General features: G+C 41.7%; 3 protein-coding genes across 6 annotated transcripts in view; 1 reads left to right on the top strand and 2 right to left on the bottom strand.

Annotated features, from left to right (window-relative positions):
• alkal2 (ALK and LTK ligand 2) overlaps positions 1–2,007 on the bottom strand; it is a 7,298-nt gene extending 5,291 nt beyond the window's left edge. The window contains exons 1-2 of the mRNA XM_017486828.3: positions 1,370–2,007; positions 1–187 (exon numbers count right to left, since the gene is read on the bottom strand). The exon at positions 1–187 is cut by the window's left edge and continues 102 nt beyond it. Coding sequence (XP_017342317.1) covers positions 1–139 — 139 coding nt within the window. The 5' untranslated portion in view covers positions 140–187; positions 1,370–2,007. The remainder of the gene's footprint in view (positions 188–1,369) is intronic.
• Positions 2,008–40,875: 38,868 nt separating this feature from the next.
• tmem18 (transmembrane protein 18) lies at positions 40,876–43,641 on the bottom strand. The gene is made up of 5 exons (NM_001200708.1): positions 43,471–43,641; positions 43,168–43,285; positions 43,010–43,064; positions 42,831–42,924; positions 40,876–41,351 (listed from the first exon to the last, which is right to left on the bottom strand). Exons 1-5 carry the CDS (start codon positions 43,561–43,563, stop codon positions 41,253–41,255), a joined length of 459 nt encoding a protein of 152 aa, NP_001187637.1. The 5' UTR covers positions 43,564–43,641; the 3' UTR covers positions 40,876–41,252.
• Positions 43,642–45,048: 1,407 nt separating this feature from the next.
• Positions 45,049–70,683, top strand: ankrd52a (ankyrin repeat domain 52a). 4 transcript variants are annotated; one of them, XM_047160345.2, is made up of 29 exons: positions 45,049–45,211; positions 47,780–47,863; positions 48,653–48,731; positions 48,820–48,890; positions 49,013–49,213; positions 50,606–50,693; positions 50,889–51,031; positions 51,175–51,249; positions 52,420–52,632; positions 52,772–52,850; positions 53,102–53,216; positions 53,329–53,411; positions 54,313–54,430; positions 54,553–54,621; positions 54,718–54,858; positions 55,185–55,235; positions 55,911–56,022; positions 57,532–57,603; positions 57,772–57,973; positions 58,233–58,320; positions 59,079–59,196; positions 62,178–62,397; positions 62,512–62,599; positions 62,760–62,846; positions 63,118–63,263; positions 63,384–63,466; positions 63,546–63,628; positions 64,102–64,193; positions 64,483–70,683. In XM_047160345.2, exons 1-29 carry the CDS (start codon positions 45,185–45,187, stop codon positions 64,731–64,733), a joined length of 3,279 nt encoding a protein of 1,092 aa, XP_047016301.1. In that variant the 5' UTR covers positions 45,049–45,184; the 3' UTR covers positions 64,734–70,683. The 4 variants fall into 4 exon arrangements, with proteins under 4 accessions (XP_047016301.1, XP_047016300.1, XP_017343543.1 ...); XM_047160344.2 differs by having other exon boundaries at positions 57,751–57,973; XM_017488054.3 differs by lacking the exon at positions 51,175–51,249.
• Positions 70,684–71,735: the final 1,052 nt, after the last annotated feature.

Here is a 71,735-nt window from a genome sequence, read left to right as displayed (position 1 = left end):
CCATCTTCAAGATCTGGGTGAACAGGCTGTGGTAGCTCTGGGTGCTGTCCGTGTCCGCCCACACGCTCTCAGTACCACGCGTATCGCACATGCACAGAGCGAGCCCCATGACGACGAGCACAACTCGGAGCACACGCATTTTTAGAAGACACAAATCGGTGCACCGACGACCACACACAGTTCCGAGCTGGAACAGAGGACAAGCAGGTTTTAGTCTGTCGAAAACCCTTTCCACCAGTTACAAGAGAAAAACAGACGTGTTTCGCAGACTTTGTCTTTATTTTTTTGCCCTCTGCGGTATTTTCCAATGTGGACTTATCTCAACATTCTGACTTAAAATTCTGACTTATCTCAAAATTCTGACTTATCTCAAAATTCTGACTTATCTCAAAATTCCGACTTATCTCAAAATTCTGACTTATCTCAAAATTCCGACTTATCTCATTATTCCAGCTTATCTCAAAATTCTGACTTATCTCATTATTCCAGATTATCTCAAAATTCTAAGTTATCTCAAAATTGTGACTCATCTCATTATTCTGTCTCATCTCATTATTCCAGCTTATCTCAAAATTCTGACTTATCTCAAAATTCTAAGTTATCTCAAAATTCTGACTTATCTCAAAATTCTAAGTTATCTCAAAATTCTGACTTATCTCAAAATTCTGACTTATCTCAAAATTCTGTTATCTCAAAATTCTGACTTATCTCAAAATTCTGACTTATCTCAAAATTCTAAGTTATCTCAAAATTCTAACTGATCTCAACATTCAAGCTTATCTAAAAATTCAAAGTTATCTCAAATTCCCAGCTTATCTCAAAATTCTCTCTTATCCCAAACATTTGACTTATTACGTGAAATTCTGACCGGTCTCACATTTCCGACTTACTATCCCCAAATTCACACTTATCTCAACATTCTGACTTGTTATCTCAAAACTTTAACTTTATCGACTCAAAAATTCTGACTTCGCTCTCCAACACATTTGACTCACTATCTCAAAACTTCTGACATATACATTCTGGGCTTCCATGTTAGTCAGATATAAATATAGTGAACAAACAAACAATCATTTCTGCAGGTGATAAACATGCGAAACCTGACTGTTTAAAACAGCAAATTATTTTAGAATAGCAAATGATTTCAACCTGTTTATACAGTTTCTTCCCATAAAGAATGCAATTTTTTTTTCATGAACATGTAGGGGGGGGGGAAATAAAAATAAAACAATATAGTTATCCAGTCTGGTTTCTGTTCAGTTCTGCACCAGTCATGCACATCCTGCGTCTCAGAGGAACAAGAAGAAAAATATATGCAAAAAAAAAAATTTTTAAATTAAAATAAAAAATAAAAACATTTGCAACTTACCAGTGTTCTCCTGCGGGTTAATCTCAGAGTGCGAAAATAATAATAATAATAATAATAATAATCACTTTCTCCAGCTCGGTGTTTCAGTGTTAAAGTTGCTCAAGAGCGGTCCGCTTGTGTTTGTCGGTCAGCGCGCGCCGGTGGCCGAGTGTGCTGCGTCCATGCGCGGCGCGTTATTATAGGCGCGCGTGGGAATTGCGGGGTGGCCACTCTCCTCCGCACACACTCATTCGCGCGCACACGTGGGGAATTCATCAGAAATAAGTTGCACGCGTCGCATCGTTACATTCCCGTCCGTCGCCTGCCATGGAACGCTCTGCTTTCCCCAGTCGTTATATGAGAGCAGCGTTTACCGGGAACTGTTCCGTACCCAGAGTTCCTTCTGACTCAAAAGTCGGAATAGGCAGTTTTCCAACACTGTCATTAATCGGCTCTATGTCCACTCTGATGTCTCCGGTTACAGATCATCCATGCCTGGAAGTGATGTGACCCGCATTGCTGATGTAATTAATTAATGATGTAATTACTGGTCAGGACAGAGAAACTCTCCAAACCAAACAGCCGGACAGACAGACTGAGCACTGATCACATGAGAGTCCTGCTCTGTTTCTGTGTGCTTTCTTTATTCCCACCCTCAAATTAGAAGAACATGGAACTGTTAGTCCACGGGTGTGTCTGAAACCAAGAAAAAAAATGCTGCCTACTAAGGTGGAAAGCCGAGTAGATTATAGAGCCCTAATCTCCAGCTGTGAGCTGGACACATTTCTGGAAACAATTCCTAATAGTTCTGTTGCATTATCTACTACGTAATTTCCATCCATCCATCCATCCATCCATCCATCTTCTATATCGATTATCCTTCTACAGGGTCGGGGGAACCTGGAGCCTATCCCTGGGAGCATGGGGCGCAAGGCGGGGTACACCCTGGACAGGGTACTACGTAATTTGGTCCCACAAAATATAAACAAATGGGTCATTTAAACAATGTGAAATGTTTGTTTTGTTTTTTTTTTTAATAAAAAATATTTTATTTTCATCACCACGAGAAACATTTATTTAGCTACAGACTTAAGCGACAACTAAGCAATATCACGCGAGCGAGATTCGTCCAGGACAACCCCGTGTCTGCGAGCGTGATATTGCTTTTATACAACGGTTCTATGAACAATATCGGGTAACTGACGTTTCAGACACAATACGGGCAAATATTTCGCGGATGATATTTTGCTCGGTTAAAGAAAATAGTCCCTAGGAAAAGGAAAAAAAAAAAAAAAGCCACAGGTCGATAGAATGTTGTATGTTGCCATGCCAACGCACAAACCCGACTGACAGTTCGTAGTACGTGTAGTAACGGTTTCAGTGTAACCAACGATCGCTAGAATGAAATTTGATGTAGCGAACGCAGACAGGCGGAGTGATACAAACTGAAATGTACAAGTGCTGCTATTTTTTAAAAATCAGGACTCTTATTTTGGAATGCCGCTCGTGCAATAATATTAACTAACTGCTGTATAATAAGCCAGGAGAGGTCAGGCCAAACCTGAAAAAAAAATTTTTTTTTAAAGTCAGTATTAGTGTCATGTTCATTTAAGTGAACTTTAACCCAAGAAATGTACAAACAGTGGAAGTGTGAACCAATAGGAAACAAGATGGCATTATGTGGCGTCTTCCTTCTATCGAAAGTAAAATGGAGGAGTTTGGGACATTGTTGCAGTGAGTAGCGTTGCCATGTCACACCTCCAGGGTCCCTGGTTTGTTCTCCCTGTGTATCTTAGACGGGGGAAATGAATTTACCTCAAATGACCGCAACATGACAGTAATTGCTATCCGTGTTGTAGCTTTGTTGATATATAATCACACACTTGTCTCTCGTCCATAAACTGTGTCTTCTCAAACACGGACCTATTACACATCAGTGAAAGCCGGAGTCTGTTTTGAACAGCGGTGGCTCAGTGGTCAGAGGCGCTGGGTTACTGATCAGAAGGTCAGGAGTTCAGGCCCCGGTACTGTCAAGCAACCACCGTTGGGCCCTCGGGTAAGGCCCGTAACCCTCGACTGCTCAGTTGTATAAATGAGAGAAATGTAAGTCGCTCTGGATAAGAGCGTCTGTAATGAACACGCTCTATATTTACAATGCATGCAGTGCAAATAACTACACACGCACGCGCATCCCCCCACCCCGCCCACGCCTCACAAACTCCACAGGAATGTTTCATTAACCAGTCGCAGTTATTCATTCTAGCTGGATTTATGCTAGCGTGCGTTTCAGATGTTATTATTCTTTATGATGTCAGGAGTAATTTATGTCACATGTTAAAACGAGTAACTTTGTCTGATGGGCAATTGTTTTTAACCCTTAACTGGAGGGTAATTTTCTTTTTAGGCAATAATACAAAACTAATCTTTTCCTATGTTACTGGAGAAAAGGGTATTTTAGCCTGGACATTATAAAAAAAAAAAATAAAAATAAAAATGCCATGTCACATGACCAAGAAGTTTCGTTTACTCCTGGGAGGCCTCTCAAAATGCGATTCATTTTTCAATATGTAGGCAAAACTGCGTAGAGGAAAACGTTGAAACACTATCTGAAATAAGTTCACATTTATGTTTGGTCATTTAAACAAGTTTATATATTTTGAGTATTCTGTTAAATGGTCCGATGTAACCGTTGCCATATGGCAACAACATGCGTTAATGGAACTGTGAATGGTATGCGCGTTCATGAATGATTGAATTAAAAAGATACTTCATCTAAAACATCCATCTTCTACCGCTTCTCAGGGTCAAAGGGGAACCTGGAGCCTATCCCAGGGAGCATGGGGCACGAGGCAGGGTACACCCTGGACAGGGTGCCAATCCATCACAGGGCACAATCACGCCAATCAGCCTACCATACATGTCCTTGGACTGGGGGAGGAAACCAGAGTACCTGGAGGAAACGCCCACAGCACAGGGAGAACATGCAAACTCCGCACACACATGGCCCCAGCAGGACTCGAACCCCAGATCCTGGATGTGTGAGGCAAATGTGCTAACCACTAAGCCACATTTTCACAACTTGCCTACTAGGCGTCAAAAAAAAAAAAAAAACCCTCTGCAATTTATAGTCTATAAAATGCGGCGAATGGAATTGAAATCTCACACGTTTTATGTTATTTTTGACAATATTTTCCACTATTGCACATTGTTGCCATACGGCAACAGTTTACCAACTGCAACTAATTTACCGTGAATCAGAGCAAAATTCCAGAAATTGAATTTCAGAGTTTGTTGCTCTGCCTCTAAGCTACAGTGTCCTCCAGCCCTTTTACGGCATCATAACAGTTACATGTGGCAAGTAGTTGCTGAGGTTTGTGCTGCTATTTGGTTTTAGATGTCCAAAACGGAAGTTATGACAAAAAAGATCAGCTGTCTGAAATACAAGGACATACAAGTGTTCCTGATCCAAACCAGAGCTGCGAACAATATGAAAAGCATCAGCCTTTAGTCCAGACATGTTCACTGCCTGTGCCACCCTGATGTTGATTATTTCCCGATAACAGCATGTCCTGAAGTGTTTTATTCCTCTCATACCACAACAGTTAGACAATAGATTTAAAAAATTTTATACATTAAAGAACCATCATACTTTTTTTATCCATTTATAGTTACAATTAGTGTTGTGAAACATTCAGTATGCAGGGTTGATAGGACGGGACACAAGTGATTGAAATCAGCAAACATGGCAACCCAGAACATTAGGTATGGACTTAACAGCCATGGTACGATAAGATTTCATGCCGAGACTAGGACACACAAGGATATATTATATATATGAGGGGGCAGAGAGGATTGGGAACATAATCGAACGCACATGGTCAGTGATCAAAACGAAACGAATCATGGAAGCCTGGGTATTACATGGCAGAAACAAGTTAGTTCCTGTTATCACTTTTGTAACAGCAGCCATTCCCTCACCAGTTCACCTACTGGCATGTTTTTGGGAGGTGGAAGGAAACTGAAGAACCCAGAGGAAACCAACGCAGACACAGGGAGAAGTTAGACAGAAACGCCACACAGACACTAAGCTGAGCTCAGGATCGAGTTAAGATTGAGCAACGCTACCCTCTGAGCCAAAATAATTTCACAATCAAATATCAATAATATATTCTGACAGACTGTGGATCAAAATATTGAAAATGGTTCAAGATGAGCGAGGAACGAAATACTGAGAAAGAAAAAAAACTCAGCCAAGATCAAGTTGCACTTGTTATACTGTAAATGCCATTTCCTTGTGATTAAAAACAAATCAGATTTTTTATTTATTTATTTATTTGTTTATTTATTTAAAATCAGCATGTACATAACTGGGGCGCACGGTGGCTTAGTGATTATCACGTTCGCCTCACGCCTCCAGGGTCGGGGGTTCGATTCCCGCCGTGACCCTGTGTGTGTGGAGTTTGCATGTTCTCCCCGTGCTGCGGGGGTTTCCTCCGGGTACTCCGCTTTCCTCCCCCAGTCCAAACACATGCGTGGTAGGCTAATAGGCGTGTCCGTAGTGTGTGAATGTGTATGTGATTGTGCCCTGCGATGGATTGGCACCCTGTCCAGGGTGTACCCCGCCTTGTGCCCGATGCCTCCTGGGATAGACTCCGGCTTCTCCGTGACCCTGAAGAAGGATAAGCGGTATAGAAGATGGATGTACAAAACTGTCATCGTTTTTGTTTTGAAGGCCTCTGGTTGTTTTACATCAGCGTGCATTTAAGAGCCTCTCATGCTAATGGGTTTATATTAATTATTGTATTAAATCTTGCATTTCTTTCACTTCTGCTCATCTTTTTGGTTCATTTTTCTGTGGTAGTTGTGATGCATTTGATTACTGATGTAATCATTTTGTACAGTAACTGGCCACCATCAGCAGGTCCCGAGAAACCCGGGTAACTGGAGAACTTCACAGCAATTAGTGGTTTTAAAGGATCAGCAAGACGACTGGCCACACTTCAGTTTCAAATTACTTTGAAAAACGGTGATTTGAGAAACGTTTACCCAAGAGACGGCTCACGTCTCCAACATCTGCGATACAATGTAAATGTTTATTCCAAGTTTAATACTCACCTACAGCATTATCCTGCCAACACTTCTGTCCGAGATAACACGCAGGTTTATCCACCATAAGGTTTCAGTTTCGTGCTGTATGCGATAAATATTTATAAAAAAAGAAAATCTCAAGGTATCTCTATGCAAAACATACTGTCTGGAATGAACCGTAAAGCATAAAGAATGACACATTATAAAGTTGATCCATTTGTAGTTATTGTTAACGTTGTAGCGCGTCCACAAAACAAGTTCCTGTTATCACTATGATTTAGCGGTCTTAAACAATCGCTCCCTCAAGAGCTTTTCTTTTTTTCTCTCTCTTGAAGTAAAATAATAATAATAATAATAATAATAATAATAATAATAATAAAACACGCAGCTTTGTCATGTTACTGTAAGAACCACAAAACACAAAAAGTCTTGAGGATGTGGATGAAAGATATCTCTGTTACAAATCACTAACACTGGAGACTCCTTCCAAAAAATACTACATGATCAATACTTCATTGTTTTTGTTCGTTATTTATTGCACAACCCCAATTCCAAAAAAGTCGTGACGCCGTGTAAAACTGTAAATAAACGTCGGTAAAAACACGACGCAATGATTTGCAAATCTCATAAGCCCGTATGCTATTCACAATAGAACATAGAAGAAAAAAAAATTCAACGTTTAAACTGACGAAATGTACCATTTAAATAAAAAAAAATAGGGTAATTTTGAATTTCATGGCCACAGCACGTCTCAAAACAGTTGGGATGGGAGCAACAAAAGGCTGGAAAAGTAAGTGTTACTAAAACGAAACAGCTGGAGGAACATTTTGCAAGTAATTGAGAACAGGTCAGTAAGATGATTGGAGTAAGAGTATCCTAGAGATGTAGAGTCTCTCAGAAGTAAAGACGGGATGAAATCTGGATCGGAGCATTTGTCACTTTAAAACCTGTATATACCTTTAGCATCGATGGTGCCTTTCCAGATGTGCAAGCTGCCTGTTCTATAGGCATTAATGCACCTCAATACCATCAGAGATGCAGGGTTTTGAACCGAGTGCTGATAAGAAAGCCAGATGGTCCCTCTCCTCTTTAGTCCTCTTTAGTTTAGAGGACACGGCGTCTATGGTTTCCGAAAAGAATTTAAAATTTCGATTTGTCTGACCACAGAAAACACAAAAGGCTAAAAAAAAAAAAAAAAAAAAAAAGCTTGATAGCAAAGCATGAGATGGACTTGGTTTTTCCTTGGAGCAAACATGCAAATGTGCCTATTTGCCTTTGTCTCCTCGAATTGTATTTGTGTGCATTTATATACCTTCCCAAATAACATTTGCTCATATTCCTATGACTTCCTGAAAACCATATATGGAGATGTTCCTGTCTTACATTGGTATGCTTCCTGTTTTATGCAAATATGCCCTTTCGCCTAGCCAATCAATAGTTAACCCATCGTCTCTCTCTCTCTATATATATAGGCTGACATTACTTATGTTTAGTTTCTTTCACTTTGATAGCCAGTGTTCCTGTTTTAACTCTATTAATCTAAAACTTAGCAAAATGCCAGTGCGCTCAATCTCCATCACCGTGGCTACATCGTAGCTACATCCCCTACATCCAGCCACAAAGTGGCAACAAAGGATATGGCCATATTACAAGCTGTGTACAATTCCAGTTTTTTGCTCTGATCGGATCGGTCTATGCCGACGGTTTACCTTTGTAACCGCAAGTGACCTCTATGTGTCCTCTATGTGTCCTATATATACATACGGTTTACCTTTGTAACCGCAAGTGACCTCTATGTGTCCTCTATGTGTCCTATATATACATAGGATTATATGTATGTAGTGGCCTATATGTTTCCTTCATGTGAACAGACCTGTTCCCATGAAATACTGATATCTTGTGCAATTGTTTCGTACCCTATTCAGTTTCAGTAGCTTCCGCCCAGTTTTAATTGAACTGATTGAACTGATTCCACAGACATCAAGTGAATCACCAATTTCCCAGTTATCCGTCCACTGAGGTAGTTGCTGTTGTTGACACTGGTAAACACTGGATGATGAATTCTGATGACTGATCTCATTCATGTCATATTATCAGATATGTATCAAATCCATCCATCCCATCCAACCATTTTCCATACCGCTTATCCTACACAAGTTCGCAGGGGAGCCTGGAGCCTATCCTAGGGACACAAAGCGGGGGACACCCTGGACGGTGTGCCAACCCATCACACAGACGTTCACACAAGCTACGGACGATCCGGAAGTACCGATCAGCCTGCAACACACGTCTTTAGACTGGAGAGGAAATCAGAGAACCCAGAGGAAACCCCCGAAGCATGAGAAGAACATGCCCCATATGTATCAGATCTGATTTTACAAAAACAAACATACAAACCTAATTTTCGCGTAAACACAGTCCAGAAAAAATCCGATCTGTGTCACGTTCAGGCAGAAAATCAAATTTGTGTCACTTCAATTTGGTAATTTGAATGTAGCAAGACTCATCGTGTGAAGTCAGGAAACACAGAGGCCTAAGCCAAGCAGCAGGCGAACACAGCCGAGCCGTTACTCCATCTCCAAAGCAAACACGCACTGTGGAAAACACAAGCAAACGCAAACACGACGCCAAAACCAAACGAAGACGCGTTCGAGAAGAAATGCGAAATCGTTGTTTACAAACGGATTACTTTCATTCCTTGACTATGCTCCTTCAAACCTTGTGCAAAGAGTTTGCGGGAGTGGCTGCCCATGTGCTACAGAATATATGAAAAGGTAAGAGAGAGAAAAAGATTGGGCATGTCAAGGCATTTAAAAATGTTTACATTGCTGGAATAAATTGGCACAAATCCACAGATTTCTCCATATATGAGTTCAGATCCCAGCACTGCCAAGCTGCCACTGCTGGGTCCTTGAGCAAGGCCTTAAACCCTCAGCTGCTCATATGTCTAAATAAGATGACTGTAAGTTGCTCTGGACAAATACCATAAAAGTAAATGTCATATTTATATATATATATATATATATACACACGCACACACGCACACACACACATATATATATACATATATAAAATGAACATGTTTTGAACTTATTTCAACTATTAGAAATCAGGTGCCTTGTAAACACACAGAATGAATTCATTGTTGCACTGGAATTCATTGTGAAGCTTGCATGGATAATCCTGTGTAAACGTTTCAGCATGAGTGTTTGTTTAGCAGGAACTGGCTCCTTCAGGTCTGAAAAAGCTCCATCTATATTTCTAAACTGATAGCTGCTTTAAGATGACCAAATGGAAAGCGAGGACGGTTTTATTCTCCTGCCAAGTAAAAAAAAATGTGTGTGTGTGCGTGTGTGTGTGTGTGTGTGTGTGTTAAATATATATTTTCTTTCAACCTGAAGACGAAAGCTGTGTTTGAGCAGACATGTTGAAGAGATTGGACATTATACACACCTTTATTATTTATGAACTGTATACACAACCTGCAGGACCACTAGGTTCGGTGATTATTGTAACAAGACGTCAGTAAAGCATGCGTCTCGTTTCACTCAGCTTGTGTTCGCCTGCACTGCTACAAGTTTAACTGACTGCTAGCGTTACAAGCCACATGGGTGAGGTGGGTGATCTACAGCAGCACACAGAAAGGGAGAGGTTCATAAATTAGATCAGTTAAGGTGGAGCATTAAATCTGTCCAATAAAAGAACAGACCTAGATAGCGCTACAAAAGCCAGGGTTAGGGGTTCTTTCTTTTCTCAAGTTGTGCCTGTGTATTAGGGGTCTAAGTAAAATCTAATTCTGTATGTGTGTCTGTCGGTGTGTGTTTCTGTTTGTCTGTCTGTCTGTCTGTCTGTCTGTCTGTCTATCTCTGCGTGTCTGTTTGTCTGTCTGTCTGTTTGTCTGTCTGTGTGTCTGTCTGTCTGTCTATCTCTGTGTGTCTGTTTGTCTGTCTGTCGGTGTGTGTTTCTGTTTGTCTGTCTGTCTGTGTCTCTGTGTGTCTGTCTGTGTGTCTGTTTGTCTGTCTGTCTATCTCTGTGAGTCTGTTTGTCTGTCTGTCTGTTTGTCTGTCTGTGTGTCTGTCTGTCTGTCTATCTCTGTGTGTCTGTTTGTCTGTCTGTCGGTGTGTGTTTCTGTTTGTCTGTCTGTCTGTGTCTCTGTGTGTCTGTTTGTCTGTCTGTCTATCTCTGTGAGTCTGTTTGTCTGTCTGTCTGTTTGTCTGTCTGTGTGTCTGTCTGTCTGTCTATCTCTGTGTGTCTGTTTGTCTGTCTGTCTGTTTGTCTGTCTGTGTGTCTGTCTGTTTGTATGCCTGTGTGTCTGTCTGTCTGTCTGTTTGTCTGTCTGTCTGTCTCTCTGTCTATCTGTATGTGTGTCTGTTTGTCTGTCTGTCTGTGTGTCTGTTTGTCTGTCTGTCTGTGTCTGTTTGTCTGTCTGTCTGTATGTCTCTTTGTCTGTCTGTCTGTCTGTGTGTCTGTCTGTCTGTTTGTCTGTCTGTCTGTGTGTCTGTCTGTCTGTGTGTCTGTCCGTCTAGCTGTCTGTTTGTCCATTCATCCACAAGTTTTATTTTTCTACTTAAAATTAATGACTAGTTTTGAGCTTTCTCTCATCCATCTACACCAGCATACAGGATTTAATAACATGAAACTGAAGCATTTTCCCAGCACTTCCAGGTGATTAGTCAGACCGCTATAAATACGATGACTTTGAGGAAAAGCTTATAGGTAAATATCTAAATGGAAGAGGCTGAATAACGTGAGATTCTGATCATGTTTGCCATGAAACGATGCTAGCTAGGCAGCTAACACTTTATCTGACATTTGATTGAAATACTCAATATACTGAAATATTCAATATACTTTGAGAATACTTTGAATATATAATATATTGAGAATCTCGATCAATCTGATTGAAATACTCAATATACTCAAACTATTATATATATTTTATTATTATTATAATATCTTTCTTATTTATTTATTTATTTATTTATTTATTTATTTATTTATTTATTTGGGGGGGGGGGGGGGTAATTTTACCACCTCTGTTGTCACTAGCACCGATTTTGTGTTCTTTTAGCATAACCCCCCCCCCCCCCCCCCCCCTCCCCGCTGCCTTTAAAACAAACTTATTAAGTGCTCCATCAATGGCTCTGTATGGCGTTTGACACAAATCATAACTTCATATTATTATATGAAAACTGGGAACATCTTTTGCACTGCAGCCTCGGTAGGCTCTCAGTACGCTCAATGTTGTGCGCCCACCAAAAGAACTCTTTACTAGTTGCAAAATTGCATGACTGTGGAAATCTTTTTTTAATCCGCTTCCAATGGAAAATCCCGAGTCTCCAGTAAATAATCTCAAACGGAACACATTATAAACATCATTTGGAAAGCAAGCGTTTTCGACCTTTTCAAGCATCTGTACAAACCTTAAGGATACACACTACATCGTCGTGTTCACTCGTTACTGTCCAACTTTTCCTGACCCCTTTTTTTCAGTTTTGGAGCTTTTCGATTTGATTATTTTAGTCCCCGGTGTTCTGTACAAACACGCAGTCAATTACAAAGTGATAAGATCTTGAGTCAAGTGCCATTTCAGAAAGTGGTTGAATTTTTTCCTTTTTAGTTTGTATATAAGGTCGCATTTAGAATCTTCCAGCAAAAGTTCAATCAAAACCCGTCAGACAAATAAATATTAATAATAGCTGCCTGAACAGCAGATGTTACATAAGCAATCAATCTGGAATGAATTAATTTGTGTAAAAAGCATAGGACAATGATCCCATCAACCAAAACAAAGGCAAGATTGATTACAAGTGTGAAAACAAATGTCTGGAAACACATTTTTATTGGCCAAAATGCTGAAAGCGTAACCCGGATGAACATACCACCGTTCGCCACCAGACGTTTCTCTCTATTTTTCATCTCCGTTTCAGTCAATACTTCTGTTATATTGTGCCTGATGTCATTAATGGATGCTGCGTGACAGACATGTGTGAAGCTCCTTCACTCACTGACTCAGGGCTGATGCAAAACAAGAAGCATGATGTTTGTGGTCGGAGTTTAAAAGGAATGTGTGCGCGCATAAACAGAGATATAAACGAAAGATTATGAAATGCAGAGAGGAATGAAAACAACCCATTTATACAAACAAAATGAAAGAAGAATCTTTTATAAATCCTGCTGCTTTTATAAAGCTGTGTTGTTGTTTTTTTCCCTCATGGGGACCTGACAGAAAATGACAGAGTCTTTATTAATCACATATATATTATATTACAGCACTGTGAAATTCTTTTCTTCGTATATCCCAGCATGTCAGGGTCAGAGCACAGGGTTAGTCATGATACAGCACCCCCTGGAGGAGAGAGGGTTAAGGGCCTTGCTCAAGGGCCCACCAGTGGCAGCTTGGCAGTGCTGGAGCTTGAACCCCCGACCTTCTGATCAGTAACACACAACCTTAACCGTCAAGCCACCACTGACACGCACGGAAACTCACTGAACTCGTTACTGAAATATCAAAACATGCCCGCTCACACACACACACACACACACACACACTTTGTACTTGATTAGGCTGTGTTTTGCAAGAAGGCCCTGTGCATCGCTCACCACATGAACATAACTGACAATAAAACACGCCCTGTAAACACATCGCGGAATTCTATTCAGAAACACAAGCTCATATTTGTTACTGCACGTCCTCGTCGTTCGCTTTGATCTGTTTGTGCACTCATGTCATACGAATGCACAATAGAATCCAAGTCCTGACTAATCTCTTCAGGCACGCCACAGCAAAGGAATGACACTACAGTACTCCAGAACGGAGAAAATCAGGCGTCCAACTTCTTATCAGCCGACGGGAACCAAAATCGTTCGAAAAGTCCCTCTTCTGCTCAGGAAGCAATGGCAAATGAAAATCAATGTGCACTTCTTAATCGTTTGTTACTTTTGTTCCTGATCCAGCCGCTCATTGGTTCACATTAGATTCATTTCCTCTCCCAGGATCCTTTATCATAACCATCATAACACTGTGAAACCCAGCTGAGTTCGCTGGAACTGTTACGTCGCTTTGACTCGATTATTTTTCTCACAAACAGTCGGGATCTGATTACATATATATTCTTGCCAGTGCTGAAAAAAGTGCAACGCATGGCAGCCATTAGGAGCTTCAATCGGTTCCTGGTGGTTTTTGTAATGCTTAGCAAGGATATTGGGTTCTTTTCCATCAATCAATCCTTTTAACAGGTGACTGCTGATTGCAGACACATTTGATGGTTTTCTAAAGTGATTCAACAACATGTCCCACAGGAGGTCACATGATCTCCGATGTGGTGACCATGTGGTAACAGACTGTGGTGTAACTCTTTTTATTTTATTTATTTATTTATTTTTTAACCAGAGGACAAAAAATGGAAATGGAAAACACTCGGGGATTTCAGAATTTGCAGTTTGCTATCATATTTAAACGCTATCGTTGTATTGTGGCGGTTGTATATGGCGTTTTACTATCGAGAAAGCTTTAGATATGGTGCCCGTTTTATTTCTGTACCAGTGTTATTGTGCAGACCTGTGCATTATTTGTCCACTAGGGGGCTCACACCCCTCCCCTTTCCGTCTCCTTGTTCACCAGCTGCTAAACACAGTCATGATACTCTACATACAGAAGCCCAACAGTGTCCTGACTCATCTTATAACAGACTCGCGGTGATAAAATGATCAGCTTGTTTATACTGATCAGAAACGTCCGGTGAGACGATTTCCATCCCGCCAGCCAGTGTTAATGCTAATTCGAGTCAGCTGACCTAAAGAGTCATTATCATTATTACATTCCTACTTAGTTATACGCTCACGCCTTACTGGCCTCCAGCTCCTGTCTGTCACCTTGCAGTTGGACTTCTTTTAAGCCCGAAGTTGTGGTGTGATCACGTTTGATGCCGTATCTGAGGTCTAGTTTGTCATATGTGTATACATTTCCCACTCATTCACACCTGGAACCCCTTTGTGACTCAGGAATTTCTAAATATTTGTTAGAGTATTTGTTCTCACCTGACTCAAAATTCATTCATTCATCTTCTGGAATCACTTTATCCTAATCAGGCTCTTCATTTTCATCAAACAAACAAAATAATTCTACACACCGTAGCTTTAATGCTCTTCCATGCTTTGTACTGTCGATAGCTGGTGTGGTGAGATGTCGGCCTATATTTCTAGGTACCGTAATGGGGATTGGTTTTTGACCAGAGTACAGATAGTTCTGGAGTAAGTTTAATAACAGTGCTGTGCCGTGACGCCACTGGAGAAGGTTTTTACAGTTGTTTCGCATGAATTGTGTAATATTTTTATAACATTTTGAGGATGTGGACTGTTAAACCGCAAAAGCACTGTCACCAGCAGTGAGCGTGTGTGTGTGTGTGTGTGTGTGTGAGCAGTTTTTTATATTTTGATGAGGACCAAACACACAAGGACAGCAATATCCCTGCAGGGACAGGAATATCTAACCTTATGGGGATATATGTCTGGTTTGCTTTTTTACAAAAACTGCAGCTTTGTGTGTGTGTGTGTATGTGTGTATGTGTGTGTGTGTGTGTGTGTGTGTGTGTGTGTGTGTGTGTATGTGTGTATGTGTGTATATGTGTATGTGTGTGTGTGGGCGTATGTGTATGTGTGTGTGTATATATGTGTGTGCGTGTGTGTGTGTGTACATGTGTATGTGTGTGTGTATGTGTGCGTGTGTATGTGTATGTGTGTGTGTGTACATCTGTATGTGTGTGTGTATATATGTGTGTATGTGTGTGTGCGTATGTGAATGTGTGTGTATGTGTGTGTGTGTATATGTGTACGTGTGTGTATGTGTGCGTGTGTCTGTGTGTGTATATGTGTACGTGTGTGTATGTGTGTGTGTATATATATGTGTGTGTGTGTGTGTGTGTATGTGCATGTATGTGTGTGTGTGTGTATATGTGTGTGTGTGTGTGTGTGTGTGTGTGTCCACATCCATGAGCATGTCATCTCCTTTTCTGTGTCAGTATGCAGCGTGTAATGAGTGCGTTAAGCGTTTGATCTGATTTATTTGTGGTCCCTGCAGCCTGGTCCATTAATATCAATAGAGAGGAGATCATATGGCTCTGCCTTCACTGTGTCCCGGTCTAATTCTTCCACAGAATTCATCTTCCACACCCTACTTACAGTAAGCTATCTTTCACCCTGAAGAAGCGCTCTCTGATGGAGCTCACGATAACTCCTCTGTGCGCCCCTAAGACCGGACAGCAATTCGTGTGAGGGGACAGGACGGGTCGATGTTCAGGAGGAGTCATGTACTCTGTGTGAAGCTGCTTTTAAGTGTGTGTGAACTTTCATACGTTACATCTGTTATATGAACTGAAGTTGTCCTGCACTTCCTGATTGATTCCTGATAAAAACAACTGGAATTCCACTGGAATTCCTAATGTAATCACTAATATAATAGAATTTGTCCGAGAACAAAAGCAATTAGGATATAAATAACTCTGGGAAATCATTTCTGTCTGACTGCGGTTCTAGTGTAAAAGAGAATCCAATTACCATTTTATTCGCCATGTCATGATCTCAAAGCACTCTGAGATTACCATTGGTGGTTTTCCCCTGAGCTTGGTTTGAGAATAGGGCTGAACAATTATGAGTAAAATGATAATCAATATTATATCATTTTTACTACATTTTTATAATGTACACTATGTTTTTTTTTTATATATATAAATACCTTTTATTTGTCTTTTCACATTGTGTTTTTTGTACATTATGCCTTATAAAATCTTATAAAAATCTCTTATCAAATATAAAATGATAACTTGCATTATTATTATTATTATAATTACTATCATTATCATCGTTGTTGTTATTATTATTATTATTATTATTATCATCATCATCATTATTATTGTTATTATTGTTGTTATTATTAGTAGTATTATTAGTATTATTGGCATTATCATTATTATTATCATTTATTATTATTATTAGTAGTAGTAGTAGTAGTAGTAGTATTAGTATTATTGGCATTATCATTATTATTATTATTATTATTATTATTATTATTATCATCATCATTATTATTGTTATTATTGTTATTATTAGTAGTAGTATTATTAGTATTATTGGCATTATCATTATTATTATCATTTATTATTATTATTAGTAGTAGTAGTAGTAGTAGTATTAGTATTATTGGCATTATCATTATTATTATTATTATTATTATTATTATCATCATCATTATTATTGTTATTATTAGTAGTAGTAGTAGTATTATTATTATTATTATTATTATTATTATTATTATTATTATTATTATTATTATCATCATCATCATTATTATTGTTATTATTAGTAGTAGTATTATTAGTATTATTGGCATTATCATTATCATTATTATTATTATTATTATTATTATTGGTGTTGTTGTTATTATTATTATTATTATTATTATTATTATTATTATTATTATTATTATTATTATTCATGATCTGGTCAACTATCTACTTCTTCCTCCTCCTCCTCATCATCATCATCACCATATTCATCATTATATTTTTATAATATATTTTGCCCAGATAGCAATCTAATTGCCTTCAGTTACATCATAAAACATGACCTTCGCAGCGGTCCCTTTGCTTACCTTTATTACTTTTTCTCTGTCTGTAGTTTCTAGAAGACTTCTAAGCTTATAGTGCTGTGATTTCTTCTGTTTTTGTGTATTTTCTGTTTTGTATCTCATACTAAATTGTTTCAGAAATTCAAGTAAAATCTAAGATCAGACAAAGGCAACCTGAGTAAACACTGATTTTTTTTTTTTTGAAGCAAAAAAAAAAAAGAAAAGTTATCCAATATCAACTGGGCCTGTGTGAAAATGTATTTGCCCCCATAGTTACTAATTCCCCAATTCTATGAAACTGCATTCATAACAGGGTTCAGCTGGACTAGACGCAACCAGGCCTGATCACTGCAAACCCTGTTCCATCAAATCAACACTTACAAAGAACTTTTACAACTGCATGAAGTTGGTTAAAAGGTCTTACGCAGTAACACACTATGGCAAAATTGAAAGAAATTCCAGAAATGATGAGGAAGAAAGATTGAAATACATCAGTCTGGGAAGGGTTACAACGCTATTTCAGAGGCTCTGGGACTCCAAAGGACCACAGTGACAGCCGTTATCTCCAAATGGAAAAACCTGGCACAGTAGTGAACCTTCCCAGAAGTGTCCGACCTTCCAAAATTCCTCCAAGAGCACAGCAACGAGTCATCCAGAAAGCCACAAAAGAGCCAAGGACAACATCAAAGGACCTACAGGCCTCTCTTGCATCAATAAAGGTCACTGTTAATGAAACCCCTTCTAACCCAGAAGAACATTAAGGCTTGTCTGAATTTTGCCAAAATACACCTTGCTCTACATAGACTAAAAACATGTCTAATTCTTGATGAAGTTTGCAGTGAAGAGATGTTTATTTAGCATTTTTGTCAATATGACAAGCTGCATTTTTTGCTTGGTCTTAATATTTTAAAAGACAGAAAAAAAAAACGAAAAGCTGTTGGGGGAAGTGTTTATAGCTGCTGTGACCTGTTCCACAGGTGTTCCACGATATTAATTATAAATGGATAAAAAGGATGATGTTATTTTTTGTGTTGTTAGCAGGGACAAATTACATTTGTCTGGTCAGTTGTGTAACATATCCTTAGCTCGATTTCTACACTCTCCTCAGGTCTTCAATTAGTTTGCGAACATTCCTGACATTCCAATCAAGCACTGGAGTTAGAAACACACAATGCTCATCAGCACACAAACTGGTCTTTGTGTTCCCCAAAACATTTGTAACGCTAAGTACTTTGTTACCTCCGATTCCACATGGACGTTCTCGCTGTGGTTGCTGGGACTACGGTCGCAGCGATGGCCTTGGGACTGCAATCACCACATGCAGTCCTGCACTCAGGTCTCCTTTAGTGGACAGTGGACTAGTTCAACAAACAGACTTTATACACAAACCGTAATGAACTTTCCTTTACTTTCACGCCCTCCGCCGTTACCCAGATGACGACGGGTTCCCTACTGAGTCCGGTTCCTCTCAAGGTTTCTTCCTCGTATCATCTCAGGGAGTTTTTCCTTCGCCACCGTCGCCACCGGCTCGCCCGATAGGGATAAATTCACACGCTTAAAATCTCCACCCTGTGTTTATATATTTCTGTAAAGCTGCTTTGAGACAACGTCCATGGTTAAAAGCGCCATACAGATCGAATTGAATTGAACTGAATTGCATCGAATATCTTGTTTGTAAGAATCTTCATTAATTAATGAGTGATTCCCTTTGTAACTCATGCAGTATGTAAACTTGTTCATACATTAACGAGAAAACCGACCCGTTTGTTATTCACGCTTAAGTACTTTGGGATTTGGAGCTTGCAGTGCAGTTCTACCTCAAAAACGACGAAGGCTGCTCATTTGAAGTAAATTCAGAGACGTTTTATGGAGTATGACTGTACTGTATATATAAATGTGACCTATTGCACTAATGTTACCATGCCTAATGAGTTTGTCAGTGGTGTAGTGGATAGTGCGGCTGCCTTAGGTTTTAGGTTCGTTTAAGGTAATGATTTCCATCCTGCAAAACCCCTTTTCCATGCTCTCTAAAAAAGTGATGAGAAAGTGATTGAATGTATTGGAGGTCTTGGATCATTATAATGCATCACGGACAGATATAATGTCAATTTCGAGGTAGTGAAACAAGATTTCTGCATGAAACTCCACCTAGACCGTGTACTATAAAACTTCACATCCTACCTGTTAAATGTTCACCTTCCTTCTGTCTCGGTCTCAGGATGCTAGTCAGAAGCAACGACCTGCGTCACGGCCGAACGAGCCGTCATTCTGCTTCGGGTCACTAATGCGACGGATAAGAAAGTCGTGTTTCCAATTCCAGTGCACATAAGTGTTGACAAGTGGATCGCTAGTGGTGGAAAATATGATTATAGCAATTGTGATGATGATGACGATGATGACGAGGAAGATGACGCCTCACAGCTACGAGGTTCAATCCTGAGCTTCGGTTACTGTCTGTGCTGCACTTCACATGTTTTCTATGTGTTTACATGGGTTTCCGCCGAGTTTTGCAGTTTCCTCTGACCGCACAAGAATATTCCCAACGTGGCCCTGTGTGTGCGGAGTTTGCATGTTCTCCCCGTGCTGTGGGGGTTTCCTCCGGGTACTCCGGTTTCCTCCCCCAGTCCAAAGACGTGCACGTTAGGCTGATTGGCGTGTCTAAAGTGTCCGTAGTGTATGAATGGGTGTGTGAGTGTGTATGTGATTGTGCCCTGCGATGGATTGGTACCCTGTCCAGGGTGTACCCCGCCTTGTGCCCCATGCTCCCTGGGATAGACTCCAGGTTCCCCGTGACCCTGAAAAGGATAAAGCGGTATAGAAAATGGATGGATGCATGGATCGATGTCTTATGTACAGTCCCTTCTGAAACTATTGGAACGGCAAGGCCGGTTCATTTCTTTGTGCTCTACACCAAAGACATTTGGGTTTGAGATCAAAAGATGGACATGAGACGAGAGTTTAGGATTTCAGCTTTTACTTCCTGGTTTTTACATCTAGATGTGTTAAACAACATAAAACATAGAACCTGTTGTATCAGATAACTCAATTTGTAAATGTGGAAAAAATATATGAACAGATAAGCCTTGGAGTAAATTACCGAAGTAAATAAGACTTAATATTTGGTTGCATATCTCTTGCTTGCAATAACTGCATCAAGCCTGTGACTCACTGACATCAACAAACTGTTGGTTTCTTCTTTTGTGATGGTTTTCCAGGTTTTTACTGCGGCCTCCTTCAGCTGTTGTTTGTTTCGCGGGGATTCTCCCTTCAGTCGCCTCTTCAGGAGGTGAAATGCTGCTCAACTGGGTTATGTTCTGGTGATTGACTTGGCCAGTATTAAAACCTTCCACTTTTCCCCCCTGATGAAGTCCTTTGTTGAGTTGGCAGAGTGCTTTAGATCGTTGCCTTGCTGTGTGATGAAGTTCCTCCAGATTAACTGTCAGACAAAACGTTCCTGTACACTTCTGAATTCATTCCGCTGCTACCATCATGAGTTCCATTATCAATACGGATCAGTGAGAATGTTCCAGAAGCAGCCATGCAGGCCCAAGCCATGACACTACCTCCACCATGTTTCACAGATGAGCTCGTATGTTTTGGATCATGAGCAGATCCTTTCTTTCTCCACACTTTGGCCTTTCTATCACTTTGGTAGAGGATAATCTTGGCTCCAGAACTCATCTCTGTATTTCTTTGCAAATTCCAATATGGTGGTTTGCATCTTGTGGTACGGCCTCTAAATTTCTGCTCTCAAAGTCTTCTTCGAACGGTGGATTGTGAGACCTTCACCCCTGCCCTTTGGATGTCACTGACTGTTGTGTTTTTCTTCACAGCTCTCACAAAGTTTCTCTCATCAGCTGTTGTTGATTTCCTTGGCCGACCCATTCGGTGTCTGTTGTTCAGTACACCAGTGGTTTCTTTCTTTTTCAAGACATTCCAAATTGTTGTTCTGGCTACGCCCAGTGTTTGTGCAGTGCCTCTGATTGATTTTCCCTTTTATCTCAGCTTCATAGACAGCTCTCTGAGCTTTAAACCGCCAAGCTAACAGGACACACTCGGGGAACGTGAAACACCTCACAGACGATCGCTCTCAATATTTTTGCTCGCTCACCTACAGATCGTGTGGTCTGATACAAAACCTGCCGTGTTCTATGTCATTTAACAACATCTACATAAAAAAAAACACCAGGAGATTTTAAACCCTCTTCTCATATTCGTCTTGCTCCTAATGGCCCACATTTAAATGCTAGCCAGTTACAGCTAGCCGGCTAACGCTAAACCTCGTGTAGAAAACATAACGATATAAACATCTGGTAGCGTCCTGTGCACATTTGTTTTGTTTTTAACCTGATCTGTGTTCCATGTATTTGATCTAATCTGTGTATTTTGTTTCCAGCTTAACAGAAATAGTTGGCAGGAGACTAGATAGTGTTAGAACACTAGCTAAATCTCACATCAGAGGATAAGAAGACATAAATCATGTGAGCACAAGGCCACAAGGCTTGAAGCAATCAAACACTTAAAGATTACACTCCGAACGCTTAACGTTTAGTGATATATTGTTGTTATGGTGTTATATTGTTGTCATGTTGTAAGTAGACAGCAAAAAGTGATTAATATATATATATATATATATATATATATATATATATATATATATATAATATGTATTTCTCATATATTTCTTTTGCTCTTAATGGTGCTAAATAAATCTGACATGCAAAATAGAATTCATATGACGGTGTGATACAATCACTACTGTGTGTATCGATAGTTTAGTTCCCCAGTCCAACACGGAGTACCTTAGTATCTTACAATACTGACCAATAAATAAATAAATAAAATCAGAGGTGTCAAAAAAAAACTTTAGTTGTGTTTAGTTGTGCAGTGCTTCTGGTTATGATTTGTGTTTGCTAATGGATTTCTGGGGTGTGTGTGTGTGTGTGTGTGTTTGTGTGTGTGTGTGCGACTCTGGAACGGTGAGTGTTATTTCTGACTCATCATCTGCTGACATTATGGAAGCTCAAATCAGTCAAGCTGCAGTAATCCTAAACCACCAGACGTTGATATGTGCGCGCTCCATCACCTACCAACATTTAAATTAAAGCATGTACCGAGACATACTCCTTCCTTCTCTATCTCTCTGTCTCTGTCTCTCTCTCTCTCTCACACACACACACACACATAAGTAAGTGGAGGTGCATGGCTTATATCACCGCTTCTCTTCTTTCAGTGTTTTGGATGTGATGTCACTCTTCGCAGCGAGATGCGGCTTTTCGTCTCAGCCCCCCGACGAGCACAAAGCAAACACACACAAGCTCCTTTAACCTCCAACACAACCTTCGCACCAGATCCAAAGCAATCCGAGCGCGGCTAAAACTCATCGATGCCATTATAACACACTTTCTCGGCCGCCGAGTCGCCGTGCCGCGTTTGCGTTCTCCAGACACTGAAGGACGCGTAGATAATAGTAACGAGTGACAGGACTGGCCAGATCATGAAACGTTTAGAATAAAGGAACAGATGTAAGTTATTACCTACTTATTCTAGCTGGAAAATTTGAGTCATTTTCTGCCATTCTTTCATCAGTATGTTCCGCCTGCTGCACAGAACCCCTTCAGATACTAGCTCACGACACAAGACGCACAGATCCTAGACTTTTGGGCCGGAAAAGGGTTTTCTTCAAAAGCGCTTTTGATAATATAATGCTCCTAGCCTCCTGAGCCCTTTTTAACAGGTAAAGCCACTGTTATACGGTTCTACATAGATCCGTTGGGAATAGTTTCCTCAGCGGGAACCCTTTATGATACCAGTTGGAACCCTTTTTCCTCACTGTAGAACCGAGGAAAGTTCCAGTTCAGTCACAAGCAGCGTTCTTAAAGAAAAGAAACTTGACTGTCAGATTTCTTATATCTGCTGAAATCTCTCAGCCTACACTCAAGGGTTCTTGGAATGGCCAAAGGGTTCTAACTGGAGCTTTTGAAAGGGAGACAGACTGATTAAGACTTCTTTCTGAGAGACAAACTGAAAGACCATAAATGGTGATAGATGGAAACTTGTCGTTTAGGTGTTCTTCGGATGGTCAAAGGTTCGAAGCCCCTAGAGGGGTTCTACTTGGTCCTACTCTACCTCTGAAATGGAAACACATGGCTGTAGAGTTGTATATAGACTGTATAAGGGTTCCCTCTGAGGGACAAAGAACCCACTATGCTAGATGTAACCGTATTTCAAAGCGTTAACGGAAAAAAGGGGTTCTTCGTAAGGCCGTGGGTTCTATTTGTAACAATTTCTAAAAGGGAAACACACCAGTGTAGGGTTCTGTGAGTAACTTTTAATCATGCATATGAGGAGACACGACAAAGAACTCTTAAGGATGTTAAATTGAATCATGTTTGTTCGAAAATAATGGGTTCTTTGGGTGGTTTCTTTGGACGGAGGGTTCTCGGTTATTAAGGGATTCTCTTTTGAAACTTTCCAGAAAAGGAATCTGTTGTAGATTTCTACATCGTGTTCAAGTGTTTCCCCAAAGGAACAATCTGAAGGACCTTTTATGGTGCTATCTGGAAGATGTCCTGTCATACTGTTCTTCAGTTACAGTTACCTCAGCTTCCATAAAACAAAATTGCATGAAGAAAAAATGCATGAAGGAAAAAATTTTAAAATGCACGAAGAAGAATTTGGGTTCAGCCCCAGATGATTAACAGTCCAGCTAACGCCCCTGCTGTAGAACCATTTAGAAAGAAAAACAAGCAGTAAATTTCACAGTCAAGATTTCTTAGATCCACTAGAAGAAATATTTCAGCCTAATCATAAGGGTTCTTTAAATAGGTTCCTAAAGGCTTCTGGCTTCCTAAAGAGGTTCTACTTGGAACCTTTTCTGAAAAGGAAACACACTGTTATTTGGTTCTGTGTAGAATCTTTAAGAGTTCCCTCTGAGGGACAAGCCAAAGAGCACGTAAGGTTTCTAGAACCTTAATTCTAAGAATTTAGGGGGAAATGGATTGATCCTTCAGGGTTCTTTGGATAGTCAAGGTTTAAATGTTCCTAAAAGGGATCAAATTGAAGTTCCCACTAGGAGATCCACTAAATGCAACCTTATTTCTAAGATTTTAGAGTACTTCTTTGGAACGTCGTCTGAGAGAGAAAAAAAAAAAAACTGTTGTAGATTTCTATATAGAACGTAAGGGTTTCCCCAGAAGAACAAACCAAAGAACTCTTCAGGATGCCAGATGAAACTGTAAAATTGTAAAATTGAGGAAAGACTCAGATCAGGCACGAGCACCATTCACGAGGGTTTCCTGAAGGGTTCTGTCGTCTTAAAGACATTCCCAATGGAACTTTCTGCTCGGAACTTTTTTTTCTGAAAGACAGCCACCCTGTTCTAGGGCTCTACATAGAACCTTCAATGTTTGCCTGTTAAGGATAAAGACCTTTTAAAGCTTCTAGAAACCTTATTTACTATTGTACTATTGCACAAAATATGTTTCTCAAGGGTTCTTTGGATGGTTCTATCTTTCTAAAACGGTTCTACTTTCAGTTGATATTTCCTGAAAATAAAAGCCTACAATGGTTCCTTAGTGGTTTATTTTGGGGTTTGAAATGATTCTGCTCGGACTCCTCTGAAAACAAAGGAGTTGGAGGGTTTCAGGGGGAACTTTTACGGGTTTTCCCAGAGGACCAAACCAAAGGACCGTTTAGAACAGTAAAGAACCTCTTTGTCACTGTAGAATTGAGGAACTCAGATCAGATCCGTCCTGAGCACCGTTCCCAAATAAATCAGAACCCTTCAGGAACCCTTACACAATAGTGTAAGAGGAATTTACCACCTATGACCCACTAGAAAAAAATCTCTCAGCCTACATTCTTTAAAAAAGGGGGTTCTTCAAAGGTTCTAGGATTTTAAAGATGTTCTATCGCAAAGCTTGTCTGAAAAGTAAACATGCTTTTGTAGACAAAAACTTTTAGTGTTCACTTTCAAGGACAATCTGAAGTAGGAGATCTTATTCAAGCCTGTGTACGATGGGGTTCTCCAGGGTTACTCTAGCTTTCCAACAGGGTTCTACTTGTAACATTTCTGAAAGTTGAAGCCTGTACTCTTATAACAAATGTTTTATTCGGGGTTTTTAGGTAGTTCTTGTCTTTCCGAAGTTGTTTTACTTGGAATCCTCTGAAAGCGAAGAATGTAGTAGGGTTTTAGATAGAACCTTTACGGGTTCCTCGGAGGGACAAGTCGAAGAACTCTTTCTCAAAGCACTAATTACAAGTAACAATTTGCGTCACGGCTGGAGGAGCAGTCATTCTGCTTCAGGTCACTAATGTAACGACTAAGAAGGTCAGGTTTCCATAATAGGTGGTGTCTAATGTCAAGTCCTGTTGGCTTCATGAAATCGCATCAAATCAAATCACATTAAATCATGTTTTTGTGCCATGTGGATGAGTCTAAAATGAATTATATATGAGAAGATTTTCCCCCATACAATTTAAAGCACTTCGAATGCCTAGAAAAGCGCTATATAAATCTAAGGAATTATTATTATTATTATAACTCTTGAAGGCTTAATGTTCTTTGGCAGATCCAGCTACCACAAATCAGGAAATTGAGAATGTCAAAGTGAAATAATGTGGGAATTCTGTGATATGGGAGGGAAAACAAAGCCTCCAGTGATGTAACTCTTGACTGGATATGTAAGACGATATTTATTCATCCAGCACATAGCAGGCTGGGTTTTTTTTTTTTTCCCATCGTCTTGAGAGTAAGACCTCTTGACTGTGTTCGTAGACGGTAAGCAGTTCCTCTGACATGAAGAGATTTTCTGTAACTGGCAGGGCTCAAAAAGTGGAAAACAACTTCATCAGTGTTGTGTGTAGTGTGTTTTGATTTGATTTTACTTTTAAATGCATGGGTGATTTTTGTTTTTTTTTGTTTTTTTACCTACGTCATGTCAGTTTTAGGAAGTTCTCATTCCTTCTGAAAGGCACACGTTCGCGAATGATAACAGCTCTTGTAGACGAAGAGACAACAAGGCCACGTGTATGTCCCAAACAAGGGCAAAGCTCGGCTCTGGGAGTCTGGATTTTTATTTTTTTTTAAAAATGTTTTTGATTTTCTATCCCTGGCTTTAGAGGCATTTCAGCGCTGAAAGAGTCAGAGGCGTAGCGACATGACAGTCAAGGCAGGCAATTGTTGGGCCAGGAGTTTTGAAGGGGGCTTCTGAAGGCCAACAATAAGTCCATGAAAATGTCAAATCTTAAAAAAGCAGAACTCCTCCAAAATCTGGAACGGATGGGTAATGTACCAGCGCTATACCAGGAAAATGGACAGAATTTACCTGTCTGGAATCCAGAAAAGAAAGACAAAGCAAGAAGAGGAAAAGACACAGCAGAACCATGGGAAGTAGTAGAGATGATCAAATAATGAAATAATTAAGGATGACGACTGTAGGCAAAGCCATGAAGTTAATGTTAAATATTTAGCTAGCTTTCCTGGTAGATTTCATCATTTTTCTCGAATGAGAGCTAAAGTACACTTTACTGCCAAAAGTATGTGGACACTTGATCTTCACACCCATATGTGCCTGTTGAACATCCCATTCCACATTTGTAATAGAGGCTTTCCTCTAGATTTTGGAGCATAGCTGTGGGAATTTGTGATCATTCAGACACAAGAGTGATATCAGACACTGATGTTGGGATGTTGAGGAGGTCTGGGGTTCAGTCGGCTTTCCAGTTCATCCCAAAGATGTTCAGTGATCTGTCAGTGTCAGTGATTGAGGTCAGGGATCTGTGCGGGACACTCAAATTCTTCCACTCCGACCTTGACAAAATCCTTCATGGAGCTTGCTTTCTGCATTGTCATTTAGTTCCATCCAACCATTTTCTATATCGCTTAGCCTACAGGCTTGCGGGGAATCTGGAGGCCAATCCTGTCCAGGGCACAATCACATACACCTTCACACACTATAGACACGCCAACCCACCTACCATGCATGTCTTTGGACTGGGGGAGGAAACCGGAGTACCCGGAGGAGCCGTGCTTAGCTCCAGCCACCCCTTTTAGTTCCAGTGAAGGGAAATTGTAATGCTTCAGCATACAAAGATATTCTATACATTTGTGTGCGTCCAGCTTTGTAGCAACAGTTTGGAGAAAGATGTATACTTTTGGCCATATCGTGTACAGAGTATAAAAGCCAACACTTTTCCAAAGGTGTACTGTTGTAGCCTATGTGAAAAAATACTAATGCTTTCAGACAGTTACACTATAGTTGACTCATTGTATTTATTCTTTATAAAGTATCCGGGTAACATAAAGGCAATAAACAGGAAGTCAAGAGGGCCGTTTGCATCCACAGTCCCTAGAACTGCCTATGGAGTCGACTCTTATTGGTGAACTGAATCAAATGATCTGATTCACTCAAAAGAACTGGAATTCCCATCTCTAATTTAAACTGATAATAAATCCAAGTCGTATAACAAAAAAAAAAGCAATATGATCAAGATGTCACTCTGGTGTATTATATCACAGCGTTCGATATTAAAGCTTTCATTACTGGAAATGATTAACAGTGCCTCTCACGTGAGTCTTACTGTATAACTTGAGAAAACGTACTGGTTGTTTTGCAGTGAGGGCCTGACCAGCAGCTGCAAATTCTCCCTTTAAAAAAATAGTAAAAAATAAATAATTTGCATCACATTTGAGCTCATAATGTGGCGTGGTATATAATGAAAATGTTCCTTCAGATGAGATTTTATACTCTGACATGAACACTATAGCTGAAAGCGGATCTCCAGAGACACAGAGATATCCTCCTCCCCAAATCAGGCCTATTCCTTGGTAATTCATGCTGTTCTCATCTGCAGTGTACAGACCACTCTGTGGGTGAAAGGAAACTGTTTTCTGCTGAACAGACATGCATTTTTCATTTGTGTCCAAATGCATTATTAATCTACTCCTTACATTTAGTGTTTATTCCACTTCCTGAGCTTCTGTTTCATTTTTCTTTTGTCCTTGTGGTATTGTAGCCTAGTTTCTGCTATCATAGCCGGGGATATGGTGAACTTGAATAACGGAAGAGAACACTCTGACTGTAAACAAACTCCTTGTTGCATTTCAGTCTTTCTTCCTCCATTATTCCTTATATCATTCATACTATCTCATGTAACGCATCGTTCCCTCGATTCGTTTTTCCACATTTCATTGACACTTCTCCTTGAATTCGGCAAAAGTCCTCCTCCTCACTCGCGCAAGGAGTTGTGGGCGATATTAGCTGAAAAAGTGTCCACGGAGCCACGCTTTGAAAATCTACCGGACAAAGTGGACCATCCGGGTACCTTTGGGATGCTCATTTCAACGTAGTACGATTTGGGACACGCTAATTCTCATCTCAGATACCGGTTAGTACGGAGAGTATGCGAATCGGGACGCGGGGTTGGTTTCGTTGCTAAGCTCCTGGTGTGTGTTGTGTTTTCCGTGCTGTATTTTTAGTAAGTTCTTGTTTTGGTGTCTATTTTCTGAACCTTGCTTTGACTTTTGTTAGATTTGTTTGTCTGTCATAAAATAAAACCACTATCTGATGGCATGCTGGTACTGGAAAATAATCAACTTTGGGATGATAACAGCCCTATTGTGTTTTACTCCTTACATATTATTATTATTATTATTATTATTTAATATTATTCAATAGGGGGTGCACGGTGGCTTAGTGGTTAGCACGTTTTCCTCACACCTCCAGGGTCGGGGGTTCGATTCCCGCCGTGGCCCTGTGTGTGCGGAGTTTTCATGTTCTCCCCGTGCTGCGGGGGTTTCTCCGGGTACTTTGGTTTCCTCCCCCAGTCCAAAGACTTGCATGGTAGTCTGATTGGCGTGTCTAAAGTGTCCATAGTGTGTGAATGTGCCCTGTGATGGATTGGCACCCTGTCCAGGGTGTACCCCGCCTTGTGCCCGATGCTCCCTGGGATAGGCTCCAGGTTCCCCCGTGACCCTGAAAAGGAGCAAGCGGTACAAGATGGATGGATGGAGTATTATTCAATAATAATATAATTTTTTCCCTTTCATTATTCTTATTATTAAACGGCCATTTGATTTAAAACAAAAGGGTGGTCTCTGACTTTTGTACAGAACTGTATGTAGTGTGACACTGAGAGAAAAACTTCTCGTTCAAGACCTCCAGTACTTTCATCCAATTTCCCACATGTCGTTCATACACGTCATCGATCAGACAGCACTCGGACCTAGAGCAGGGGATCCTCATTCGTTCATCACTGTGAGCATGACGAAGGGATGATGAGGGTCTGAGATGACTAGCTAGGGGGATTAGCTTTGTCAAGTGATCGAATTGTCAGATATGGAGCACAGGACCTTCAGAGAACCCTCAAAGGACCGTCCACTTTGAGTTACAGGATACTAGTCGAGTCAAGTATCAGCATCTCGCTTTACTCAGTGATCTGCCCATTTCATCATATTTATAGCCACAAACAAATCTCGATGAATTCCCTGAGATAATTCAGATTTCTAATCTCGTTTATTAACGAAAGATGCTTATTTGATAAACCACACCCACACACCCACCCACACACACACACAATTTTCTCTCTCACATCGTCATGTCTATATCGAACTGATGGTTTAAAACATCCGAGGTCACTGACGAAAAAAATTACAAGAGCCTCTAAAATCTAATCTTCAAATGGAGCTAGATCGATCACGTCATCTGGAATGTTTTTTTTTGTTTTGTTTTTTGTTTTTTTTGTGACCCGCATGCTTGACCTGCTGTAAGGAGATGATAAAGAGAAAGCAGATTAGATAAGGATCGAATCATTTTAGGAGTCGTCGATGTAGGAATGCAGATCACTTCAAAGGGTTCACAAACTTTTGCTTCTCCTGTGATGATGCATCTCAGTGACGTCTGGTCGAAAATACACAACCTTACAGTCTTCTACATCTTTAATCTGAAGAAACAATACAGATGAGGATACGGGGGCGGGAGTAGGGGGTGGATCTTAGCTTTTGAAATGCTCGGGGGGGGGGGGGGGGGGGGGGGCGTTCCTAGGTGTGAAGGAGCATACATTTTTGTGCAGTCTCTCAAACAAAATAAAAGTTCTTTCAGCTTTGTTTGTTGTCAGCATTTAAATGATAAGGGTTGTAGAGATGTGGATATTGGTGCAGATGTGAGACCACAACTGGATCTCATTAGAGCTACAGCTTCATTTTTTACCCATATTTCTTCAAATTTACTCATCACTAACTCCGATGTCCTATCTAGTTCTACCCTATCGCACGCCAGCTACCAAACCGAATTTGCCAGATGTCCTTATCCGGTACGACTTACAGAAGATCTTTGCGGTCTCCATGAAGGAAATGACAGTCACCAAATTCTTTCCCTAAGACACGACATCGGTCGTTGCATACTTTCTTAATGCTTCTCACGCAACAACATCGGATTTGAACCTTAGAATATGCATATTCATTTCTTATAAACGGACAAAAACAGACAAACATGTACAGTCATGTGAAAAAATAAGTACACCCTATGGAAATTGTTTCCATATGGAAACATTTCATCTTTTTTGAAACAGTGCCTATTAATTAAGGTCTATTTAATGAGTATTAAATGACATAAAGTTGACATTTTGAAGTCATTTTCACAAATTAAAAGAACAAAAAACAGACCAGTCGTATCTAAAAAGGAAGCACACCCCTACATTTATCATACCTTCAAAGCCATGAAATTAGAATCAGGTGTTCAAGGTCGGGTGCCGGTAATTAGAACCTGCTTATAGAATGCAGGTGGAACCGGTCTTATTTATACCCCTCTCATATCTAGTGTCTCGAGTTCCCTTTGTTATTGAGGTGTGTGGTGTCATCGTGCCAAGATCTCAAGAGTTCTGTAAGACCTTTAGAAAAAAATTTTTGTGGATGCCTAGGAGTCTGGCGAGGGATTTAAAAAGATCTCCAAATGATTTGAAATGCATCGTTCCACTGTAAGGAAAATCATCTGCAAATGGTGCAGATTTCAAACGACTGACAATTTCGTCCAGGTCTGGCCGTCCCGGCGAATTCAGCCCAAGAGCAGACCGTCTGATGAAAAAAGAACTCTCCAAGAACCCCCGAAATTTCATCACAGGATGCTAGTACGTCTTGCAAGTGTTGGTGTCAAAGTGCAAGCGTCTACAATCAGAAGGAGATTGCACAAATTTGAACTGCGTGGGAGGCGTGCCAGGAAAAAGCCTTCGCAAGACTTCCAATGAGCATATCGGCAAAGACCAGGCCTTTTGGAATAATGTGCTCTGGACAGACGAATCAAAGATAGAGTTGTTTGGCAACGGTAACAACAGACATGTTTGCCGCAGACCAAAGACCTCATACCACCCGTGAAGCACGGGTAGAAATGTTATGGTTTCGGGGTTGTTCACTGCCTCAGGGACTGGACAGCTTTCATTCATTGATTCAACTATGGATTCTTCATCATATCAAAGAGTGCTTGAAGATAATGTGAGTCCATCTGTCTGAAAGTTGAGGTTGAACCGAAAGTGGACCTTTCAACAGGATAAGGATCCTAAGCGCACTAGCAAATCCACCAAGGAATGGCTCAAAGAGAAGAAATGGAGGGTTATGGAATGGCCGAGTCAAAACTATATATGTGTTTAAAGTATAAACAGCCCTTTTTCAGGAGACTGTATTTTAAAGATAATTTTGTAAAATCCAAATAATCTTTACAGATCTTTATCGGAAAAGGGTTTAAGCGATGTTTTTCGTGCTTGTTCAATGGACCATAAAGAATTATTGCACCTGCACCTGTGGAACAGTCCTTAAGACACGAACAGTTTACAGGCGCTAGGTGATTAACGTCACAGTTACAATACGTTAGGACACTAAAGAGACCTTTCTACTGACTCTGAAAAACACCAGAAGAAAGATGCCTAGGGTTCCTGCTCACCTGCGTGAACATGCCATAGACCTGCTGCAGGGAGGCATGAGGACTGCAGATGTGTCCAGAGCGATAAACTGTAATGTCTGTAATGTAAGACGCCTGAGACGGTGCTACAGGGAGACAGGAAGGACAGCTGATCGTCCTCGCAGTGGAAAATTACACGTAAGCGTGTGTGTCCCCCCAGACGTGATCGAGAACTTGTAAATGCCTCGGTGGAAGAGTGAGGGAACATCTCATAGCAAGAACTGACCAATCTGGTGCAGTCCATGAGGATGAGATGCTCTGTAGGACTTAAAGCAGCTGGAAGTCACCAGATGCTGACCGTTCCTTCTGATATCGGCCCATCCTTTGTTCGGGGACTCATTACTCCATTTCTGTTCCTCAAACATCTGTGAAACTTGTTCAGTTTATGTCTCAGTCGTTGAACCAATTTATGTTCATACAAATATTTACACATGTTAAGAATTTGCTGGAAATATAAACGCAGTTGAATGCGAGAGGACGGTTCCTTTTTTTGCTGAGTATATATGTGCTTACATTTCAAAGTAGGTGTTTTTAAGTAGGTGTTACATTTATTAAATACTATTGGGGGGGGGGACGACAAATCATTAGATTTAATGTAATATAATACAAGTATAAGAACTTTCTATTCATATACGAATGAAACTGCTTGTTCATATACTCCGCTTCCAAGCTCCATAACAGAACAGCTGAGAACACTTGAGAACAATTGCCATACTCATCCATATTCATGACTTCAGAGACGCTGGTGATTAGAGCAGGGTCGATGCTCTCTAGGAAATGTATAGCTATGGCATCATCATAGCTATAATCACATGACAAGGAGTAACCTTAGAACCATTCGAAATTCACCACATGGTTTGGAAGTCTCCAAGGATTATTTTCTGCGCTGAAGTCTGACTTTGATAAAGTCTGACATTGTGGGGTAGATTTTCCATGTAAGTGAGTCAGCATAATAAAACAAAGAATGGGGGGAATATAACTCCTCTGCATGACTCTGTTTCCCTGAGGTCGGGGTGCTTCAAAGCTCAGGATTTGGTGCACGGCAAGTATTGGCACTGATGTCATCTCAAGTATCCTCAGAAACGTCGTGAAGTAAGCAGAACTTTAGGAACGTGAGTTAGATCAGTTGATATTTTCAGAGTTAAAGGGTCACCTGCTGGCTGCTGTGAATTTCCAAGTGCTTTCTCACGTATTAGTCCGAGCCCAGATCAGAATGAAATGCATCACTGTTTCCCTTTCACACCTCAGGAATTGGCATGGATTATAGAAAAACATGACTAGAAAATATTACCAAATATTTTTATTCGAAACACAATACTGTGCAAAAGTCTAGCTTTTCAATGTTAGTTAGTTTTCCAACATTTCCAGTTTTCCCGCGTCTGTTATTTTACATAACGGTTACAGTACCAGGGGGGCACGATGTCTTAGTGGGTAGTAAGCGGTGACCTTTGCCTCACACCTCCAGGACTGGGGGTTCGAATCCCACCTCCACCCTGTATGTGCGGAGCTTGCATGTTCTCCCTGTGCTTCAGGGGGTAACTCCGGTTTCCTCCGCCAGTCCAACGACATGCGCTGTATTCCGATTGGCACTGTACAATTGTTCCTTGTCTTGTACCCCGAGTTCCCTGGGATAGGCTCCAGGCGACCCTGCGACCCTGTGTAGGATAAGCGGTATGGAAAACAGATGGATGAGTTACAGTATAGCGAACATGCAAGCCAAGAACTTTTTTTGGAACTATTTGTTTCTCAGGAGAGTTCAGGACCTGTTTACTTACTCAAAAGGTTCTGGATAGGTCCCTGATGATGCCCTGACTCTGATATGATATGATATGATATGATATCAGCATTTACATTCAGTTGTAGAGTGTGGAAAAGTTCTGACAGGTGACTGCGTTTCCTTTAAACGATCATATTCCTTACATTCCGATAAACCTGAAGCTGTGCTGCGATTCCTAATAAAGCTGCGTTACATCATGGTGTGAGCTACTGAGACGGTGATGCACTTCTCATGAAGGCTTTGGGGTAACTTACATAACCCTGCTCCAGTTACTTCTTCATGTATATTTATGTCATTTTCCTCCTCAGTGACCTCACAGACCTTGAGAGCTGAACGAGAGGGTGTTTGGCAGAACAATCAGTGTATTTGGCTTTCGAAGAATCACTAATGGAAGTCTTCTCGCTTATCCAGTGTGTGTGTGTGTGTGTGTGTGTGTGTGTGTGTGTGGCATCTCTGGTTACTCTCGTGGGATCGGATTAGTACACTCTGCTCCTCAGTGAATGTAGTCACCGCCTGGGCTGCTGGGAAGTCAGAGAGCCGGTTGTTCCTGAGCAGCTTCCACTCTCTTCGGCCCTGCAGACGATCGATAGCTATACGCGTTTACGGTAAAGCATGTTCTCTGGAACACACATGGAAAGATGAAGCGAGATTCGCAACGGTTTGGAGCTTCTATGCAAAACTGCACAGTGTGTAGGATACTGCAGATGGAGGAATTGGCGAGGCACTCCGGGTGACTTCCTTCCTGATGTAAAAGCATTTATGAAAGAGAGCCAGAGAAAGAGTTATACAAACGTCTACTTCGTTCCAGATTCGTCTCGGATTTCCCTGTTTGTCCCGCTTCTGTAAATATTTTCATACATGCTTCTCTACTCTGTGGATTTCCCAGTTGCTCAGACACACAGGAATTTTTTTTTTTTCGTGCGCTGTGTTTAATGGCAAACAAACAACACTGAACACACACAAAAAAAAAGGTGAAGTCATTACCACCATTTCATTATCATTTAAAGGACCGTTACAAGACCGTCAGGCCCCCGGAGGTCTCCGCAACACTAAGAGGCTGGAAGGAACACGTCCCACACGGGCCAGAGTATAATAATGTGCAGATATTTAACAGCAGTTTAACTATTGCAATTAGACCGACGCGTTTGAATCAAATCCCGACCACAGAAACCCCTTTGGGAGGTGGAGTGAGAAAGAAGGCAGAGACGGACAGAGTGTCGGGTTGTTTTTATAAGATCTTTAGCGTGAGTAGCTGCCAGGAGTTTGAGAGGAGGACGGTTTGCAGATGATGGATGAGCTCCAGTCCAAAGCTTTCAAAACAGAGCGATCTGCAGCTGTGGAGAGCTGGGAAGCTGCGGATTATTCCGAGAGAGAGAGAGAGAGAGAGAGAGAGAGAGAGAAAGATATTTGCTAAATTCTGTTTATGAATGTGGTTATGTCTCATACATACAGTATGACAGGGGATGTCAGACGTTTATAATAAGCACATTAGGCAAACACACTTTATTAGAAACCATCCAGTTTCAGTGAGACTGTCCCCCTTGTAGTGTCAGATTCTTGTCCTTGGTTGACAGGAGCGGACCCTGATGTGGTCTTCTGCTGCCGTAGCCCATCCACCTCAAGGTTCACGGTGTTGTGCATCCTGCGATGCTTTTCTGCTCACCACGGTTGGAAAGAGTGCTTGTTCGAGTTACCGTAGCCTTCCTTTGGCTTCTCTCATCAGCAATGTGTTTCCGCCCACAGGACTGCGGCTCACCGGACGGGTTTTTGTCGTCCGCACCATTCTGTGTAAATTCTGTACACTGTTGAGATGAGCACAGAGGTTTCTGAAATACTCAAACCAGCCAACCTGGTAGCCCACCACCAACCAGGCGACAGTCATACAACGTCACATTTTATTCTCATTCTAATGTTCGAGGCAAGCTCGTGAACTGTATCTGCAGGATTTTCTACATTGCACTGCTGATACATTGGCAGATTTTAGCCGGTCATGAACGTGCAGCGGTATTTTAATTTTATCTGATCTGATCCATATTCATGCCGGAGCAGGTGAGCAAAGTGACCAGTGGTACACTACGAGAGATATTTCTCAGAACCATGACCACTTTTTATTCCTGAACCCAAGGAACCCACAGAACCCAAGCCGCTCACACTGTGTTAAAATCTACTGGATGTTTTGTATATTTTAACATACTTTCATGATTCCCCGTGATCCTGACCAGGATAAAGCGATTACTGTACATGAATGAAAGACTTAACGAATGAACTTCCATGTCAGTGTCACTGATGTTCATCTTCAGGATCAATTTTATCCTGGTCAGGCTCACAGAGGATCTGGATCCTAACACAAAATCTCTGGACACACGGTCCATCGTGGCGCCTCAGACGCACTCCTTCATATCTATCGGCACTTAAAAGTCTTTGGAAGGTTGGATGAAACCGGAGAACCTAGAGGAAAACCCTACAGATGCTGGGAGAAGATGTGAAATCACACGCGGACAGAAAGCAGAGGATGCTGGAGTTGTGATACAGCAATGCTACCTTTGAAGTGAGTGGTCCAGCAACCAAATGATATCTGGTTAGATGGGTCATATGGTGGTCCCTTTCCACTGAAGGGCAGATGGTATACTGTGGATCATCACAGATGGGCTACAGTACCTATATGGTACCTGGGTTTACCTGATAAAATGCCCAACATACAGTATGTACATACTACAGGTGCAAAGTTTAATATTTAATTTCACCTCAAACACAGCCACGGCGGAGATTTTGGGAGAGGTGAAGGACGCGGTTGCTGTCTGTAATACGTAGTTGTGCTGGAGTGAAAGATTTGAATGAATAAGTGATGTCCAAACAGCTTTAGAAACCTCTGGGAACACCTGGATGGATGTCCCCCCCCCTTATGAACATATAGGATATGGAATTGTTATTTTTATTTACTGTCATACATACAGTATTTATATTTTCAGCGGCTGTGGATCAGGTGGTAGAGCGGGTTGGGCACTAATCGTAGGGTCGGCGGTTCGATTCCCGGCCCACGTGACTCCACATGCCGACGTGTCCTTGGGCAAGACGCTGTACCCCAAGTTGCTCCCGATGGCATGTTAGCACCTTGCATGGCAGCTCTGCTACCACTGGTGTGTGAGTGCGTGTGTGAATGGACGAATGAGACACAGTGTAAAGTACTTTGGATAAAAGCACTATATAAGCGCAGACCATTCACCATTTATATTTATACACTATATGGGGACATGCTGTAAAAGGAAAACAATCAGCAGCAGGGTGGTGTTTCCTGGATCCTATAACAGCACATGATTTATTAGTGTTTTATTTCTCTTATCCCACAGCACATTTTTTGCTAACAATGTTTTTTTTAAAAAAAATTTATTTCTTAAAGAACAGCACATACTTTTTCATCTGTTTTAGCTCCATTTAACACAGTATAACGTCGGCAAAATTCGCTCTTATCGGTCCCTCCAGGATTTCGTTATTTTTGCGATCACAGATTTCAACGCAAAATCAAGCAAACGCCGCAGTCTTCGTGAGTACGGTTAAAAGGCCTCATTTACCAACAAATATCACTGTGAAAGATCGTGCAAAACAATTCCGTGCGATTGCGATTTCGCCGATTCCACTAGTTTTCCGCAAAAAAAAAAAAAAAAAACTCCAGAAGCTGCATCACAAAGTTTGAAAACAAGACGAATTAAAATCAAGAATTTTTTACCACAATAATTATTATTAAAAAAAACACAGCGAAATCCTGTACGGACTCATTCTGATGACTTTTCCATGGTGGAACACATAACTGACTTTTACAAAGTGCTGACGCTACCTGCTTTTTAAAGGTGCCTTAGGTAAGTTTTTTTTTTTCAAGATTAGGTCTAATGGTGAGTTCAATGGTGCGTTCAGGTCCTCCTCGTATTTACGAGTTGGGAAGTCGTTATTACGACGTCAGATGCGTTCAAGTCACTTGAAGGTGTACCTGCCGGCGTACCTTCTATTAATGAACTAAAAAAAAAAATTCAAGCGAGGTTTTTCAACTCTACTTCTAGAAAATGAAGAACAAAGAATGTGCGTCAGGTGTGTTTTGCTTTTTGTATGTTTTCAAGCAATTTATGAAGCCGCAGAAAACTTACATATCGTTACATATTATCATATTATTACAGATCGTTACATATTATTTTGTAATTGTACAATACTATCGTATTTCGTGCAGGCAATTATCTTGCTTTATTGTAAATTAAAAAAAAAAAAAAAAAGCAATTTGCAGCGTATACCAAACAGCATTCAGTTTCAACAAATTTACTGTCACGTTTTCTCACCGCCCCCAACTCGGACACTCCGGGCTCAAAGAAAATCCCATAAGAGTCGTAAAAACGACTTTGTGGTTGCGTCCGTGTGCGTTCGACTCGTAAATACGATCTTCCCGACATGACTTGAACGCACCATGACAGTTAGGTGGGTTCGGCATTTGAACGATTCCCGCCCATGTCCACGAAGCTCCGCCCTCAGGATCTACAGTGGCTTGTGGAGTAGTAGTGTCTATAAAATGACAGCAGGCGCATCCGAACACAAACAAGCATTCCGGATCAGTAACCAGTTTTCCAAATGGGTTTTCTCAGTGACATACTTAATACAACTTCTGCTAAAGCCATGTTCTACATATCGAGTGCGCAGTGGCTTAGTGGTTAGCATGTCCAGGGTTGTGGGTTCGATTCCCGTGTGTGCGGATTTTCCTCCAAACACAAACATGCATGGCAGGCTGATTGACATTTATGAATGTAGTGTATGAACGGGTGTGTGAACGTGTATGAGAGTGTGCCCTGCGATGGACGGGCACCCTGTCCAGGGTGTACCCCACCTTGTGCCCCATGCTCACTGGGATAGGCTCCAGGTTCCCTGTGCCCCAGTAGGATAAGCGGTATAGAAAATGGATGGATGTTCTAATTGCCTTCCAGGATATTTGTACAGGTAAGGAATAAAAAAATAGACTATTGCACCTTTAAATCCATTGATGTGGAGCGTCCTCAATACAGGTCCCTGTGTAAGCTCAAAAATCCTCCCATATCAGAAAGAGCGGAGCCTGTGACTGTCAGAGCTGCTGTTAAAGGAAATTAATCAATGCATCAGAATCGAGAATCCACCAGTGCTGTGCTATATTATAAGAGCCTATCGAAAGATGAATCTAAAAGAAAAAAAATGTGAAAAACTCCCTCGGCACACCTGCTTTAACCCCTGATCCCAAAGCATGCCCTCTGGCACGGCAAAGCAGCATCAATCACTGCAATCAAACCTCAAGAAACAAACTAGGCCGAATCCCAAATCCGCTAGAGCCTCCTGACTTTAAAACTATGCCAGATTTGGACCGGAAAATTGGACCAAGCACTGACAGGTCCAGAATTGATTATACATCATCACATCTTGGACATGTCGGACATGTTGGATATGTAGAGCACATGCAATATGGCAAGCAGATAAGCAGATAGCTTACAGCTGGAGCTGGATAACCTCATACGAAAGTGTGAAGTGATGTACGAGCTTTAAACAAGCTGAAGTCGAGAGGCTATCACACTTCACTTGTGCTATAGGTTTCTATTGAGTCATTTCTTTTCGATAGCTTGTTTTGAGCAGGTTTAGACGTACATATGTTGAACTGTCCTTGATATAGCAGGTGGGCTTCCTAAAGAGCTAATATGGTTAACCAGGGCTGACAGGTTCCGCAAATAATTCCAGCCCCGATACCTTTGGAAAACCACACGAAAGACCTGAAGCTTGACCAAAAAATGCAGACATTGGAAAAGCGAGTTTTCTCTTTCTCAGCTTTTTCCATGGAAAACAAGGTCCCCATGGTGCACACGCATGTCTGATTTACAGACTGTATAATCCTCCTTTCCCTCGCCTTTAGATTAAATTCACGAGATCAAGATCTCGGCGGCCACGGAGTATTTTTAAATGAGCCCAATTCGGCGTAAAAAAGAAAAAAAAAAACATGACCGTTGAAACCCTGTCATTAATACAATTAAATTTCAATTCAATTCTATTTGTATAGCGCTTTTAACAATGGATATTGTCACAAAGGAGCTTTACATAAATATATAAATTCAGGATGTAACTTTTATATTTATAAATTTATCCCGAATGACCAAGTCAGAGGCGACGGTGGCAAGGAAAACCTCACTGAGATGATATGAGGATGAGACCTGGAGAGGAACCAGACTCAGTATGGAACCCATTCTCATCTGAGTGACAAGGAATATTACAATTATAAATAAATCCCTTCTGTAACTGTGTACCACATGGACAAAAAGTGCAGCTAAGAATTTCATCATAAGTTTTCACATGAAGTCTATTTTGTAGAAGTTATGTAGGAGAACTGTCGCTTGTTGCAGTTGCCATTTCTGAACACTAGGGGCAGTAATAACTCTGCAGAAGCTAAACGGGGCAGTGAATACTTCCATCCATCCATCCATCTTCTACCGCTTACTCCTTTTCAGGGTCACGGGGAACCTGGAGCCTATCCCAGGGCGCATCGGGCACAAGGCGGGGTACAACCTGTACAGGGTGCCTGTCCATCACAGGGGCAGTGAATACTTTTCCACCTTAATTGGCAAACAAATGAATGGGCAAATCACTGGAATATTGACTTATATCCTGTCAAATAGCAACATTTAAATCACTGGTCACATTATATGAATTTGCACTGTGCTAAAACAGAGGCTGTAATCTCATATTACTTCTTAGCAACATTATCATCTTGAGTGGAAAACTAAAGCTGCACATTTTAAACACCAAACATGTCAGGTGTCTTTGTTATATCTGGGGTGAGGAGAAATTTGGATACGTTTCATTTTTGCCCGAACACAGTTTTATATAATTCTGGCTAACTTTCTCGGTGTATATATCACAAACACCAATCTACTCTTCAACAACTCTTAATGGAAGCTAGTGTAGAAATCATATCTTGGTGTCCAGACAACCGGATGAGCATTAGTCTTACTGGAAGTAGTGAAATATTGATGCAGTATCGCCCTCTTCAGGAAGGAGTTCTCCGAACACAGATCTCAAACCAAACACCAACCCAACCATGTTTATCATAAAAACAGATCAGTTTATTGAAACAAATGTTATTTATACACATGATTTAGATTATCCCATGCATACATGACGAAACTGTTTAAAAAAAAAAAAAAAAAGTTTGTTTTAAGAGTTATGGCTGACAATCAGAGCTTTTCTGTCTCCATCAGTCCACTTGAGGGGTAGCTACAATACTCAGCTCCAGGTGTGTGGGGTATTTAGACAGACATCTCTCCCCAGGACATGTGATGATCCGTAAGCTTTCTTTAGCCATGAACTGATGAGTTCTGCGGTCAGCGTTAGAAGGATGTCGTCTGCTGAGTTCTAGTATCTCGCGCCTCTTTAGTGGGGAATAAGTCTGAGTTTGGCTCAGTCCACTTTATTCTCTCTCTACTGGGTTTTCTTAGCGCTTTCTCTGGCAGCTTTCCTCTTCAGCTGCAGCGTCTTCAGCTCTGTCATGGTCACAAATGTCCTCCTCACCCATACGGCCTGAAACACATGCAGCAAACTCATAATCACTTCACTTCTTTAACCAATGTAACTCAGTGTGAATCTAAATCCCATGGGTGTAACCATGCATTCTTTGAGGGCGTCGCCCCCCCTCAGTGTTGAGGAAATACCAATCTGTCCCACCCAATATACAGTACAAAATATTTTCTATATGTCTCCCTTTAATGAACCCTGCCAACGGATCTGTCTTTTCTTCATCTATTCTATTTATTTATTTATGTCTATTCCTTTTTAATATATTTCCATTTGTTAAGGAAAATAGGTGGATACCCCCCTTCCAATTGTACCCTTGGTTGCGCCCATACTCAACGCAAGATCGTTGATATATTTTAGCAGCTCAGTCTGTAAGAAATGGAGACAGCAGACAAGCGTAGAAAAGTGCAGCAGAACATACGAGCTTTTTTATTTTCAGACAGTCAGTAACTAGATACCTAAATAGTAGGTGACCTTAGCTTAGTATAGAAGGCAGCATACCATGGCTTGGTTTGTTCTTAACAACGTCAATTAACTTTTGAGATCTGCACACCCACGAAGTAGGCTAGGCTAACGTCAGTTCAGGTTTTTGACCATTAACGTTACATTCACTTGCACATCCTCCCGCCGAGTTCGCTGTGAACCCTCACGCTGTGACAGACCGTTATAAATGCAAGTGAAAGTGAGGAAAGTTGCACAGCATTTCGTTCCTTTACACTACATTTGGGCTAAGGACAACTAAGTGATTTTACAAATATAAGGCTCAGCATAATGCTGAGATGTGCTAGCTTGGCAATGAGAGATATGGAACTAACGTCTGAGTTGTGGCCATATTGTAATTATCCATTCAGAACTAGTGGAAAAACTCCAGTACCCTTTACATAGCTAGCAGGCATGTCAATCTCAGTGAAAGAGGTGTAGGCTCTGCATGTCAGTCTCACTGAGGAAGGCGTGTCCTTTGTCAGTCTCAGTAAAAGCGGCCTAGCCTCTGCGTGTCAGTCTCAGTGAAGGAGGCGTGGCCTCTGCATGTCGGTCCAAGCGAATGACGCATGGCCTCTGTGTCAGTCTCAGTGAAAGAGGTGTTGCCTCTGCATCTGTCAGTCCTAATGGAGGTGTGGCCTATGTGTCCATCAGTCCTAGCGAAGAAGGTGGGCTTCCATTTCTGTAATCTGTATCATCAATGCATGTCCAGTACTGCACTGCTCAAACATAACAATTTTCTTTTAAAATCGCCCCAAAGCGTATCATCATTAGCTGCTTCAAATGTATCTTTCACACAGTATATCAGATTGTAAATCGCGTAATGAGATGTGTATATAGTAACCTCCTGGAAGAAGAGACACATGGCCCTATTACATCTGAATCGTGTTCAGAAGATGCACGCTTTCAAAATGAAATAAGAACTTCTAATTCATGTAGTTTTTAAGTCCATTTACTGGATCTCTTCTTTTACAGCTTTAATTGTAAAGCAGTGAAACACCTTACCACGATAATGATAGTGTTGAGCAGGAGTGGTGCCGAATACACCAACGATATGAACATCCCCTTGGAGTCGAAGTACTGGAACTTGGAAAACGATCTGAAAAATTAAAACGATCATCCAGATAAAACTGATCAGAAGGAAACAGTGTTCAGATCCAGAGGATGGAAAAACCTCATCTTACCTCCAGTTCATGGCAGCTACCTCGTTCACATATTCCGCACCGTACACCATCGCAACTGAGCATGACAACACAGGGGTTATTTATTTATTTATTTATTTATTTGTGACTTCCTTTCTCTCCCTTTTAAATCCTGTTTCAATCACAGTGAATTAACTCACCCATCAGGAGGAACTGGAAGATCTGGAGTCTGTAGTACCTGCAGGTCAGGATAGTACAAGCAAAGCACAGGATGTGAAAAGAAATCAGACCAATGAGCCATGGCTCAGACCACTGGATCTGTGTGTGTGGAGAGAGAGAGAGAGAGAGAGAGAGAGAGAGAGAGAGAGAGAGAGAGATTATTCAGTGTGATGTAGTGGAATATCTGCTAAATGAATTACTGCTCGAATAAACCCCCCCCATTGCAACACATCCTAGCTAGCTTATAGCTAACTCTGAGCTATTATTGAACTAATGACTCTTACAGACTGTAGAAAAGTCCACGTTGATGTAATGCGCACTTTGCTGAATCCGTCTATAGGGATGGCGCTGATATTCTTTGCTTTATCCGCGCTCATTTTGTGAAATAATAATACCAAACCAAACAAAATAAACAGCAGTGCCGTAAAGCTGAGCGTCAACCATGAACCAGGCTCCGCCCCAAACCGCGCACTTCCGTACTTACGAGTGACGACGAATAGTACGGAAGGTAAGGGTAACTATGGCAACTAGTGCGGTCGAAATATGCGCGTACTATGTAGTGCCGTGGTATGCGATTCGGGGATGTCGCCATGGATACTTCCGCATTCGTCAGATCTCAAGACCACGCCCATCAGACTGTGTAGTTGAGTTCACTGATGCAAGTCGGTGAAATTTAATGAACGAGAACAGCTTTATTTTTAAAACAGATCGTCTTAATTAAAAGTTTTTCTTCTTTTAATGGTCAGATTTCTTACATTGCATTTTCTGTTGCCAATAATAATAATAATAATAATAATAATAATAATAATAATAAATGAATAATAATAAGAATACAACTACTGCTACTACTACTACTACTACTACTAATAATGATAATAATAAAAATGGATGCACGGTGGCTTAGTGGTTAGCATGTTCACCTCACACCTCCAGGGTTTGGGGTTCGATTGCAGGGGTTTCTTCCGGGTACTCCGGTTTCCTTCCCCAGTCCAAAGACATGCATGGGTTGATTAGTATTTCCAAAGTATCCGTAGTGTATGAATGGGTGTGTGAATGTGTGTGTGATTGTGCCCTGTGATGGATTGGCACCCTGTCCAGGGTGTACCCCACCTTGTGCCCGATGCTCCCTGGGATAGGCTTCAGGTTCCCCGAGACCCAGTAGGAGAAGTGGTATAGAAAATGGATAACTAAAATAATAATAATAAACTGAGATTAAAAACATTTCAAAAATATTGTTAATAGACCGCATGGAGCATAAACACAGCAAAATACAATAAAAAATAATATACAATTCAACAAGCATTGGACTTATGTTGAATAAAATAACATTTTATCTGTGCTTAATCCTACACACCTTTCAAACTTTTTGTGTGGAGGGGGAAAAAAAGCCAGATCTGGTATATAAACCATTTTAAGGTCTATTAAACATATTTTAATGGTCTGTATAAAATAATGCCAACTTATAAACTTTTAAAAATGTGTATAGATGAAAGATAAAAAATCATAAATGTTCATTCGGTCACTCTTCCACTCCACCCTTGACAAACCATGTCTTCATGGAGCTCGCTTTGTGCACAGGGGCATCGTCATGCTGGATCTTTTAGTTCCAATGAAATGGAAATCTTACTGCCACAGCATACAACGACATTCTAGACAATTATGTGCTTCCAAATTTGTCGCAACAGTTTGGAGAAGATCCTTGTATGGGTGTGATGATCAGGTCAGGTGTCCAGGTGAATGGGAAAGTTCAAACCTTCCGGGTCACTATGTGGCGCTGTGACATATAAACTACGTGAGAACGCGCGTCACGCTCCATATAAGGAAAGAGACGAAGAAGAAGAACTTCGGTAGCCATTACGAGTTTTTTTTTCCCCCTCCTCTGGTGTCGCTGTCTGTTTTCGTTTTCTGCTTTTCATTCGTTTAACCTCAGACTTTCTGTTTTTGCAATAGTGTCGTCTATCCTAATGAGGGAGCTTCGTCCCTCACTGGCACTGGGAGATGGTGCTGTTAAATATTTCTGACCAGGTATGGCAAAAACGCGCTAATCATTTGCAAAGCTCCGCGTACGCTTAGCTTAGCTTAGCTTAGCTTCGCTTAGCTTAGCGTTGCTAATTACCTAGCTAACAGCGTACCAAGCTACGATTGTTTACGCTTTGCTCTTCTGTTGCATGAGTCCACTGTGAGCTTGGTTAAGTCGTTTTATTTCTTTTATTTGCAGTTTCACGCGGGATGTGATGGTGTTAAATTGTTTTGCAGAATAAAATTAAAATGGTTGCTGGTTGTTGAGCGCGGATGTTAGCCGGCTTGCTAGGTTTGCTAATATTAACCCAACCCGACATATTGGCCTTTTTTCCCCCCTTTCACTTTCTGTCTGCTTGAAATTATTTTAGCATAAAGAAAAACTAAATCACAAAGAGCACGTTGTAAACAATAATAATAATAATAATAATAATAATAATAATAATTTTTATTATTATTATTATCAAATTGCCTAACATGGACAACTATACATGATTGATATTTAAAGGGCGTGTTTTGTATATATTATATTACTCTTCCAGCTTCATTCAGTTTACACGTGACTTCATTTATTTTTCTCACCCAGCGTTGTTTAAGTCTGATTTTCTCTAACAGCAGCTCTGAAAGTAGTTCCGGCTGCAATGGACAGGTTAATACTGTGTTAATGCGCTGTTTATAACACGTTATCGTTTCTATAGCAACAGCTCGTTCACCGTGACTTGTATGGAGGACGAGTTGCATTATCTTCCCTAACCTTTCCCATTCATGCATTCATGTTTTCTAAGAGCTTTATCTCGGTTAGGGTTGTGGAGACTCTGATGCCTTGTCCCGGGAATGCGGGGTCTGAGTGTGAACACGCCCTGGAGTGGGCACTGGAAATGCCAGTCCATCACAGGACACCGTGGTACGGTAACTCGCGCGCCCCGGCCGAAGCGATGCAGATACAGTTTGGAAACATCTGCGGATTTTTTCTGCAGTCCGCCGAACGCTGCGAATAGACAGAACGCGGGTGAAATCAGACACCCTGCAACAAGGCGAACGGTCCACGACAAACCGGAAATGTTCACGAGGGACGTGCTTGTCGAATTATTCGTCTGGTTAATGTGTTTATGTTCGCCTACTTTATTTATTTTACCCCCAGTCACATATAAACAGCTTGCATGGACAACTCGAGATCAAAACGAGACTGAATTTGACTGTTAAATCGTAAGTAAACGTATTCGGCTTGTGAGTCCGGCCTCTTTTTCGAACGCTCCGCTGAGTATTTCCATCTGGCGTCCCTTGGAAGAGTTTCTGTTTCGTTGTAAACCTTTTCCTTTGTGTTTTTCGGCTTATTGCATTGGATCTGCATTTGTATGTGAAGCACGTTGGCCCCTGCTGGACACCGTACCCCACACACACACACACGTACGCACACTTATTCACAATTACGGGCAATTTAGAGGCACCAGCACACCTCCTGGCATGTTTCTGGGAGGTGGAGATAACTGGAGAACCCACAGTAAACCAAGCTTGGAGTCAAACCCTGGAGCTGTGAGGCTGCAGTACTCCTGCCGCGCTGCTCAACACTACAGTGCTGTTCTTTAACAAAGAACGCTGTTGATCCGCTGAAGTTATTCCTGTACAGCGTCTCCAGCATCAGCGTGTCGTAACAGTCTGAGCTAAAGCTTCGATCTCACGTTTTCGGACGCAGGAAAGTCTTCGGGACATGAGGACTTCGCACTTTCGGGTTTCTCGGTAACGTGACGAGATGCGTTAAGGAGTGGGGACATAAGATTAAAATCACCTGCCTAATATCGTGTAGGTTGCCATCGTGGTACCAAAACAGCTCTGAGCTGTCGAGGTATGGCCTCCACAAGAGCTGTGAAGGTGTGCTGTGGTGTCTGGAACCAAGACATTCACAGCAGATCCTTTAACAGCAGTCAGCTGTTACTTAACAGCAGTCCTGCAAGTTGTGAGGTGGGGCCTCTATGGATCGGACTTGTTTGCCAGAACATCCCAGAGATGCTCGATCGGATCGAGATCTGGGGAATTTGGAGGCCAGTCATGTTCCTCAAACCGTTCCTGAACAATTCTTGCAGCATGGAAAGGCAAATAATCCTGCTGAAAGAGGAAACTGTAGTTAGGGAATACCATTGCACGTTGCCGTGAAGGGGTGTACTTGGTCTGCAGCAATGTTTAGGTAGGTGGTACGCATCAAAGTAACATCCAGATGAATGCCAGGACCCGAGGTTTCCCAGCAGAACATTGCCCAGAGCATCACACTGCCTCTTCCAGCTTGCTTTCTTCCCATAGTGCGTCCTGGTACCATCTCTTCCCCAGGTAAGTGATACGCACACACACCCAGCCGTCCACATGATGTAAAAGAACACGCGATTCATCAGACCAGGCCACCTTCTTCCATCTGTCCATGGTTCTGTTCTGATGCTCACGTGCCCATTGTAGGTGCTTTCGGCACTGGATGAGGGTTAATCATGGACACTCTGCGTGTTTCCGGTGAATGTTTCGCATCCTGCATATTTCTGCAGCGTTAATCTCCATATTTCTAACCATGTCCTTCTCTGTGTCCCTCAGCCACCTCTGGTCCAGGCCGTCTTTAATCGGAATACAGATGAAGTTCAGTTATATTTGCACAAGAAAGATGAAGTCAATGCACTGGTATGTTTTCACTCTTTTTCTCTCCCCCCCCCCCTTTTTTTCCCCCCTCTTTCTCGGATCAGGAAATGTCAATGCCTCTATGCTGATATTTGTTCACATTTTGGATGCACACGCAACCCTGACACATGTTCACAAATCGGTGTTAGTACACTATATAGCCAAAAGTTTGTGGACGCCTGACCGGTGCACCCATATGTGCTTGTTGTACATCCCATTCCAGACTTAGTCCCCTTTTTGGCTGTTATAATAACCTCCACTCTTCCGGGACGGCCTTCTGCTAGTTTTTGGAGCGCCACAGGGGCATTATTGATGTCAGGTTAGGATTCATCTCAAAGGTGTTCAGTTGGGTTGAGGTGGAGGACACTCGAAGTTCTTCGACGCCAACCTTGGGGAACCACGTCTTCATGGCACTCGCTTTGTGTACAGGACCGTTGTCGCGCTGGAACAGCGTCTGGGCATTTTAGTTCCAGTGAAGGGGAAAGTCGAACACTACGGCATGTAAAGACATTTTATAGTATTGCGTGCTTCAAACTTATGTAGCAACCATTTCGGGGAAGTACCACATATGGGTGTGGTGATCTGGTGTCCACATACTTTTGGCCACATTTGGACGTACACCTAATGTCCTGCACTATTAGATTAGATTCAATTGTTTTATGTCTCTAATGTGATTAAGTGTTAAAATACTCCTTTACTAATGGTCACAGTGAAGTGAAAAAGGTTAAACAGGGCACACCAGGCGTTTTCTTTCCTAAAGGATAACGTATTTTTGTCCTTGTTGTGTTTCAGGACCAGGAGCGACGCACGCCTCTGCACGCTGCAGCTTGGTTGGGAGACGTCCATATCATGGACCTCCTCATCACTGCAGGTGCTTATTCGCGTCATATTTCAACACACTGCTGTGCGTGTTAGCTGATGTACTGCTCCGTAACTATCCTGCTCGTTTTATTCGTTAGGTGCGAACGTTAATGCAAAGGACCACATGTGGCTGACGCCGTTACACCGAGCAGCGGCCTCCAGGAACGAGGTGAGTCGCCTGAATCATCGTCAGTGCGTTACACGATGAACCGTCATCTCGTGATCTTTTTTGTTTGTTTTTCTTCTTATATTATTATTATTATTATTATTATTATTATTATTATTTCACAGAGGGCAGTGGGGCTGTTGTTGCGAAAAGGGGCCGACGTGACGGCGAGGGATAAGTACTGGCAGACGGCACTGCACGTCGCTTCAGCAAACCGAGCCATGCGCTGCACTGAAACTCTGCTGTCCCACATCAGCAGTGTGAACATGGCCGACCGCACGGGCAGATCCGCCCTCCACCACGCCGCCCAGAGCGGCTGCCACGAGGTCAGACCCCTGCTTCTGTTTCGGTCACTTCTACACTCTCATCTCTCACCGTTCACACCGCAGCCAATCCAAACACATTTCAAGAGAATTCATGGATGCGTCCCCAGTCGCATAACGCTCACTGCAGAAGAATGCTTAATTAGTCATAACAGGCACGCTGCGTATTCGGTACGTCAGTATAAGACTCTGAGTGGATGATCTGCTGTCGATTTGGTTTTACATAACTACAGAGAATAAAACCGTTATTTCCTGAATATTAATTACACAAGCAAAACCTTTTGCATTCAGCAATGAATAAAATGTATTCTCTATTCTGTTGATGAACACCAAGAACCTGATTTGATTTCTAGGACGAAGAAGAACGAACTGAAACGGTTTGTTTTACGGATTAAACGTTTTTAAATTTAAAAAAAAAAAAGCTGTATTTGTTTTCCATGAAGACCAACACTTGACAAGTTTCTGAATCGTTTTTAGACGTGGGTCAAACGCGGTACATAGGCGTAGGTTTTAATCAGCGTTTCAGCCCGAGAGCGGATGTGCTGTGCAGGGCGTAGGCAGGATGCTTGAGGTCGCTACACTACAGGTCTGCTGAGAATTCTAGATATTACTGCTGTAGTGCCAAAATATCTTGGGATATATATATATATATCACACACACTTGACTGAAATGTTTCTCATGGTCTGATGGTGTGTGAAATTGGTGTTGTAGAGGAAAGATGATCGTGCCAACATAGTCGTTTCTTTCATTAAAAATCTAACATTTTATTTACAAATATTTTTTTAAACGGCCGAGTCGGGTAGAGAAATATTTCCGAAAAGCAGCCGATTAGAGTCCAGCGTCGGTGTGAACTCCTTTAATCCTGTTTAAAAAGCATCTCTGGGAAATTCCTCCAAGAAATCGCTCGAGAAAACACCAAGAATGCATTTCTGGAAATTCTAGGCGAAAAGGGCGTTGACTTTGAAGATGTTAAAATACTAAATTATTTTTGATTTTATTTTGTTGTTTTTTTTTATCACCACAATCTAATTCCCATAGGTCCGTTTGTGCTACTCCAGAGTTTTGATGATTTATTTTATTTTTTTTATTCTTATTCTAAAATGTGGGTGGGGGGGGCGGGGAAATGAGTGTGTCTAAACTTTTGGTTGGTAGTGTGTAATATAGTATGAGAAATTTTGGGAAATATTTTGTTAGTGTTGATTTCCCCTGTGTATGAAGACGTTTGGGACACCCTGTAGAATAAAAACATGAACAGATGGACAAGCGCCACACCCATAGCAGAGTGTAGCTGTGAATGATGATGGCTCTCTCTCTCTATTTCTAAATGTCTGCGTTCTAATCATCAGCTTATTTTAAATCAAATCTTTATATATTAATATATATATATTTTTCAGATGGTTAAATTGCTGCTGAACAGAGGGGCCAATCTGAGTGCCAGTGATAAGAAGGAGAGGCAGCCCATCCACTGGGCAGCGTACCTCGGTGAGTCATTTCTCAATACATTAATCTTTCTGTAATCGTTGGGTTCATGACCCGTCCTGTAGTTTGAGTCATTCTGTAGGATCGCAGCAGTCTCACTTGAACGCTGGCGTAGCTCAGTGTTCCATATACATATGTGATATGTAGTACTACTTTATTTGTTTATTTATTTTTTTATTGTTTATATGTCTACTTCAGGTCATCTGGACGTGGTGAAGTTACTGGTGTCTCAAGGTTCAGATAAAAGCTGTAAGGACAAGCGAGGCTACACTCCTCTGCACGCCGCCGCCGCCAGTGGACACGTCGACGTGGTCAAGTACTTGTTACGCAGCGGAGCGGAGGTCAGCGTACTGATCTCAATGCTGTCGAAGCACGCCTTTACTGTTGGTCTAAACGCACAAGGCTTTACTGCTCGTTAATAAAACCGAACGCAAAACATTTGGACTAAATGAGCATGACGTGTAGTGAGTACTGTTTCTTTCAGACGCACAGTAATAGCCAAGATGAGGATCAGATATTTCCAGGCTGGACATCCGAGTTAAATGTGGACGACTTTTGTGTAAGGAATGTGCCGGTGTTTGTGTGTGTTTATGGTGTCATTTTGTAGTAATGTAAACACAGGGCTAGTGTTGAGCACAAATCACATGATTTGAGTTAAGACATTTTTTTTAATAACAGAAAACAACAAATTGTGTTAGGTAAACAATATACGCTCACCGGGCACTGTATTAGAAACAGCAGTGGGTGCATTCGCCCAAACTGGACGGTTGACGACTAGAAAAACATAGCCTGGTCTGATGAATCTGGATTTCTGCCGAGGAACGCAGATGGTAGTGTCAGAATTTGGCAGAAACAGCATGAATCCATGGACCCATCCTGACCCAAACAGTCCAGGCTGGTGGAGGCGGTGTAATGGTGTGGGGAATAGTAGTTGTGGTTTTTTTTTTTTGGGGGGGGCACACTTTGGTCCTGTTAATACCAATCAATCATCCATCGATTTGAAGACCACAACATATTTGAGTATTTTTCCTGACCGTGTGCGACCTTCAAGACCACAATTTATGGCTCCTTCCAGCATGTTATTGCACCATGTCACAAAGCAAAAGTCGTCTCTAACTGATTTCAGGAACAATGGGTGCGGTGGCCTTCCCAGTCACTGGATATGAATCCAATAGAACGCCTTTGCGATGTGGCAGAGCAGGAGATTCGCAGCATGACTTCAAGATCATTTCAACACGGACCAGAATCTCAAAGGAATGTTTCCAATATCTTGTGGAATCTATGCCATGAAGAATTGAGGCTGTTTTGAGAGCGAAGGAAAGCCCTACCCAATATTCATATTAGTGCTCCTAATAAAGTGTTAGAATTTTTACATGAATTACGTACAAACCCCTCTGCATGAGCTGTTACTATAGAAACGGTAACGCATTTGAACGAGCGGGTTAATGTAACTATCGCTATTGGTCTTGCTGGTGGCTGTATCATCAGAGCTGCTGTTACAGAAAATTAATCGACGACTTCTGTCCAATCAGCAGCGCTGTGGTATTAAAGGTTCAGTGAAACGTAGTGTAACGTTAACGTGCAGGTGAACGGCTAGTTTAAGTGTGTCTAAAATGTGTGTATTAAATCTTGTGAAAATGCTCGCGTTTGTTATCGTCTGTGACCAAGCAACTGCTTTTCCGGTCGTTTTACACACCGTGACGTCATGGCGTGTTTGTGTTCTGCACAGATCGATGAGCCCAATGCGTTTGGAAACACCGCTCTACATGTAGCCTGTTATATGGGGCAGGAAGCTGTCGCTAATGAGCTGGTTAACCGCGGCGCTAACGTTAACCAGCCCAATCAGCGAGGCTTCAGCCCCCTGCACCTGGCTGCCGTGTCCACCAACGGCGCCCTCTGTCTGGAGCTGCTGGTCAACAACGGGGCGGATGTCAACATGCAGGTCTGCTGCAGTCACAACGCCAAGAAATGTTTTTCTGTTCTTAGGATGTTTGATCCGTTGCCTTTAAACGGTGTACAGGTCTAGAAAACACTTCCTGTACTCGCTCTGATTTGATTCTGGATTTATTGCTTTTGTTTAGAGCAAAGAAGGCAAGAGCCCCCTCCACATGGCAGCCATCCACGGACGCTTCACTCGCTCCCAGATTCTCATTCAGAACGGTGAAATAGACTACTTTTTTCCCCCCTTATACACACTTTTTTAAAAAAGCCTTTCTCTTGTATTTACTCTCTTTGTGTATGTGTCTCTCTCTCTTTCTGTCTGTCTGTGTCTCTCTCTGTCTGTTTGTGTCTCTCTGTCTGTCTCTTTTTCTCTCTCTCTCTTTGTCCATGTGTCTCTCTTTCTCTCTCTCTCTTTCTGTCTGTCTGTGTTTCTTTCTGGTTGTGTGTGTGTGTCTCTCTCTCTCTCTCAGGTGGGGAAATAGACTGTGTGGACAGATATGGCAATACTCCTCTTCATGTTGCTGCTATGTATGGCCATGAGCTGCTCATCAGCACCTTAATGACGAATGGTGCTGATACAGCCAGGTATGTGTGTGTGTGTGTGTGTGTGTGTGTGTTTGTTTATGTAAAATAAAGTGTGATCTTGAAGTATGCACCAGAAATGGATTAGCATGAAGTGTAACCTTCTTTCTCACAGGCAAGGGATTCACGGGATGTTCCCACTGCACTTAGCCGTGCTCTACGGGTTCTCTGACTGTTGTCGCAAGCTGCTCTCCTCAGGTACGTCTTAATCGCACACGCTGCGCATATTTAATTTCCAAATCGCACTGTTTTAGGGTAGGTCTGTCTCATGATCGAGTCAGCCGTAAACACGCTGCGTAAACGCCTGACTTCTACCAGCTACCTGTCCATTTGTTTTTGTTTGTTTTTTTTTTTGTTGTTGTTTTTTCTTTAACCTGATCACCTGATATCTGAACTCTACACTACAGACACCTACGTATATATGACCCTACCCACGTCATTATTATTGTAACCAGTGGATGAACTGATTAGATTTTGGAGTTGATCCAAACAAGGTCAAGGTCACAGCAAGGTCAAATGCTTTTTTTTTTTTTTTTTTTAAACTTTATTTTAAATATTTTCCTTCCTGTTTGTCGTACAGAGATGTTACCCACATGCTCATGTTCAGGAGCACAAGGCCCATTATTTTGGCTAGCTACCACATGTCTGTTATTCTCATTAGCACAATATCTCAAGAACGAGCGGTTGAACGTTTGTAGGATTTATGCGATGCGACTTGCAGAGGGTTGTTTTTTTTTTTTGTTGTTGTTGTTGTGGAAAACTACTTGAATTGTCGACATTGCGATTGTGCAAACTTGTTTTTCACGCTCTCTCAGTGATGTGATGTTTGTTGGTAAACTAAACCTTTTAGTTGTACTGCTGTGCCAGCTGATTTTAGATTTCGAAATTGATCCACACAGGATCAAGGTCACAGCAAGGCCAAATGTCTGGAATAGTTTTTCTTTTAATAGCTTCCTTCATGTGTGGGGTATATTTTAAGGGTGAACAAGTTAGCAAATATCCCTGTCGATACCGGTGTTGAGTCGACTCGTTAGACTGGGTTATCATACTGTTGCCAGTATTTTTACTGTTGTTCTTTGTTTGTGTGATTTCTGAGCAGGTCAGCTGTACAGCATCGTGCTGTCGATGAGCAAAGAGCACGTGCTCTCGGCCGGCTTCGACATCAACACTCCGGACGAGTACGGGAGAACCTGCTTACACGCTGCTGCCTCTGGAGGGTCAGACAGCAACTCCATGCACACATACAGCACACTGAGCATGCACTCGTTTTCTGATTCGTGGACCGAGAGGCGGTCGTGTGCCGAGTTTTCATTTCTCCTTCTTTTCCTTTGCAATGCAGAAACACTGAATGTCTGAACCTGTTGTTGAGCAGTGGCGCGGACATGAATAAGAAAGACAAGTTTGGGAGGTAAGCGCTAATTGTCTACGCTTTGTACTGTAACTAAAAAAAAATTGTGTGTTTTTAATGCATGTGTTTTTTTTTTTTTTTCTTCTTTCTGTCCAGGACCCCTTTGCACTATGCGGCTGCTAACAGGAGGTATCAGTGTGTGGTGATTCTAGTGGGAGCAGGAGCCGAGGTCAACGAGCCCGACCAAACCGGCTGCACACCTTTACACTACTCAGCTGCTTCCACAGCTTTCTGCAGGTAACGCGTGCGCGCGCGCGCACACACACACACACACACACACACACACACACACACACACACACACACACACAAATATACTCGTGTATCATGTAAAAGCCGCAAATGTTCATGTATCTGAATTAGTCTCTCTCTCTCTCTCTCCCTCACCCCTCTCTTTCTGTCTCTCTCGTGTTCTCTCACTGTCACTATCTTTTGCTCTCACGCTCTGACTCGGTTTCTCTCTGGTTCTTTTTCTCTCTTGCGCTCTCACCCCCTCACTCTCTTGTTTTCTCTCTTTCTTTTTTTGTCTCCACTTCCTCCCTTGCTCGCTCTCTCGCTCTCAGGGTGGATAGAGGTCAGCAGAGTCCGGAGGATGGAGAGAAGGAGTCATTCATGTATGGCTTTCCTGTCAACCATTGATTAAAGCTCGTTGTTGTTTTTGCATGTTTGAGCGAGAGACTCTTTTTAAGCACAAAATAATAATCGCAGAAGACCTTTTTTTTTTTTCTACCAACAAGGTGCCTCTACTGGTGCTTTATCCGGTTTTCGGCGTGCAGTTGAAGTTAGTTTCATAATCCGGCATTAAAAATGTATTTAAAGTATGATATGTTGACAGTTGCAGACCGAGGATTTAGAGCCGCGATTCTAATGTTATCGCTAAGGAATTGTCTGTTGGAAGCGATGCTGTACGTCGCTTAGAGCGTTAAAACATTTTGTTTAACTGCTGCGTGACCCATGTGCTGTCTAGACCCTTGAGGATTTGACTTTACATGGGGAAATCTGTCTAATTTTTCACTATTTATTTATTTATTTATTTTATTTATTTATTTATTTATTATGCGTCCCACACCTGGTTTATGTAATGGGTTTTTTTTTTTTTTTTTTTTTTTTTTTTTTTTTTTTTGGTGCATAAACCAGTGCAAAAATGTTTCCTAAACCAATTTCCTTTTCCTTCAGTGGATAAAAGACTACCTGATGTAGCACTTGGTCACACTTCAGGTATAAAAACTTTGTGTTTAGTTTCCTGTTCTGTGTCGTGTATAACCGTGCTCTTGTGTCCGGGTGTTAAGGTGTGTGGAGTATTTGCTGGATAACGGAGCAGACCCATGCCTGTGCAACTCGAAAGGATACAGCGCTGTCCACTACGCGGCCGCCCACGGCAACAAGCAGAGCCTCGAGCTGGTGAGACACACACACACACACACACACACACACGTGGTTTTCACTGGGGTTCTTGGTTGGTTTCATGTTGGACTGCACACACCCCCATTAGGCTTGTTTTTCCCTGTCCAGCACAAATGCATGAGAGTTTGAATTCCTCTAGATCACTCACGATGGTCCGGATAAGCGACTAACATGCCTGGGAACGACCTGATTTTTTTTTTGTTGTTGTTGTTTTTTGTCTTCTTCCCCTTCAAATGCTCGCTGCGTTCTGCTAGGCTCCGCAACGTGAAACGTTTTTCGTAACCACGTACGAATAGACTATTGCGTGACTAAAAGTAGAGCTCAGCTTTGTAACATTTGAACGTGGATTATTTTTGTCTCCACGTATTTAAAACTCCGTAATTTGAATATTGAAATGTTATTTTTGCTGACCCTGGGCTGTGTCTCAATCTGCGTCTCTGCTTAGTTCAGGAGTCAGGGCGCGGAAGAGGGAGGGAGTCGAGCATTTTAAGGGCTGTCTCGATCGCAAAATCGTAGAAAGTGCATTGGAACGTTTGTGCCATTTAAAAAAAATAAATAAACATATATTTTTTAAATCCCACAAAGTACTGCAAAAACCAGGGAGGATCAATACTTGGCCGACTTTGTCTACAGTTCTTAACTTTATTTGACGTTCTGCATACGGTTTGTTTGAGTCGTAACAACTTTAAGTTTAAATGGTGTTTTTTAAATTTATTTTTTATTTATTTTTTACAATAAATCCACTAGCTACTAGTGTATGATCCTGCATGACGTACGCTACCAGTCAAAAGTTTAGACACCCTCATTGTTTAAACCCCCCCCCCCCCCCCCCCCCCCACACACACACACACACACACACACACACATTTTAGGATAATAGTCATCAAAACTGTGGAATAACCCAAATGGAACTATGGGAATTATGTTGTCATAAAAAATCCAAAATAATTTAATATTTTAGCTTTGATCTTCAGTCTTTTCACCTAGAATTTCCAGAAATGTATTGTTGGTGTTTTCTCAAGCGATTTCTTGAGGAATTTCCCTGAGAAGCTTTTTAAACAGTATTAAAGGAGTTCCCACCGACGCTGGACTCTAATCGGCTGCTCTTCGGAAATATTTCGCTCGGAGTCGTCCGGTTAAAAAAACATTTAAATAAAATTGGTTTTCTAATGAAAGAAATGAATACGTCGGCACGATTATATATTTGTCTACAACACCGATTTCACACATTTAATCTCGCACCATCAGATCAGAAGCTTTTTAAGATCATGAGAAACGTTTCAGCTGAGTGTCCACAAACTTTTGACCGGTAATGTAGTCATGTCGCCAGAAATCAGTGAATCATCAGTGTAACAATGTGTAGTGAGCCAGTGTCCTTACCAGTGCCTGAGCCCGTGTGCACGATATACTGATTCACCACCTGGGGAGCTAGAGAGCTGATTGAGTCGTGCTCATGGTATGTTTTTGGAAATGTCTTCATGAATTTCATGTTTGTTTCCTTTCTAGCTTTTGGTGATGTCCTACAATATATCAGGAGACGCAGAAAGCACTGGACCTGTCAGTCCCTTACACTTAGCAGTATGTTTGTTTGTTTTTTTGAACACTTCTGACACTTGTTCATCAGTATTTATTAATCATGTTTTCTCTAGCAATTGTTTGCTAGTTATAATTACATTAATATTACACTATGATTTGAGGTTTCGTCATTTCCTTGCTCTTTCTAAGAAGCTTCCTCGTCTCTGGCAGGCGGAGGCAGGACACTGGGAGTGTGTGAGTGTGTTGGTCGAGTCGGGCGTGTGTGTGGATGTGTGCGACTCGGCGGGATGCTCCGTGCTCTACGTGGCCTCTCAGAAGGGACACAGTCGCTGTGTGGAGCTGCTGCTCAGCCAATCAGCATCCTGCCTGCTCACGGAGCGCAGTGATAAGTGGAGTCCTCTCCATGTCGCAGGTAAACTCCACTACCTTCTGCTGTTTTGTTAATATTAGGGGGGGTGGACTTATTTTTATTTCGATGCCTTTCACTGTGCATTTTGTAATGTTTTGGAGTCGTCTTGGTCCACGGGGGCGTAGGGCTGTGTCATTAAGTTGTATAGAAATGGTCACTTGCTTTGTGTGAGCACGCTGTAATACATGTCTGGTTTATTACCATGATTATTTTCACCTCACAAAAGGTGGTGTGTGTGTGTGTGTCTGTGTCTGTGTCTCAGCTGCCAATGGACACACAGACTGTCTGCAGATGCTGCTCTCCAGCGAGGAGGACATTGACCTTCCAAATGTCTCGGACACCGAGGGACAGTGAGTGAACAACGTCTCGCACTCTTTCTGAGCAGCTCTACTGCATCGGACCAGTCGTATGCATGTTTACGATCCAAAATAACGCTAAGCTGGTTAATGACCGTGCAAATGGAGAAACGGTTAAAGAAATTGCAAGCATTTGTTAGGCTATTAGTGATGATGAGAGGACTTCTGTAAGTCATTGTCATCTCAGACTGAACTTTTTTTTGCTTTTCGTTCGGGGAAAAAAAACGTTCTTTTTGCATTTCATTCAGTCATAGGTTGCGCCTCAATCAGCTCCCTAGGTCGGAAGTGAGGACACCGGTCAGGGAGTCGGCCATTTTAAGGGCTGTCTCAATCAGAAAATCCTTCCAGCACACTGGAACGTTTGCTTCCTAAAAAATTCCACAATGCACCGCGAAAACCAGGGAGCGGCGATGCTCACGTTGTATGTTCCCGTACTGGAAGTCCCTCGGCTTCGAGGGAAGGGGGGGGGATGTGCGACAAACTCAAAGCCAACTTTGTCTACAAACGTAGTGAGACAGGGTGCTTATCGGTGCCCGAACCTGTGTACACGATATACTGATTCACCACCTAGGGAGCTGATTGAGATGCACCCATATCGAGTCCTGAGCCAAAGGATATACAGTATTCCAATGCATTTCATCTAATACAGTCCTGTAAATAACTATAGATCATTTCTAACAGTTTTCAACTTGTATGTTACCGTTATATGTATTACATGATCAGTGTGATTGACTTCTGGCTTTCCTCTGCAGAACTCCTCTCATGCTGGCTGTACTGGGGGGTCACACCGACTGCGTCCTCCTGCTGCTGGAGCGAGGGGCGTGTCCTGATTCGAGGGACAGGAAAGGAAGAACGGCAATGCACAGAGCGGTCAGTCTGACGGTTACACGCTGCATCGCAATAATTCATTCTCCTGAACATTTTATAGGCACATGCACAAGATGTGTTTGTGACATCTGAGCACTAGGTGGCAGTATACACCTAAAATCCAACCTGTAGTGTCGAATTGTGTAGCAGAATGGAGAAACTTTTTTTTTTTTTTTTTTTTTTTTTTTTTTTTTTTTTTTTTTTAAATTGACCATTGTGACTATAGTTCTGAAACATACTGAAGTTTCTCATTCGAAGGCACCTCAACTTCAGGTTCTAGCACTTAATCTAGAAATTACATTTATTCATTTAGCAGACGCTTTTATACAAAGCGACTTACAAACGAGAAAATACAAGCAAAGCGATATATCAAGCAGAGAACAATACAAGTAGTGCTACTATACAAGATCAGTTAATTGAGTTCCAGAAAGAAGCAAAGTGTGCAGAGTAGAGGTGCAAGTGCCAGAGTAATTTTTTTGTTTGTTTGTTTGTTTGTTTTTGTATGGGTTGGTTAGGTGTTCACGGAAGAGGTGGGTCTTTAGCTGTGTTTTTGAAGATGGTGAGAGATTCTGAGGTCCGGATTGAGGTTGGAAGTTCATTCCACCACCGAGGGACAGTTAGTTTGAAGGTTCTTGAAAGGGACCTTGAGCCACGCTGAGTAGGCACTACTACGTGTCGGCCGTTGATTGACTGCAGATTGCGTGAGGGAACGTAAGCCTTCAGGAGAGAGTTGAGGTAGGAGGGTGCTGTTCCAGACAGGGTCTTGTAGGTGTGCCTCAAGGCCTTGAATTTGATACGGGCGGCTACAGGAAGCCAGTGGAGAGAGATGAAGGCTGGTGTGACATGGGTTCTCTTGGGCTGGTTGAAGACGAGGCGTGCTTCTGCATTCTGAGTCATTTGAAGGGGTTTGATGGAGCCGCTGGGAGGCCCGAGAGTAGTGCGTTGCAGTAGTCCAGATTTGAGATAACAAGAGCCTGGACTAGTGTCTGTGTAGCGTGTTCGGTGAGGTAGGGTCTGATTTTCTTGATGTTGTATGGGATGAACCGACAGGACCGTGCAGTTATGTGGTCTGTAAAGGTCAAGCTGTCATCAAGAATCACCCCAAGGTTCCTGGCCATCCCGGTTGGCTTGAGTGTGGTTGAGCCGCGCTGTACAGTGAGGTTGTGGTTGATTGAGGGACAGGCTGGGATGACGGGCAGCTCAGATTTTGCCAGGTTGAGCTTAAGGCGGTGTTCCCTCATCCAGACCGAGAGGTCCGACAGGCAAGCAGAGATACGTGCAGAGACTGATGGATCGTCAGGCTGGAAGGAAAAGCCATGAGACTCAATCACCTGCTCTAGAGATGTAGTGTAGATAGAAAAGAGCAGTGGACCCAGAACTGACCCCTGTGGAACGCCAGTTGTGAGTTGTTGAGTTTCAGAAATACCTCCAAGTGCAGAACCGTTTTAAGCAGTGGGGTAACCCGGGCCTGCTTAAATGATTTAGGGTATGTGCCAGTAGAAAGGGATGTGTTGATGTGTGTGAGTGCGGGTAATAGTGTGGGAGAGATGGACTGAAGAAGGTGAGAAGGGATAGCTCAAGAGGACAGGTTGTGGGACGGCTAGAGAGGAGGAGTTTTGAGACAGAGATCAGTCTCTGAGTAGCGAGAGAAGGAAGTCAGTTGAGTTATACGGAGGAGGAGCCGGTCTATGCATGTCTGGGGTTGAGAACTGGTTCCTGATTGATGTAACCTTGTTGGAAAAGAAAGTGGCAAAGTTGTCTGCAGTGAGAGAGGTAAGGGGAGGAGGGGGACAGAGAAGAGAAGAAAAGGTTTTGAAGAGAGTGTGGGTGTTGAGAGAACTGCCAATCTTCTTTTGATAGTATGGGGCTTTAGCAATGGAGATGCTATTGGAAAAAGAGGAGAGAAGTGTTTGGTAATTGGTTAGGTCAGTTGGATTGTTAGATTTACGCCCTTTCCTTTGAGATGCTTTTAGTTTGGCCCAGTCATTACACAGAGGTTCTGAGAGCCCAGGATTTAAGGAGGAGCATCTTGGAAGTTTTGACAGCCGGAATCTGATTACAATCTGAATAGATTGGGCTTACTTCCTCCTTGCATTCAAAACAACTCTTATTTATACACCAATAAATAGAGGAGTCTGAAGAGTGCAAAAAATAAGTAAGTGCACTGTTACTAAGGTGTCAGTGAGGTAAACAAATAAAGCACAAAAATAATTCTAACTAACCTTTAAAAAAAAAAAAAAAACATGCAATTCTCAAAACACCCTCAAGATGGCGTTTATCGGTCGATCCGATATTACAAAACCGATATCTGATTTATGGAAAAATGCTTAAATATCGGGGAAACTATTTTACCGATTATCGGTCGATCTCTACCCGTGATGTATCCCAGAAGGCTGTTCTTCTCAGCGTCCTTCGTGTATTATAACTATTAAGGCTTGATTATACTTGCGTACACAAGTTTTCTGCTACACGTATCATGTGGTTGCTCGGTGCTTCACAGGTGTACATCCTAAGGAATTAACGAGACACATGCAACGTTGTGTAATACCGACGTCAATACTTTGGACGGCATAGCAAGCGAATAAACGGACTCGCATCGCATCTCAAATCGCATACCTACGTACTACTCTAAATCACAATTGAGTTCGAACACTAACCGGTTTTCCTATTCCAGTTAAAAACCTCTCATGTAGCCTTTAAACCTATCAGCAGGTCTGGTTGCATACTGGTCTGGTCTGTTGCATGGTCTGGTCTTCTAGGTGCCGATCACGCTGACGGAGGAAGGTTTTAAAGGCAAACGGAGTTCTGAGCGTGTTTCACGTCGCTGTGTATGATTTCGCTAAAACAATAGTGTGAATTGGAAACCAGATGGACCGGGATGTTTTGTCTCCGATGTGCCATCTAGTGGACGTAGCTTTCCGCAAGATACGCAGGCGGTTGTGTGAACAATGCCGCTCGTGTTGACACCCCTTTCCTTCTCATAGGCAATGCTCGGCTGGGAGGACTGCGTGACGGCGCTCCTGTCCCAGAATACCGCAGTCCTGACTAAAGATGTTCAGGTCTGCACTGCACTCCACCTGGCTGCTTCCTGTGGCCACGCTGAGATCCTGTCCAGATTGTTGTCTGCTGCTGACCACACCTTCCCGCACCATCCAATCACTGACTGCCACGGCTTCACCCCCACACACTGGGCAGCCTATCACGGTGAGGCTCTAACTCCGCCTCCCTTTCAGAGGGGCTCGACCTGGTGTAGCTGATTGACCGGATATATATTTGGAACGTGAGAATTAGCTGAACTATTTCTGTGTGTGTTGGCAGGTCATGAAGACTGTTTGGAAGTTTTACTTGAAATGAAACCATGTATTATCGAGGAGGGAAACCCCTTCACCCCACTGCACTGTGCTCTGTAAGTCCACCACAGTCAGGGATTTATTGATTTATTTAAATACGCAGCACAGTTTTTATATTCTAAGTGTGTATTGTTATCAGAGGAGATGGATCAGTTTTTCATAACAGTCTTATGGTGTGTTTTCCGTCCCCGTCCCCCTTCCCCCCTCCCTTGTTAGAATTAATGGCCATGGTGGTTCTGCAGAAATTCTCTTGAACTCCAGTTTTGGCCCGTCACTGGTCAATGCCAGGGATGCAAAGGGAAGGTCTGTAAAAAAAAGCATTTTATATTCAAGGAATCCACTGTTAAATATGCAATAAAAAGTTCAATAAATGTTTCCGAAGTCAAGAAGTAATCGTGTTTTAATAATCGTGATCTCAATATAGACCAAAATAATCGTGATGATGATTTGTGCCATAATTGCGCAGCCCTAAATGCTTGTCCCATATTACGTGGTAAGCCTCATTTGGGGTCTCGCCGGATTTCTCTCGAGCTCTCTAACGGCTCGGTGTGTTGTTAACGCGCGCTGTGTGCAGGACTCCACTCCACGCTGCGTCCGTAGCCGAGGACCTCTCTGGGCTGCTCCTGATTCTGCGCATGGGGGCCGACATCAACGCCGTGGACCACTCGGGACGCTCGGCGCTCATGGTGGCTGCCGACAAGGGCAAGAGCGGCGCCGTGGGTAAGAGCTGCTCAAGAGAACGGGTGTTACAACACTGCTGGATTTGGGTTTGAATTCATTCAATATTGAAGCAGTTATATCGATGCAGCAATTGTTTGTTTGTTTGTTTGTCGTATCCAGCCCTGCTGCTGCATCGAGCCAATGCAGATCTGTCCATTCTAGATGTGAACAGAAACACCGCCCTGCATCTGGCCTGCAGCAAGGTACTGTCTGCTCTAGCCCTCTAGTTTCCTCACCTTCTTCATGAAACTCTGTGTGTATTCATGTGTCTGCATCTTACAGGCTCATGAGATGTGTGCCATGCTGATCTTGAAAGAGATCCACAACCCGATTCTCATCAACGCAACCAACAGCATGCTTCAAATGTGAGTGTCTCTCTCTCTCTCTCTCTCTCTCTCTCTCTCTCTCTCTCTGTGTTAAATATTCATGAATTGTCTGTGTTCTATGGGTTTTTTGCTAACACCGCATTCACACTAGCTAGCAGCAAAGCAAAGTTGCCACTCCAGCAGTTTAATTCTCCTTTAAATATTTAATAAATACCTCTATTTATATCTCAGGACTGGGCATTGTGATTACATATACCTTACCAGTGAAAAGTTATGACACACTCGTTCGTTATTTTTCTTTTTTCTCCACATTTTATAATAGTCATCAAAAAAAAAAATTCGGAGTGAAGAAATATCATGTAGCATTTGTTTCAAAACTGTTATTTTATTAAAACCCAGAAGATGGTGAACCTGCTGAATGTGAAAACAGAATAAGAAGTGGATGCATTTATTTTTGTGTGTAGGTGTTTTCTGTGCTTTTAATGTTTACTCTGTCTCTTTCTGTCCTCTAGGCCTCTTCACATCGCAGCCAGGAACGGTCTGGCCACCGTAGTTCAGGCTTTGCTGAATCGTGGAGCCACAGTGCTGGCAGTGGATGAGGAGGGTACGCCACCTAGTGTTCACACTCCTAATCATCTCTTGAGATTTGAAGTGCACGGGTGCTGCATTGGCGGAGCTGTAGTTCCTTGCAGATGTCTTCATTTCCTTTAATGAAATAATCCAAATCAGCCGTAGTGTGCAGTGACCAGTTATTTCTCTGTGTAGACAAACATTCAAATCGCAGTGCAGTAAATAAAGTAGTCTTTTAGTTTTGAGCTTTATTATGGATATGGATGGTGTTTGATTGTGTGTGTGTGTGTGTGTGTGTGTGTGTGTGTGTGTGTGTGTTTCAGGTCATACCCCTGCCCTGGCATGCGCCCCCAACAAAGCCGTGGCCGACTGCCTCGCTCTCATCCTCTCAACCATGAAGCCTTCTTCCTCCAGCGCCCCCTCTTCCTCTCCCTCCTCCCCCAGGCTCAACCTGCTCAAGCATTGCGGCATCACAGCCGCTTGCCCCCCTTTGCCCAACGGAGGCCTTCGCCACACCTACGGCAAAGATCGTCACGGCGCCGCCTTCGGATTGGATGGCTGTCTGACCGAGTGAGCCGATCTGCATCCTAGAGCCCTTGCGACGTATAACACACACACAATAACACGTCTGTGTGTATGGATGCTCAGTTTGATCTTCTCTTTCTCTCTCTCTCTCTCTTTCTTTCTGTCTCTCTCTCTCGCTGTCCTATGTGTCTGTTCGTCTTTCTTTCTTTCGTTCTTTCTAGACACCTAGTCAAAAAAAAGATATGCAATTACAGCCACACAATCCTCCTCCCCCCCACCCCCCCCATCATCACTGCTTTTCTTTTACTACTATTAGAGGATGACCAGGAACGAACGTGTTTTTATTTATTTAATCACCCGTCGGTTCTCGTTTGAAAAAATCGAATGTTCCAAGCCATCTCGTGTGCTCGAGTTTCCATGAGTGCTAGCTAGTCGTTTTTAAACTAATTGTTAATTTAAGCCCAGTTTACTCGGCTAAGGTTAGTATTATGCAGCTGCTTTATTCTTTTGCTCACGTGTGTGTGTGTGAGAGAGAGAGAGAGAGAGAGAGAGAGAGAGAGAGAGAGAGAGAGAGAGAGAGAGATGGATTTCTTATAAGAAGCTGTGGCCTTGCAGAGGAATTTCCAGCCTGCCCCGAGGAACAGTTTAAACGGGTTACTGTAAACTAGCTCGAAGATGTGGGCCATGTATTAGATGGTCTCAAATAGGTGTGTGTGTGTGTGTGTGTGTGTGTGTGTGTGTGGGAGAGAAAGAGAAACTGATGTTTGTGTGTGTTGAGCAGTCCAACCAGATTTCCATCCCGTACTTGATTCTTGCTTTTTGAAGTTTGTGCGTTGTATGTCAGGTGCAATCAATTTCAGCACAAAACTAAGCAGATTTTTCTTTTTCTTTTTTCTTCTTTGAGACAAGGGAAACCATACAACCTTAAGCCAAATGACCATTGACCTCTGTGTTCGAAAGGTCACAAATGGTGCATGTTTACTGTAGGCATTTTATTTGGGAGGACGGAATAAACTGGGGGGGGGGTGAGCATTGCAATAGGTTTACACAGAGCGTATTTGTTATTTCAGATTAAAAGAGAAGCACCAGGGTGTACCATCAGTCATCCGAAATGACACCGATACGAACCGAATAGGAAGTCGAAAGCACAAGCGTCAGAGTGGACGTAGGCCTTTTGAAAACTGATCCTCGCTCCTAAGGGACCACCGTTTATCTTGGAGGGCGATAACAAACACTCGTTTTTGTTTTTTTTGGGGGGGGGATTGGAACTCGGCGGCTGCTAGCTGGAATCTCCATGTAGTGTTTTCCCAGCGGACCATATCGAAATGTTGAGCTGCTTTCGCAGTGCCTTTCGAACAGGTTTTCTTTTTTAAAAAAAAAAACAAAACATCCGTTCAGTTCGACTCGTCACCGTTCGCAGCTTAAGTGGTGCTTCCTCTACAGACTATTAACTTTTAGCCATATGAAACGTTAGTCGAGCCTTTCGCTGGAGGATCACTTGGAGTTCATTTGAACACTTTTTTTTTTTGTCAGTTCGGTGTTACCTTCATCGGGAAGCGAGCTGTTTTTAATTGAGCGTCTTTTACCCCGTCAGGGTGTACGGCTTTAACTTCTGCTCAAACCGAGGATCGGCGATTGCGTGGTATTTCACATCGCTGATGTTCGAATAGGGATTTATTTGGGGGGTTGTTATTGTTATTATTATTATTATTATTATTATTATTATTATTATGACCAAAGTTGCGTTAATTTCGTAGCGTTCATAATTTGGCAAAAACAAAACGCCTGCTTGGCTATGATACTTAAAATCTGTTGCCCCTCGTCGTTTGTTTTTGTTTGTTTGTTTGTTTACTGAATGCTTCCTTATTGCCAAAGGTTGATTTTTTAATTGTTCAGTGTACAAATGTGCTTCCTTTTCATTTTACATCAAAGCCACAGCGTTTCAGCAAATTTACGGACCGGAATATTATTCGCAAAATTATAGACATGCAATATTTGCGCAATTAGTAAAGAGACAATCAGTCGAAAGGGCTTTTAATTTCCCCTATTGTTTATTCTAATTGTTTATAACATTTTTTCCAATATATTTGAGACCACAGGGAATTGAAGAGATTCGCCCGAGCCGTTTCCTTAACCCGAACTGTACCCGAGTCTCGCCGAAGCCATGGGAACTGTTGTTTTTTTTTTTTTTTTGTTTTGTTTTTTTTTTAAAAACGAACCTATAGAGTGAAGCAGCAGTAAATTCGAATCCCCCCCGCCCCATGTGTTAACATTCATCGCAATGCTTTAGGTGATCGTAGGCGTGCGCCGAAAGAATTCGGGAGAATTGGTCCACGCCTTATCGCGGTTTTTGCAATAAAATCATCGCAGACCATGTACTTGAAAGAAAAATTTAAATGTGATGATGTTTTAATTTAATTTGATGGTTAAAACTATTACTCAAAAATAAATAAGGAACTTGTCAGGGGTGGACGCATCATAAATTCATTCGCCGGCACACCGGGCAAGTAAAAGCTCCGTGTTTTGGTCGACTGCAGTTGGGGGGAGGGGGGATTGGGGGGGACAAAACATCGAGCTGACGAAGTGTAAAAACGTGTAGCGAGCTAGTTAGGAAGTAGAGCGCGTTTAACGAAGTCCGAGAGTCTTTCTGTTCTTACAAGGTTTCCGATGTAGCAGATCACGTTCGCGGCCCTCGACGAATCGTCAGCGAGTCGTTGCCTGACGTCCTCACGTCATCGGCTTTTTGTGGATTAACCTACTTTGTAAAAAATAATGATAATAGATTGTTCTACCGTTAGCTGGAGTGTCGTGAGTGAGCAGCTTGTGCTATAGTTACAGTGGTGTGTGTGTGTGTGTGTGTGTGTGTGTGAACACCATGAAGTGCATTAAATATAAACATGCATATGAACTTCAATAAGGAGTGTGTTTTTGGTTTGTTTTGTCTAGTGCGTGCGTGTAACTATAAATATCCGAACGCAAAACCCGAATTTGTCCACCCCTGACTGTCCTTTCAAATGGAGCATTAGAAGATGTACCCTACGTTCTTTTGCTGTTCACGTGCAGCTACATTGTGTTTTTTGCGCGTGCGCGTACGTACACGCCGTCCTCACGATTCCGAGTGTGTTGTAGCGAACGTGGCCGAGGCATATTTAGGTTTTCAACTTTTTAGTCAGGAATAGCAGAAGCGAGTTAACTGGATTTTTATTTTATTTTTATTTTTTTTCTTCCCTTAAATACAGAAGGCCACCAAAATGAAGAGAGAACCGTGAATGCACAGGGGTTCATCGAGGCATTAAAATAGATTTGCACTGCCACTTGTATCGATTTATAAACGCGGTAAAGTAGAAGTCGAGGCGAAATGGTAATTTAAAAAAAATAAATAAAAAAATAAGTGGACATCTCTTCGGTCGAAGAGTGCTTCCTGTTCTCGTTCGGTGCCATTTAGTAATCAGAAGACGCTTCTCTGAGCTGGATCGGTTCTTTATCCGTGTGTCCGTGATGAATAAACAGGCAGCTTGTGCAGAGGAAAGCTGGACCTAGATATCTTTCTGTAGCTGGAGGTTGCGTTCACGCTGTTGTCGGTAGAGGAGCGGGTTTTAGCTGAACGACCGTATGCAAAAAAAAAAAAAAAAAAAAACGACGTACGATGGTCCTTTCTTGAAAACCGGTGCCATAATTTTCTTCTCTGCACTTCATAGGAATGAGTTTATAGAGAAATGTGAATGAATTCTACAGTAATATATGTTGCGTGATCTGCAACAAAAACCAAATTCATATTTATTTGAGAAGAATATATAAATAATTCTAGTTCGAGTTAAACTATAAGAACGCAAAAGGTGGGGAGAAGTTTCGAAAGAAAAAGCCATCCTTTAGCGTCGTTTCCGCGTCACGATATCGATCCGTAAACGGTATGGAAGTTATTCTATTACGCGCGATCTCGAGAGGCATTTCCGGGGAAATGTTTAGTAATTGTTTTCGAGGGGGGTCGATATCTCAACTCTTCGTCAACTGAGAAATGCCTTAACTTTATCAGAAGGGTAGAAATAAAGTAAGGGTTTGGGGTTGTTGTTGTTGTGTTTTTAATTTTTGTTTGTTTGTTTGTTTTTTATTCTTCGAAGTAACGCTCACCGATCAACACGTGGAGCTTGCGATTTATTCAGCGCTTAAAATAAACTTTTGCAACTACAGCTTTCTGTGACCCGCATCCAGTTCGCAGGAAAAGGGGAGAACTTGTAGCTACTTCAAAAGTGCGTCTTAATAATAATCCGTTCGTGTCTGTGTTTTAATGTCTAGTTGATGCTCTCGAAGGTGGTGTCGACTGGTGGAATGTCTAATTTACCTCAGCGGACTTTGAACGTCCCTACTACTTGAAGACACATCCGTTTTAAGGCAATATTTAAATACCTATCTGATTCCTGCTTCGTCCTATTTATCTCTAGCGATTTTTGCCTTAAGAGGAAACGGTATAGCGGGCGAGCAGCTGCAGCACTTGAGAGAAGGTTTCGTAAAATATACGGGGTCTCGTCGTCGTGACGGCGAGATTGTGTCGAGAAGCACACATATCTGCAGAGAATGCATCATAATGCCACAGAGGTTAAGCGAAATAGCTTAATGGTCTTCGTCAGGTGATTTTATTTAAAAAAAAAAAAAAAAAAATTTCTTCCCTTTTTTTCCTCCAAGGACGAATTAGGAAGCATCCTGTGTGTGCGATGGTGTCTGTGTGGGTTTCATTTGAGCTTTTACGTGTTAGTATCTGCAGCATGTTTTAAAAAAAAATAATAAATGTATCGGAGGTAAGATAATGAGGTGATGGGCTTTACGCTAGCTGTTGCTTTAGGTCCATGAAGAACGGGAATGGGGTTTTTTTTTTTTTTTGTTCTTTTTTTTCTCTACAGTCTGTCTTTAAAACCATTTTTTTTTTAAAAGGAATCCAAAAAGATTCATCGTTCTCAAATAGTATATAATATTACCAGAGGTGCCAACATGTAGAGTTTTGGTGTAGCGTTTTACAAATTTGCGATAAGGGAGAACTACAGCGCTGTCCGAGTAAACAATGTGTACGGTTTGTCCGGAGGAAAAGCCAATTCACCGAAGGGGAAAGGACAGAATACAGTCCGTACAGGATTCCGTGGATTTATTATTTATTTATTTTTTTTTGTGATCGTTGCGGTCAAAAATGCTCGATTTTTGCTGTGATTCTTACGAATACGTTTAAAAAAAAAAAAGAAAAAATTTACGATGCAACCTGCAAGGGTTTTTGTGCCTTTTTTTTTTTTTTTTTTTTTCAAAACTACTTGGAAATGGCGAAATTGTTTTGCGTGGCCTTTGGCAGTGATGTTTGTTGGTAAATGAGACCTTTTTAGCTGTTCTAGCTTTGACTGAATGCGTGTTGTGACGATGTCACATGACACGTTTTGGCCACTAAAATTAAATATCACACCGAACCTTATCCTCACCGTTTTCTTACCGTTGCTTGTAAAAAAAAATTAATAAATAAATAAATAAATTAATTATAATAAATTAGCGTCTCGTCCGCAGACCTAAAGCTGCACGCGTCTTTGTCTGCTAGGATTTTCTTATTAGCAACGTTGGCACCTCTGTAATAAAAGAAACCTCAATACATTTAGAAAAGGCCAAGTAGCTCATTGAGCTAAACTGGCATCAAGACCAAAACAAACTGGGGAGAAAAAAAAACCGATCGTGTTGGGAAGCTAAGAAAAAAAAGATCCTTTTTATTATTTCTCGTGTGTCGTGGAATATATAGACGTGTATATATAAAAGCACACGGATGCACTGGTGTGTCCTTGCTCATCAGTTAATGCAGGAAGTGTTTCAGAAAATAGCATCAACTTTTCATCATTTTTCGTTCTTTTCTCTACATGAACGTTGTGCAGTTTAGAAACGAGCGGAGGGTTAAATGGAAGGGGGGCCGTGCACTGAAACATGCTGTAAGGGTTTTTCAGTCATGTTTAACTTGTGATCTTACCTCAAAACTCAAACATTAAAAAAAAACAACTTTTATATATATATATATATATATATATATATATATATATATATATATATATATATATATATATATATATATATATATATATATATATATATATATATATAAAATAATATAAATAACAACTGTTTGTGATGCACGCATATACACTAAGATTCCGTTAACTTTGTTTAGTAAGTTGGCGCTACGAGGCCTTCTGAAACGTAAAGTTTGTGGGTTTATTTTGTTTTGTTTTTTTTTTAGTCTGTAGGTGCTTTTAAAACTTCGATTGATGTCCTTTCCCTTTTAACCAAGGGTGAAATCTAATCAACTACACTGTCATCGCTTTGTCCTGAGATTCGAGTCAAATTTCAGTGCCGTTTAATACGCGAACGAATGAATGTCGTTTAAAAAAAAAAAAAAACAAACAAAAAAAAAAAACCAAAAAAAAAAAAAGCTGCTTTCTTTCATTGGCAACTTGTTTGATTAATTGATTAAACCCTTAATGACGCATCGCCTGATTAGACTAGTGTTTATACGAGGCATATGGGGATCCCTTTAAACTCCATCCGATCATATGTGACGAAAGCTATGCAGGAATTATTTTTAATTTTTTTCTTCCTCCCTTTCTTTCCAATGTGAATTGTTTTAAAATAAATAAATAAATAAATATAACAACAAAAAAAAACAGAAGGAAAAAAATAAAAAGCCAATCGCAAAGCTATGAAGTCGATTTCATATCCAATCTAAAACTGACCAAGCATCTCAGCTAGTCCATATTTAGTGCTACATGTGGCATGCTGCTATTACGTACGAGTCTGTAAGCATCTTTACTGTCTTTTTAAAAATTCCTCCACCATGTGATAAATATGTGGGATTGTGCCTTTTGTTCTTAAGTACATGCCACAGGGTACGGTCTTCCATTGATACCTTTTTAGTGAGCCTTACGAATGATCAAATTGGTGTAACTTTCAATCCGTCGAACAACGGCTAGTTTCTACGTGAGTATCGTGTCGTGAACAATCAGGAGCCTCGATTTAAAAGAAAACAACAAAAAAAAAG

Source organism: Ictalurus punctatus, chromosome 15 (assembly GCF_001660625.3).
Source record: "Ictalurus punctatus breed USDA103 chromosome 15, Coco_2.0, whole genome shotgun sequence".
Lineage (NCBI taxonomy): Eukaryota > Metazoa > Chordata > Actinopteri > Siluriformes > Ictaluridae > Ictalurus > Ictalurus punctatus.
The sequence above is the reverse complement of the archived record's forward strand: the minus strand, read 5'-3'. Positions and strand labels throughout refer to the sequence as shown.

What these genes read in the sequence shown, in the direction of transcription:
- tmem18 (NM_001200708.1), bottom strand. Translation starts at nt 43,563, where the DNA reads ATGAGCGCGGATAAAGCAAAGAATATCAGCGCCATCCCTATAGACGGA. An exon ending in CGTGGACTTTTCTACAGTCT is followed by an intron (nt 43,286 to 43,470) that starts GTAAGAGTCATT and finishes CCACACACACAG; the next exon opens with ATCCAGTGGTCTGAGCCATG. An exon ending in TCAACACTATCATTATCGTG is followed by an intron (nt 41,352 to 42,830) that starts GTAAGGTGTTTC and finishes CATGTGTTTCAG; the next exon opens with GCCGTATGGGTGAGGAGGAC.
- ankrd52a (XM_047160344.2), top strand. Translation starts at nt 45,185, where the DNA reads ATGGTGCTGTTAAATATTTCTGACCAG. An exon ending in CCACTGGGCAGCGTACCTCG is followed by an intron (nt 50,694 to 50,888) that starts GTGAGTCATTTC and finishes TGTCTACTTCAG; the next exon opens with GTCATCTGGACGTGGTGAAG. An exon ending in ACCCCACTGCACTGTGCTCT is followed by an intron (nt 62,600 to 62,759) that starts GTAAGTCCACCA and finishes CTCCCTTGTTAG; the next exon opens with AATTAATGGCCATGGTGGTT.